The sequence below is a fragment of the Apium graveolens genome, chromosome 4 (genome assembly GCF_009905375.1).
Source record: "Apium graveolens cultivar Ventura chromosome 4, ASM990537v1, whole genome shotgun sequence".
In the NCBI taxonomy this organism is placed as follows: domain Eukaryota; kingdom Viridiplantae; phylum Streptophyta; class Magnoliopsida; order Apiales; family Apiaceae; genus Apium; species Apium graveolens.
Window position 1 is genome coordinate 14,661,438 of NC_133650.1, and position 72,089 is coordinate 14,733,526.

The 72,089-nt window shown below is 35.5% G+C and overlaps 2 protein-coding genes across 2 annotated transcripts; one reads left to right on the forward strand and one right to left on the reverse strand.

The window, feature by feature from the left end:
* The first annotated feature begins 37,393 nt into the window (after positions 1-37,393).
* LOC141717793 (protein FMP32, mitochondrial-like) lies at positions 37,394-43,956 on the forward strand. The gene is made up of 7 exons (XM_074519990.1): positions 37,394-37,911; positions 38,048-38,179; positions 38,297-38,356; positions 42,518-42,594; positions 42,663-42,719; positions 43,263-43,329; positions 43,446-43,956. The coding sequence occupies exons 1-7, from the start codon at positions 37,705-37,707 to the stop codon at positions 43,563-43,565; spliced, it is 720 nt and encodes a 239-aa protein (XP_074376091.1). The 5' UTR covers positions 37,394-37,704; the 3' UTR covers positions 43,566-43,956.
* An 884-nt stretch (positions 43,957-44,840) lies between these two features.
* On the reverse strand, positions 44,841-49,979 carry LOC141717794 (cytochrome P450 84A1-like). The gene is made up of 2 exons (XM_074519991.1): positions 48,998-49,979; positions 44,841-45,720 (listed from the first exon to the last, which is right to left on the reverse strand). Exons 1-2 carry the CDS (start codon positions 49,907-49,909, stop codon positions 45,097-45,099), a joined length of 1,536 nt encoding a protein of 511 aa, XP_074376092.1. The 5' UTR covers positions 49,910-49,979; the 3' UTR covers positions 44,841-45,096.
* Between the last annotated feature and the right edge of the window lie 22,110 nt (positions 49,980-72,089).

Consider the following 72,089-nt stretch of genomic DNA (forward strand, 5'->3'; position numbering starts at 1 on the left):
TTGTTTCCTAGAAATTGGCAGGTTCCTGTTGTACTTTTTCTATGAATTCTACAACCTGCATAATCTGTATCTGAATAATCAGTTAGATCAAAACCAGAATCTCTAGGGTACCAAATGCCAAGTTTTGGTGTTCCCTTGAGATATCTGAAAATTATCTTAATAGCTATTAAGTGAGATTCTCTAGGATCAGCCTGAAATCTAGCACATAAATATGTAGCAAACATTATATCTGGCCTACTAGCTGTTAAGTACAAAAGTGAGCCAACCATACCCCTATAACTTGAAATATCCACAGACTTTTCAGTAGTGTTTAAATCAAGCTTAGTTGCAGTGGCCATGGGAGTTTTTGCAGATGTGCAATCCATTAGATCAAACTTCTTTAATAGATCAAAAATATATTTAGTTTGACTAATAAATATTCCATCACTAACTTGCTTAACTTGTAAACCAAGAAAGTAAGTTAGTTCTCCCATCATACTCATTTCATACTTACTTTGCATCAATTTGACAAACTTTTTGTAAAGTTTCTCATCTGTAGAGCCAAAAAGAATGTCATCTACATAAATTTGAACAAGTATGCTAGAGCCATTAACATTTCTAAAGAATAAGGTTTTATCTACATTATCTCTTGTGAAGTGATTTTCCAAAAGGAACTTTGATAAAGTGTCATACCAGGCTCTAGGTGCTTGCTTCAGTCCATAAAGTGCTTTCAAAAGATAATAGACATGTTCTGGAAAATTTGGATCTTCAAAACCAGGAGGTTGACTGACATAGACTTCCTCCTCCAAATCTCCATTCAGAAAGGCACTTTTGACATCCATTTGATAGACCTTGAAATTGGCATGGGCTGCATAGGCTAAGAAAATTCTGATGGCTTCAAGTCTTGCAACGGGAGCAAAAGTTTCATCAAAATCTATTCCCTCTTGTTGATAATAGCCCTTAGCAACCAGTCTAGCTTTGTTCCTGACTACTATGCCATTTTCATCCATCTTGTTTCTGAATACCCATTTGGTGTCTATTGGATTCTTTCCTTTAGGCTTGGGCACCAGCTTCCATACATTATTCCTTTCAAATTGGTTTAGCTCCTCCTGCATAGCTAAATTCCAATCAGGATCCAACAAAGCTTCTTCTACCTTCTTTGGCTCTTCCTTGGAAAGAAAGCTACTATATAGACATTCTTCGTGAGTTGCTCTCCTTGTTTGAACTCTAGAAGAAACATGACCAATAATAAGCTCAAAGGGGTGATCTTTTGTCCATTTTCTTTGTTGAGGTAGATTAGCACTAGATGAAGAGGCCTCATTGTTGTCTTGATGTGTGATTGAGTTTTGATTGTTAGAAACTCCCCCTGAGTTTGTGGATCTTTGATTTGAGAAAGGGGAACTTTCTATAGGTGATCTATCTTGATTTCCAGCTTCTCTTGATAACCCGATGGATGGTGAATTTTATGTACCTACGGATGAAGCTGGTTGTCTCCCGACGGATAATGCAGATTGCCTCCCGACGGATGAAGCATTATGCAACTCGACAGATGTTGAGTTTTGTGCTTCATTTGAAGTGGACTTTTCTGCATTATTCTTAGATAATGTTTCTTGATCACTTTCATCATCACTGTCATCACTAACCATCTCTACATTATCAAATTTGAGGCTCTCATGGTAATCTCCATCTTCCAGTCCTTCAATCTTTTTATCATCAAACACAACATGTATAGATTCCACAACAATGTTAATTCTTAGATTGTAGACTCTATATGCTTTACCAACAACATATCCAACAAAAATTCCTTCATCCGCTTTAACATCAAACTTCCCATTTTGATCAGTTTGATTTCTCAGAATATAGCATTTGCAGCCAAAGACATGAATTCTTGAACAATTGATATGGAGTCATGCATCTTGCTTGATTAACCAGGGAAATATTCTAAGTGTAGAATGCAGTATTTACAGCTTTAACCCATAAATATGTTGGCAGTTTAGATTCTTCAAGCATTGTCCTTGCAGCTTCAATAAGTGATCTGTTCTTCCTTTCCACTACTCCATTCTGTTGTGGAGTTCGTGCTGCTGAAAACTCAAGCAGAATCCCATTTTCCTCACAAAATGCTCTCATGACAAATTCTTGAACTCAGTTCCATTGTCACTCCTGATTCTTCTAACTTTGAAATCAGGATGATTATTGACTTGCCTTATGTGATTGATAATGATTTCACTAGCCTCATCCTTAGACTTTAGGAAATATGTCCAAGAGAATTTTGAAAAATCATCTACAATTACTAGGAAAAATATTTTCCTAGAAATGGACAATACATTGACTGGTCCAAACAAATCCATGTATAGCAGTTGCAAAGGTTCTTCAATTGTTGAATCAAGTTTCTTCCTGAATGATGCTTTAATCTGCTTCCCTTTTTGGCAGGCATCACACAGTCCATCCTTAGAAAACTCCACTAGAGGAATGCCTCTAACAAGTTCTTTCTTTACTAGCTCATTCATGGTCTTGAAGTTTAGATGGGATATCTTCTTGTGCCATAGCCAACTTTCATCCTGACTTGCTTTACTGAGAAGACAAGTAACAGATTCTGCATTAGATGAGTTGAAATCAGCTAGGTACACATTTCCTTTTCTCACACCAGTGAGAACCACTTTGTTGCTTCTTTAATTAGTCACAACACAGGCTTTTGAGTTGAAGGTTACTGAGTTGCCTTTATCATAAAGCTGGCTGATACTCAACAAATTGTGTTTGAGACCATCCACTAAGGCAACCTCCTCAATGATGATATTGTCCTTTGAAATCAAGCCATATCCCACAGTATAACCCTTGCTGTCATCTCCAAAAGTAATACTTGGGCCAACTCTCTCCTTAAACTCTGTGAGCAGGGTAGAATCACCAGTCATGTGTCTTGAACAACCACTATCCAAGTACCAAAGATTCTTTCTGTTTCCCTGCACACATCAAAATCAAATCAAGTTGATTTTGGTACCCAAGTTTCCTTGGGTCCTTCCTTGTTAGCTTTCTTTTTCTGTTTCTTAGGCTTTATCTCATTTGACTTGGGGATATCAGATTCATCCTTGGTCATTTGAGTTGGGCCTTTAAAACCATTCATTGTAACAGAATTATCATGCATATTATAGTCAACAGGGAATGGCATGCTATTATTAAACATATTATTCCAGTATGGCATGCTAAATGACATTTGTGGCATACTAAATGAAGCATAATAAGGATTAGGTGCAAATGGCATGTTAGCAAACTATGCATTCATATTCTGTGCAGACATAACATTCACAGGCATGGGAGGCATGACATTCATGTTAGGAAATTGAGGTGGCACAGACATGGAAGTAGGCATGACAGATTTGTAATTAACAGACAGATGATTTACACTACCACACTTGACACAGATTTTTCTAGGGGCATATTTATCAGGTTGTAGTTATTGTGTTTGTTAATCCCTACTTTACCTTTTCTATTGTTTTTCTTTTTAGTCTCTGTTTTTACCTCAATCTTTTCAATTCTGTCACTTAACTGTTTGACAGTCATGTGACCAATATTAGCATTTTTCCCTTTTTTAACTTGACTCGATTCTCCTGAAACAAAGTTCTTAGAAACAGATCCATACTTTTCATTCAGTTTAACAAGTTTGGCTTTACTGATAGGCTTGCTTACAGTCAACGGATGAGGATTTGCATCAGTCGATGGATAACCATTTTTGTTATCCGACGGATGACCCTCATCATCCGTCGAGTCTACATCTGTTAGCAGTCCATCCACCAAATTTGGTTCTAGTTTCTCCTTGTTCTTTTTCCAGGCTTCATCACAGAAGGAATCGATTCCTTGAACTCTAGTAATTTGAGCATGGACATCTCTAGCTGTTTTCCATGCCTTAATCACTTCCTGTTCACGCTCGAGCTGCTTCTTCAAAATTTTTTCTGTTAGATATATTTGATAATGTCATGGCTAATATGTTTTATGTTTAGCTTTCAGAATCTTACGTGAACAGGATAAATCAGTACTTAACTGTTGATCAGTACTTATACTGGAAGTCAGGACTTAAGGATATCAGTACTTATATTATCAGGAGATAATCATCAGAAGATAGATATCAGAACTTAAGTGCTGAAGGACATTCAGATAAGGACAGTAGCTGATTAAAGGAAAGAAGATCGAGATAAACATAAGAAGAGATATGCATGAAGAAGGAATTCCGTGAAGAATGGAATACTTGGAAGAAAAGATATCTGATTGATAATTTTAGGAAGCAGAATTATATTCCATATCAATTAGCGATTATCTTGTAACTGTGTAGTATATAAACACAGACATAGGGTTTACACTATAAGTGTTATCATTATTAGAAAAGATTATTCATTGTAACCCTTGCAGCTCTCGTGATATTTGTTCATCACTGAGAGGTAACAGTTCCATACTGTAACAGAGTTTATTGTTTCAATAAAGTTTGTTTTCTGTTACTTAAGTTCTTAAAGTTCGATTTGAGTGTACTATACACTGTATTCACCCCCTCTACAGTGTGTGTGTGACCTAACAATTGGTATCAGAGCCTATCTGTTAACATACATACAGTTAAAGATCCAAACACAATCATGTCGGACACAGAAACTCCAACTAAGCCTACCACAACTGAGGAACCACCAAAGACACAAATTCAGAGTCGGTATGAGACCATCAGAGTCCCCATACTGAGACCATCCGAATATCCCATATGGAAGGTAAGGATGACCATGTTCCTGGAAGCAACAGATCCAGAATACCTTGATAGAATCAAGGAAGGTCCTCACAAACCAACCAAACTCGCTGTTGCAGTTGCAGGTGAAGCAGCAAAGACCGTACCAAAGGAGAAGAGTGATTATACTGCTGAGGACATAGCATCAATTGCTAAGGATGCTAAGGTACGACACTTACTGCATAGTGCCATTGATAATGTAATGTCAAACAGGGTAATCAACTGCAAGACTGCTAAGGAGATATGGGATGCTCTGGAAATAAGGTGTCAGGGAACTGACACAATTAAGAAGAACAGGAAGACAATACTCACTCAAGAGTATGAACACTTTGACTCAAAGACTAATGAGTCATTGAATGATTTATATGATAGATTTGTCAAACTTTTGAATGATTTGTCATTGGTTGATAAAGAGTATGATCTTGAAGATTCAAACCTTAAGTTCCTGTTAGCTCTTCCTGAATGCTGGGATTTGAAGGCAACGATAATAAGAGACAACTACAATCTTGATGAAACAACTCTTGACGAAATCTATGGAATGCTCAAGACTCATGAGCTGGAGATGGAACAAAGAAGCAAGAGGAAAGGAGGAAAGTCAAGGACAGTTACTCTTAAGGCTGAAGAAGAATTCCCCAAAGCAGCTTCCTCAAAGAAAGACAAGGGTAAAGCTCTTTTCATAAAGTCTGATACTGAGTCATCAAGTTCTGAGAGTGATGATGACTCAGATTCTGAAAGCTTGCCTGAGACTGATGCTGATGAGGAGATGATGAAGCTGTGTGCTTTTATGGTAAAAGGAATCACAAAGATTGCATACAGGAAGTTCAGGAAGGGAAAGAAGTTTTCCAGGAAAAGCATAAGTTCTGATAAGAAGAATTTCAGAAGATCTGAAGGCAGAGGAGGAAAGTCTGACAGAGGAGATTACACCAATGTTAAATGCTATAACTGTGGTGAGAAAGGCCACATATCTCCTGACTGCAAGAAGGTAAAGGGTGACAAAGGCAAGGCTCTTGTCACAAAGCAGAAAAGCTGGACAGATACCTCAGACTCTGAAAGTAAGGAGAACTATGCATTGATGGCAAATGCTGATAAAGAAAGTGCTGAGAGCAGTTCTGAAGCTGCTGAAACAAAGGTACCTCAGACTACTTATGCTTTTCATACTGATGATATTAATGAGTTGAGAAGATATCTTAAAACCATGTTTGTTAGCTATAGAGATCAAACTTTAACATGTGAAAGATTAACTTCTGAAAATCTTGCATTTAAGAAAAGGAATGATTTCTTAGAAAAAGAGTTAGTCATGTTCCATCAAACTCAGAAGGATAGAGATGATGCTTTTTATGTTAGGAATGAAGTGCTAAAATTAAATGAATCTCTAAAAACTGAGTTAGAAAAGGAAAGAGAGATTATCAGGACTTGGACTAACTCTGGCAAAACAACTCAAAATTTGCTAAGTAGTGGAAACTGGAAAGAGGGCTTAGGTTATGGAGAAGATAAGAATGATAAAGGAACTGAAGAAATTAAGCCTGTTGTTAAGCAAAAGCCAAAGTTTAAACCTGTTAAGTTTGTAATTGTAAAGTCTAAAAATGAGAAATCAGAAGTTAAAGAGGAATTAACTTCTGACAAACTAAAACAGGAAAAGACAGCTGAAGTGAACATAGGCTTAATGACAAAGAAGCAGCTTAAGCATAAGCTGAAAGATGTCAAGAATGCAAACAAGGTAAAATCACCTAGGAAAAATAGGAATGGAAAGGAAGGTGTGAATAAAAGCAATGATTATAAACTTGATCCTGATGCTCCTAGGAAAACATGTCATAACTGTGGAAGTTCTAACCATCTGGCTTCTATTTGCAGGAAGAATAAGAATATTAACTCCTTACCTTCAAAATCAGGAGTTAAGAGTCAGTCTGTTAGATACAAGCCACAAAATCCTTGTTTTCATTGTGGTAGTTTATGGAATTCCATTTATACTTGTAAGGAATATCATAGTTTGTACTATGAGTATTATCAAATAAAACCTTCTTTGAAGAAAGTTTCCATTGTTCCTTCTAGTGTAAATTCTGATTCAAAGTCTGATAGTGTAAGTTCTGATAAGAAAAATGTTAACATAAACTCTGATGCTAAATCCACTGCAAATGTTAACAAACTTAAAAAGGCCAAAGGATCCAAGCAAGTCTGGGTCCTTAAAACTAATAATTAGTGGTCTTTGTGATTGCAGGGCAACAGAAAAAATATTCTAGTTCTGGACAGTGGATGTTCAGGACATATGACTGGAAATAAGGCCATGCTATCAGACTTTATGGAGAAAGCTGGCCCAAGTGTTTCTTATGGAGATGGCAACATTGGAAAAACATTGGGATATGGCAATATCAATCTTGGAAATGTCATAATTAAACAAGTAGCTCTGGTCTCAGGACTTAAACACAACCTACTGAGTATAAGTCAAATCTGTGACAGAGGTTATCATGTTGATTTCTTTGAAGAACACTGTGAAATTGTGAGTAAATCTAAAGGCAAAGTTGTTCTGAAAGGATACAGACGTGGTAACATTTATGAAGCTAAGCTTTCAATAAGTACTGATGGTTCTGCAATCTGTCTGTTAAGTAGAGCATCAATTGAAGAAAGCTGGAATTGGCATAAGAAACTCTCTCATTTAAATTTCAACAATATAAATGAACTGGTCAAGAAAGATCTTGTGAGAGGATTTCCAAACACAGTATTTGCTCCTGATGGTCTTTGTGATTCATGTCAGAAAGCCAAACAAAGAAAATCTTCATTCAAGAGCAAGACTGAATCATCAATTCTTGAGCCTTATCATCTTATACATATTGATCTATTTGGTCCAGTAAATGTCATGTCTATTGCAAAGAAGAAGTATGCGTTGGTCATAGTGGATGAGTTTACCAGATACACATGGGTGTATTTCTTGCACACAAAAGTGAAACTGCATCTATCTTGATTGATCATGTCAAACAGCTGGATAAAATGGTCAAAGATTCTGTGAAAATTTTAAGGAGTGATAATGGCACTGAGTTCAAGAATTTGATAATGGAAGAGTTCTGCAAAAGCCATGGAATAAAGCAGGAATTTTCTGCTCCTGGAACTCCACAGCAAAATGGAGTTGTTAAAAGGAAGGATAGAACTCTCATTGAAGCTGCACGTACAATGCTTGAAGAAGCAAAGCTTCCAACCTATTTCTGGGCTGAAGCTGTGCAGACTGCTTGTTTTACTCAAAATGCAACACTCATTAACAAGCATGGAAAAATACCATATGAGATGGTAAAGAAAAAGAAGCCAAATCTGAAATATTTTCATGTATTTGGATGCAAGTGTTTTGTTCTCAAGACTCATCCTGAACAGCTATCAAAGTTTGATCTAAAAGCTGACGAAGGAATCTTTGTTGGATATCCACTTTCCACAAAAGCCTTCAGATTCTATAATTTGAGAACAAAAGTGGTCATGGAATCTATCAATGTCTCTTTTGATGACAAGAAGATCATTGGTCTTAAAGATTTCATTGACCATGATCAGCTGAGATTTGAAAATGAAGACTCATATTCTGATACTGAAAATCCTGACAGTCTAAGTCCTGATACTTAAAACTCTGATGGATTAAACTCTGATGTTATTGAAACTGTGGTGACTACGTTAAAGGAAGATGCACCTATGCAGGGGGAGCATACTCAAGATCCTACCACATCTCAAGAAACATCAGAACATGCATTTGGCTCTTCAAGTTCTGATTCGTCAAGTTCTGATAAGCCAAGTTCTGATAGTGCTGAAAATCTAAATACTGAAGAATCCAACTCAGAGAGCATAGTTTCAGGGGGAGCATCAGAAAATGAAAATGAAGATAACATGGATCATGGGGGAGCATCCAGTTCTAGAGAAAACCTTCGATCTGCAAGGAAGTGGACAAAATCACATACACCTGATTTGATAATTGGAAATCCTGATGCAGGTGTCAGAACTAGAACAGGTACTTCAAATGAGTGTCTTTACAATTCTTTTCTCTCTCAGACTGAGCCAAAGAAAGTGGAAGAAGCTCTTCAAGATGCTGATTGGGTGCAAGCAATGCAGGATGAGTTGAATGAATTTGAAAGAAACAAAGTCTGGACCCTAGTGCCAAGACCAAAGAATAGATCTGTTGTTGGTACAAAGTGGGTATTCAGAAACAAAACTGACAGTGATGGCATAATTACAAGGAATAAGGCAAGGCTGGTTGCAAAAGGATATTCTCAACAGGAGGGAATTGATTATGATGAAACATTTGCACCAGTTGCTAGGTTAGAAGCCATAAGGATATTTCTGGCTTATGCTGCTCACAAAAAGTTTACTGTCTTTCAAATGGATATGAAAAGTGCTTTTCTCAATGGAGAATTGGAGGAAGAGGTATATGTTGAACAACCTCCAGGTTTTGTAGATACCAAACATCCAGATTATGTCTACAGGCTTGATAAAGCACTTTATGGACTTAAGCAAGCTCCTAGAGCATGGTATGAGACTTTAGCTCAGTTTCTTCTGAAAAGTGGATTCAACAGAGGGACAATAGACAAAACACTGTTCTACCTCAACCATGGAAAGGACTTACTTCTGGTCCAGATTTATGTTGATGATATCATTTTTGGATCTACAAATGACAAACTTTGCAAGAAGTTTGCCAAACTAATGCAGTCAAGATATCAGATGAGTATGATGGGGGAACTTAGCTATTTTCTGGGCCTTCAAGTCAAGCAGAATGAGGAAGGCACTTTTATTTGTCAAACCAAGTACACCAAAAACTTGCTAAAGAAATTTGGAATGCAAGATTGTTCAAGTGCATCCACTCCAATGGCCACTACGACAAAACTGGATAAGGATACTGGTAAATCAGTAGATATTACTGACTACAGAGGTATGATTGGCTCTCTACTCTATCTAACTGCTAGTAGACCTGATATCATGTATGCTACCTGTCTTTGTGCAAGATTTCAAGCAGATCCAAGAGAACCTCACTTAACAGCTGTAAAAAGAATCTTTAAGTATCTTAAAGGAACAGCTGCTCTGGGATTATGGTATCCTAGAGAATCAGATTTTAAACTAATAGGTTACTCAGATGCAGATTTTGCAGGTTGCAAAATTGACAGGAAAAGCACAAGTGGAAGCTGCCAATTTCTTGGAGGCAGATTGGTTTCTTGGTACAGCAAGAAATAAAAGTCAATTTCCACATCAACTGCAGAAGCAGAGTATATTGCTGCAGGAAGCTGTTGTGCACAGATTCTTTGGATGAAGAATCAGTTACTGGATTATGGGTTAACATATTTCAAAATCCCTATTTACTGTGATAATCAAAGTGCTATTGCTATGACAGGTAATCCAGTTCAACACTCAATGACAAAGCACATCAGCATCAGGTACCACTTCATCAGGGAACATGTGGATGAAGGTACAGTGGAATTGCATTTTGTTCCCACATATCAACAATTGGCAGATATCTTCACAAAACCATTATGTGAAGCTACTTTTACAAGATTGGTAAATGAACTTGGAATGGTTTCAGGTTCTTTCTCTAAATCTGCTTAGACTTGTTCTGTGTTATCAGACTTTATGCTCAGTATTTACAGAATTAATCTCATTGTATATTCTGTGCTTAATTGATAAATGTCTTTAAGTACTGACTGTTGTCTGATATATGTTTCTAAACTCTGATAAGTAATATGTTTGTTCTAGTACCTATTCAATCCTATGAGGATAACTGTGCTAGATAACTGACCTAGTAGTCTTCAATAAACAAATGATTCCATGTAAGAAGTAATTATTTCGGTGGAAATCTTATGACACTAGCAAATTCTGATAATTGAGCTTAGTTAAGTTTACTTTGTATATCTTATTACTAAGTCACAAATTAGAATAATGCTACTCATCTATTAAGTTCTGATACTAGTAAAACTGCTGAATGTACTAAGTGCTGATAAACCTCACTTATCAAAAGAAAAAGCAAAAAGATCAAAGAATAAAATCAGGTACTCCTTTGAGATCTAGAGTAAAAATGTGGAAGGGACGACCCAAGTGCATTGCTGGTATTAAGTAAATATGCATTAGAAAAGCAAAATATTTTCTTGGTGACTTTTCACACTCTATGATTACTGGAGAAATACTCTGAAAATAGCATAAATTCTGATAAACAGTCGTGACTCACTTACATTGAGAAGCCATTATAAAATAGAATTACAAAAGATGCATAAAATTAGCACAAAACAGTTGAGATGGACTCAGCATGAACTCATTCATCAGTAGGTTTCAGGACAATGACAGATCTTTAGCAAAATTTTAGTTATGCCTTATTTCTAAGATGTACTGAAGTGAATCAGACTTTACTCTTTGTCTGTTTTTAGCTTAATGCACACACTAATCACTCCATCTGAATGATGAAAATTTATGTGGTGGTCTATGTTATTTTAGATAAACAGTCATTGTGTCATTATTGCACAAATTCTGAGGACAAGTTCTAAGTTACACGTTCTGATGATTAAGTTCTGACGTCCATAACTCAGAACTTGTATGAGGATTTACTAAGATGGGCATTCCTTTTTCGAGTTAAGAAATTATGTTCCGATGACTGTTAAGTTCTGGTATAGGTCTAAGTTCTGATTTCTCAGTCTAATCCTTTACTTGTGTTGATAAATCCTGATTGATGTTCTGATGACCATATATATTTTGTTTTATATTAAGTTCTGATTCATTTTCAGCACTTACTCATCTAATTTATCTTGGTCATTTTCATGTGATGTATTTTCAGAATATCAATGATACGGTGAAAAATAATTCAATCAGTACTAATGGTTTAAATTTTGAATTAAAACTGTTTCTCTTGATTAATGGAACAGTTTTTCCTTGAAACTAGGCAACTGGGTAAGTAATGATTCCTGTTTTCTCGAGCCCAGTAACTGACCGTTATTACTGCATGTCTGACAGGTGTCCAACGGTAACATTTTTTGTTCAGGGTATAAGTACAACAGAGAGAAGATTTCTTTAATCTTTTATTTTCTTTATACTTTATCTCTCTCCTTACTTTTACTCTTTTTCTCCTTCTTTCTCACGTTGGTTTTTCATACAGACATTATCTCAAACACCTAACAGGCATACTTGAATCTCAATATTTTTTCACATGGCACCAAAGGATTTAATCATTGATGGAGCAAAGTTTGTTCCAAACAACTATGCTACAATTCTTGATCATGCTGAAGCTCCATCTGAATTGCACTTTATGCAAGATCTTCTTGCACATAGTGAGGTTGGGTACGCCCTAACTCAGCCTGAATTATTTTCAAGTCAACAAGTTCTGAGGTTCTGGAGGACTGGAGTTTTTGATGATGGTGGTAAACGAGGAACTCCCAGTATTATCTTCCAAGTGGGTGATTCATCCTATGTAGTCACTCCTGGTACAATACGAAGAGCATTACATCTTCCAGAAGATTGTACTTTCTCTATACCAGAGGAATCAGAACTTCGGGAGTTAATGACTGATTTGGGATATGAAAATAGTCTGACAAAACTAGGACAATTGAAACGGGCTCATATCAGAAGGGAATGGAGTTTCTTCTTCGATTGCATCACCAAGGCTTTTGGCAACAAGTGTTCAAACTTTGATGTTATCCCAATCATGAGTCAGCACATCGGGTATTCACTTATCAATCAAACTCACTTTGATTTTGCACCTGCTTTAATTGGTTTTATTGGGGATAGGATGACAGAGGATAGAACTGTTGTTTACTTTGCTCGATTCTGTCAACTTATTTATACGTATTGTACTGATGAACCCCAGTTAGTCAGCACTCAAACCCCACCTTTTAAGGTTGCAAAAAGGTACTTTAACGACCTGGTAAATGCTGACACAAAGAAATCAATGGTGAGACCATTACAGATTTCTCAGTCTGTGAAACAGATTCTGGTAAATGCTGATCCTGCTACTTACCAATCTGTTTACTCCAATGTTCAACCAACTCACCATAACCAAAATTCATCATTTTCAGTCCCTACCACTCAGGGTATATCTCAGCCTACCCTCAGAACTTCTCTCAAATCCTATCTCTCCACTTCACAGACTGCTCAACCTTCTTCTTCAGCACCTACTGTGAAGCCTACATCCTCTAAGCCAAAGAGAACAAAGACTGTTCCTCAAACACCTCAAAAGAGGAGGAGGATTACTTTGAGAGATGAATCAGATTCTGAGGACCAGATTCCTTCTTCAGAACCTGTGGTAGATGAAGCTGAGAAAGCAACTTCTCAGAAGGATTCTGAAATTAGGGGTTCTAGGCTTCTCAAGAGGCTTAGACGAATGATAGTTCCTGAAACTCCCAAGGAATCCAAATCAACAAGGAAGTACAAGAAACAGAGGGCACAAAGGCCAGTTTCAGATGATGAGGAGGAAGCAGCTAAGGAAGGGGATCAGGAATCTCTGATCTCACAAGACAAGGAATTTGCTCCAGTCACTTCTTCTCCATCAACTCCATCTCAGGAAGCTGTATCTGACAATGCTAACTCACCATCTGTGTCTCTTGTTGATCCAGGCACAAGTGCTGAAATTGATATTCAGAACCTGGTTGTGCCTGAAATACTTTTCTTAGAAGCTCCAACAGCAAATAATCCTTCCACAACACCTGTTACTGATGTTGTTCAAACTCCAGAGTTATCAACAACACCTTCTCTGCATCAAGATGCTGATGATCAAATTTTAGGTGAGCATCAGGATATGGCTGTTGATCAGAACTTAGTATCAGATCAACAATTAGAGGATGCTGAAGCCTCCATTGCTACTCGCACTGTTGTCTTATCAGAAGATACTGATTCTTTAAGTTCTGATGCTGCAAATGTTGGAGATACTGGTGAAGCTGCTCCAACTGTAGATGCTGATGAAGCAGGTCCTTCAGGACATACTCCTCCACTGACTCTTCCTAAGTCTGAACTGGTAAAGGAGTTTGTTATCAGGGATGCACCAGTGCCTTGGAGTGAAACTCCTGCAGGTCAGGAGTGGACTAAGGAATGGAACTCAGTTTCATGTGTTCCAAATGCTTTACATCTTGCTGAGCACTTGACTAAAGCTGATGAAATGTTAACTTCTGATGATTTTAAAACCCAGCTTAGAGTCACTGCATTGAGTACTAAACATCTACAAGGTCTTCATTCAACTACTCATGCAGAGCTACACAAGATTCAGGAGAACTTTATCAAACAGGAACAAGTTTGGAAAATTGATAAGAAAAAGTTCTTTCAACCTACCATTGACAGGATTGCTTATATTGAGAAAACTCAAGAGAAACAACAAGCTCAGATTGATCAAATTCTGACAAATCAAGCTTCTCAGCAATCGCAACTTACTGAAATCCAGACCTCAGTGGAACTACTTATCTCTCTTTTACTACCTGCTGATGCCAAAAAGGGGGAGAAGGTAATTAAGTCCAAATGCAAAACCAACAAGACACTGCAAGGAAAGGATGATGGAAAAGATGACCAAGGAAACTCTGGAATGGGTAGCGGTCATAGTCAAGGTAGAAGGTTTACATCAAGACAAGCTAGTCACAGAACAAGTTCTGATATTGGGAAAAGAATAAGTTCTGCTGCTGGTAAAAGGATAAGTTCTGATGAACTTCTAGATCTTGATGAGGAAATGTCAAGACAGTTATTTCTTCAAGAAAATCCAGGAATGGACTTGGAAAGTTTAAAGGAAGAAGAAGCCAGACTTAAATCAGAGAAAGTCACATCTAAATCTGAAGCTTCTGGTAAAAAGTCACTTCCAAAACTTAAAGGCATTGTGATCAAAGAAAGGACACATACTGAAGCAACATTGGCTAGATCACAACCACAGATAGATCCAAGATCCAAGGGTAAAGAAAAGGTTGGTGAACCTATCAAGGGTTATGTACCTCCTGAAGAAGAAGAAATTGCTGATGAAAAAGATGATCTTGCTCTGACTTCAAGAAAAGTTCTTAAAACAACCTCTGACATGGCTCAAGTTGTCCAGAGTCAAGAAATTGTAAGTTCTGATATTCAGAAGAAGCAAGTAACCTCTGACAGAGCTCAAGTTAACTTGATATCAGAAAATAGATCAAAGACACTCCTACCAGGATTCACTAAAGCAAAATAGACTCAATCTTTGAAGACTACTGCAAGTGGTTTTGAAGCAAGAGTAGTTACTGGAAAGGAAGCTAGAGATAAAACTGGATTGGGAAGTGCTGATGAAAGAAGAGTACACAACACTACCAATGATCCAACTTCCTTGAGTGAACCAGGTATTGGAGCAACTCCCGAGAGATTGAATCAACTGGAATCTGTACAGATGGTTTACCATACCTACTTGAAAGAATACATCATGTTGTATTTCATAACAGATGGTAGGGTTTATCATATAAGACAAAATGCCATTCCATTGAAGTATTTTGAAGAATTGGAGCATGTACTTTTCTTACTTCAAGTGGATGACAGAATAACAGAGACTGCTGCAAACTACTTAAAAGAACAGATTCAGAAACAGAAAAGGCTTTATTCTGTTAAGTCTGACAACATATATGTTCCAAAGTACAGAGATCACAATGGTGATATTGTTGACATGAAGCCTAATACTGCACAGATCAGAACGTATCTTGGTATTAAGGGACTTGAATTCAATCTTGAGTCTGACAAAGCTTATGACATAAGACTAGATCAGGAGTTGAGAAAAGCAAAGATTAATGATCTCAGAGCTGCAATCTTTCAAACTGGTGAAGATACTGCAGAGCTTAAAGATGTTAAAAGGAGAATGATTGATGAACTAAGATATGTTGAGAAATGTTTATTGAAGAACTATCTCAGAACAACTCCTGACATCAGAGAGATCAGAAAATGAAGAAGCCAAGTCGAAGATCTACAACTGCTTAAATTCTGATATTTATACAGATTGAAGTTGTTATCAGAAGTTGAAATTGGTAAAAACTTTAAGGACTGTAAGTTGTAGTTATCTAGTCTATTTCTCATGCATTTGTACTTAATGTTTTTGACATCATCAAATATCTGTTAAACTTGTATATTTTGTTAATTTACAAGTTGGGGGAGATTGTTAGATATATTTGATAATGTCATGGCTAATATGTTTTATGTTTATCTTTCAGAATCTTACGTGAACAGGATAAATCAGTACTTAACTGTTGATCAGTACTTATACTGGAAGTTAGGACTTAAGGATATCAGTACTTATATTATCAGGAGATAATCATCAGAAGATAGATATCAGAACTTAAGTGTTGAAGGACAATCAGATAAGGACAGTAGCTGATTAAAGGAAAGAAGATCGAGATAAACATAAGAAGAGATATGCATGAAGAAGGAATTCCGTGAAGAATGGAATACTTGGAAGAAAAGATATCTGATTGATATATTTTAGGAAGCAGAATTATATTCCATATCAATTAGCGATTATCTTGTAACTGTGTAGTATATAAACACAGACATAGGGTTTACACTATAAGTGTTATCATTATTAGAAAATATTATTCATTGTAACCCTTGCAGCTCTCGTGATATTTGTTCATCACTGAGAGGTAACAGTTCCATACTGTAACAGAGTTTATTGTTTCAATAAAGTTTGTTTTCTGTTACTTAAGTTCTTAAAGTTCGATTTGAGTGTACTATACACTGTATTCACCCCCTCTACAGTGTGTGTGTGACCTAACATCTTCTTTCTTCAAGGACTCAGTTAATTCCTCCTTGGCAATCTTACACTCAATTCTTAATTTCTCAAAATCAATGAACTGAGATTCTAGCACATTATTTCTCTCACTCAAAAACAAATTGTTTTATTTGATTTTAGCATTTTCTTTAGTAAGAGACTTAAGTGTAACACGCAAATGATATAACTCTGTAGACATGTCATTTATGGCATCATTACACTCAACTTTAGATAAATGTGCAAGGTTTGTAGTAATTACCTGATTACTTGAAGAACTTGTTTCTGTCTCATCAGACTTGGCCATTAGGGCTAGATTAACATAGCTGACATCTTCATCTTCATCCAGACCATCTGCTGCCCAGTCATTTTCTTGTGTTATGAAAGCCCTTTCCTTTTGTTTGAGCAGTTCAAAGTATTTTTTCTTATAATCCACAGGCTCAAACTTTTTCTTGATGGAATCTGACTTTCTACACTCACTGGCAAAATGCCCTGCCAAGCCACATTTGAAACATTTGAATTTTGATTTATCCACCATGTTTCTATTTGGCTTGGCTTCTCCAAAGTTCTTCTTGAACTTGAGCTTGGAAAATCTTCTGGAAAGAAATGCTAGGTGTTCATTAATGTCCTCCATGTCATCTTGGATCAAAGAATCTTCATTTTCAGCTGCAAGCCCCTTGCCCTTGCTTTCATAGACCCTTGAAGTTGATTCAACAGCTTCCATCTTCACATCCTTCTCTTTTTCCAAATCAGCAACCAGTGCAATGGATCCTCCTTTCTTCTTTCCTCTCTCCATCCTCTCATCTTGCTCTATTTCAAGCTCATAAGTTTTCAGGATGCCATACAGTCTCTCCAAAGTAAACTCCTTATAATCTTGTGAGTTTCTTAATGAGACTGTCATGGGTTTCCATTCCTTTGGAAGAGATCTAAGGAATTTCAGATTGGAGTCTTTTGTCTGATAGACCCTTCCATGCAACTATAGAGCATTTAGTAGTTTTTGAAACCTACTAAAAATTTCAGTGAGAGACTCACTCTCTTCATTATGAAAATGCTCATATTGCTGAATCAGGAGTTGCATCTTGTTTTCTCTAACTTGCTCAGTGCCAACACAGATGATCTGTATTGTATCCCAAACATCCTTGGCAGTTTGCAGTTGATAATGTTGTCAAACATATCTCCATCAGCTCCATTAAACAGGATATTCATGGCCTTTTTATCCTTCCTGACTTGTTCAATGTCAGGATCAGACCATTCATGCCTTGGCTTGGGGACTGATGGCTCGTTCCCTGTTGCAGCTCTCATTGGAACATGAGGGCCTCTTTCTATGCAGTCAACATAGGCCTCATCTTGAGAAAGCAAATAAAGATGCATCTTTACCTTGCAATGATGGTAATTATCTTTATCCAAAAAAGAGATCTTGACTCCAACATCCTTCTTGTTCATCTTGCTGTATTGTTTTGATCTTTAAACTCTTTGTAAGTTAAGAGCTTGCTCTGATACCAATTGTTAGTCCCTTAACAATATGACAAGAATTACAGAAGGGGGGTTTAATGGAATTCTTGAAACTTTTTCTTGAAATAAAAATGTTCTAACTCGAATATATATAAGTGTGAATTGATTAGCACAATGCAGAATAGTTACTTAAATGAATCAAAATACAAGTAATTAAAAACAAGAGTCTTTAAAAACTTTCTGGTGGATTTAAATGATTCCACCAGATATATATATATATATTATATCGAGGGAACCCTGTGTGCAAAATGCTCACAGCTGCTTACAACAATTGAACAACTAAGAATACAGAGAAATGCTGAGGATTCTGCTAACAAATATTTCTCTGCTTGTTTCTCATATTGGATAGTTCCTTAGTTGCTACTTCTTGGTTTATATATCACCAAGATTACAAAGTAATAAGACAGGTAATAAAACAAAACTATCTAGTCTATTATAATGCTACTTCATTACTCTATTCCAGCATCTTTGAATATCTTCATATTAGCATGGAAATGGCAATGCTTCTTTGTTCTCGAAAACCCAGTTGAATAGGCTACCACATTCCATTTGCATCCACTCGACGCATGTGACTGTGTTGTCACTGTCAACAGATATTTGAATTCTTTATCCGTCGAGTTCATGATCATCCGTCGAGTTATTGATCATCCGTCGGGTTGTTGATCATCCGTCAAATTCATTGTTTGTTCATCCGTCGGGTAGCAATCAAGCACTAGACTCCATTTCACTTATGCAGAATTACAAGACATCATCTATGTACAATTAATCAACCTTTTCTGCATATCTGACTAAAGTCATCATGACTTAAGTACTACTACAGATTCTAAACAATGTGTATGCAGAAATGTGCTACAGACTTATTGTTACATAAGCTACTCACTCGATGGATAATAAGTCATCATCCGTCGGGACTATATTGAGTCATCTGTCGGGACTATAAACCTTATCCGTCGAGTGCTACATTATTTCACTAATTAAAATCTACCAAGATGTTTTGTTCATGAAATCATCAAGTACGCAACATATACACAACATCAACGAAGAGCCTCCCTCTATTATAATAGAAGGGTTAAAGAAAGGTTTTTTTACCATAGAGACTTGATCTTAAGAAAGATTGAGGCTTCAGGAGTTGAAGAGAAAGAAAAGCGAACCCCTAACTGGGAAATGTCGTATAAGGTCATGAAAATATTAAGACAAGGATCCTACAAGTTGGAAACCCTGAGCGGTGACAAAGTGCCTCATATCTGGCACGTTTCGAAGCTGAAGGTTTAATATGTTTAGGACATTAAAGACATGTTCCTAGTACTTAGTAGTAAATGGAGGAATAAGTTCGACCAGTATACGAGCATCTAATGAATAAAAGTCCTGGAGGACCAAAGTACCGAAAATAAAAGACGAATATGAAATCAAACTACAAATGCAGGAGATCCTGAAGGATCATAAATCAAGTCATGATAAAAAATTAGGTTACACAATGAAAATGTTCAAGTCCATGAAGGACCACAAATAGATAAAAGCCACACACGGCAAATAAAGCCATGCAAGGCCTAAACACTGAAGGACAATCTATAGTCCAAAATCAGATGATTGGCCAATAATGGCAACCTCAGAAACAACTTAAAGGCTAGGAAAGCCCCGTAAATTTACCATATCCGGGTAAGAGCTATGAACAGAGCAAATGGACATATTAATAGAGCGCACCTCATCATCATGGGTGTCCATCATCTTGAATAAGTCTTCCGACTGTTGATAAATGCTAAGAGAGCTCTAGAATCCCAATCCTGAAACTTTCTCTCAAGTTTCTTCTTCAATGCCTCCAAGGCCATGTGCTCACTCCTCCATTTTGCACTCTTAGTGAAAGAAGCTGCAAAGTAGACGTTGGCCTAATAAGAAAATGATATTAGAAAGCTAACTTCACGAAATATATTTGGTCGACTAAAGTCTACACTACAGACTCCAGCCTACCAAAGAAGGCTGATCAGCCTCCAGAGAAAGCCCTTGGCCAACTGGATATCCCTTGGAAAGGGCTCCAGCAAATCGGCCTCCAAGGGAGGCCTTAAGCCAACCAGACTCCTCCTTAAATTTGAAGTATTGAAAGTTCTAAAAAGAAGAGATGTACCTGATACAAGGCATGAGCCCCACACATTTCCGTTTCAGAAAGCTGTTCGCCTAATTGAAACAAATTTAACCAATGGTAAATTAGAAGGAAGATAGGTACCCTCGACAGAGAAGCCTCGAAGGCCAACTTTAACAAGCTTCCTTTGAATTATGAGACCCCCACTGATGGATTTTTAATCGCAGCGGGGGCATGGCAAAACACTTTTACACATACAAAATCCAAATAAAAGCATATAAATCGTGGTAAAAACATAGGGATCGAATCTAACCTTTAAAATAATTCGGAGACAACGATCAGAGATCCTTAGCAGTTGCTCCTCAAGTGTTAAGCACTCCACCGGTATCCACCAAGAAAACGATGTTAAGGAGGAGGAAGGAGGTGGAGAGAATTGGGTTTTCCAAACTTTTTGGGTTTTGGGGTTCGAATGTTCGAATAAAAATAGGGTCTATAATAGTATATTTATAGGCAAAATTTTCAGCTGAAATTTTCCTATAAATATTATTCTTATTATCCCATTTATTATTCTTATTAATAATTAAAACACCTTTTAATTATTAATCCTTTTTCTAAACACTTTAGAAATAATTCTCTCTCTTGATTTAATTTTCAAAAATTAAATCCTTTAATTAATAATATTAAGAACTTTTCTTAATTAATTTATAATCAATTAAATCTCATTTAATCAATTATTAAATTTACCAATTAATTATTTATTTCACAAATAAATAATTATTAGCCATTATTAATTAATTCCTCCACCTTTAAATCATTCTCTTTTTATGGTGTGACCCTGTAGGTTCAATATTAAGCCGGTAGTAGAAATAAATAATAATAAAACTATTTTATCATTATTTATATAAATTCTCCAATTCATTAAATATGATTAATTAATTAATCATATTTATTCTACATCGTGAGGGATACTTCTCAGCATATCGCGACTATCCGGATAATATGAATTCACTGCTTAGAATACCAAGAACCTATTCAGTGAATAGTTACCGTACAATAAACTCCTTCTACCCTACAATGTCCCGATTAAATACAAGGCATGGATCTCGTGTCAAGCCTATCTAATTCAATCACTTGCTTACCATTTACTATGCTTAGTTCTATGCAAATTAGAAACTCCTTTCTAATTTCATTCACTCTGGCCAGAGATTCCTGAACTAGCATAAGTGGATCAGCCTTGAACATTCGCTTCCTTCACTGGAAGGGGTAGATCCTTTATTGATCATACACTATCTTCGTGTACAAATTCCTATACCCGGTAGAGCCCTAATAATTGTCCCTGGAGACTAAGAACTAAACCAAAGCATAGTTCAGTGTACACAAGATAACTATGATGACCTCAAGTCTAAGGATACTTGTACAACTATCACTATGTGAACAACTGCTGACACGTGGGTGAACTCCATCAGTTGTTCAGCTGTGCGAGTCATGTTCAGTGAACTTATTCTATAATAAGCACCTATATACTAGCTATAGTGTCACCACACAAATGTCTATGAGAACAGACATCCTTCATAATGAAGCAAGCATAGTATGTACCAATCTTTGCGGATTATTAATTACCAGTTAGTAATCCTACGACCAGGAACTATTTAAGTTTAGAGTTATCATCTTTTAGGTCTCACTATTATGATCTCATCATAATCCATAAAAAGCTTTACTCTAAACTATGGTATATCTTATTTAAACACTTAAATAGATAGAGCCCGTAATAAAAACAAAACAAGTCTTTTATTAATATCAATGAAATCAAAACAGATTACATAAAAAGTTATTCCTAAATCCTAATACCTGATTGGACTTAGGACATATTCCTTTCAATCTCCCACTTATACTAAAGCCAATCACTCTGGTATCTAATACCCATCTTATCTTTATGACGATCAAAGTGACTTTCATAAAGTAGCTTTGTGAGTGGGTCTGCTATGTTGTTATGTGTGTCAACTCTAATTCAATACAATACAAGAAATGTTACCGCGCTCCCACTAACCCTTTTGTAGACGCATGGTTCATCTACGCTTTTGATAAATTCAAACTCTTTGATTGTCTCATCAAAACGAATGTTCCATCTTTCGAGAAGCTTGCTTTAAACCACATATGGTTCGCAGTAGCTTACACACTAGGCTTTCATTTCCCTTGGAAAGAAAACCATCTGGCTATATGCCAGATCTCATAGTCGTAGTAAGCAGCAATCGCAAGCAAAATCCGAACTGATTTTAACAGGGCTATAGGTAAAAAGTTTCATCAAAGTCAATCCATTGCCTTTGTTTGAATCCTTTTTCCAAAAGCCTGGCCTTAAAGGTCTCCACCTGGCCATCTGCTATAATCTATCTTTTGTATACCGTATACATAGATTCCATTCCGGATTTCATGGAACTTTGCCATTTCTCTGAGTCAACACTACTCATAGCCTCATTATAGGTTACAGGGTCGTCATCATCAATGATCGACAACTCATTGTCATTCTCAATGACAAAGCCATATTACCTCTCAGGTTGGCGAGACACTCTCCCTGATCTATGAATGGGTTGTTCCACAAAAGGTTGTTCAGTCAGAACAGGTGTTTCCACTTGATCCGTAGTAGTTTGTGCTTCTTGAACTTCATCAAGTTCAATTTTGCTCCCACTATTTCCTTCAAGGATAAACTCCTTTTCCAAGAATGTAGCATGTCTGGAGATAAACACCCGATGATCGGTGTAAAAGTAATACCCTAAAGTCTCTTTAGGATATCCCACAAAACTACATTTTACGGATCGATATTCCAGCTTATCTGGGTCAACTTACTTGACATAAGCTGGACATCCCCAATTCTTAACGTGTTTAAGACTCGGTTTCCTTTCTTTCCATATCTCATACGAAGTTTGAGGAACAGATTTTGGAAGGCACCATATTCAGTAAATATGCCGAGGTTTCCAATGCATAACCCCATAGGAATACTGGAAGATTTGCATAGCTCATCATGGACCGAACTATGTCTAACAAAGTTCGATTTCTCCTTTCAGATACCAATCTGGAGGAGTCCACTGGGAGACTATACCATTTACTTTGAGATAATCTAGAAACACTCCATTAAAGTATTCACCACCTCGATCTGATCGAAGAGTTATAATACTATGTTTGGTTGTTTCTCCCCTTCATACTTATACTCTTTGAACTTTTCAAAGGCTTCAGACTTGTGTTTCATCAAACACATATCCGAATCTAGATCTATCATCTATGAAAGTAATGAAGTATGAAAATCCACCCATGGCTTTCTTAGACATTGGTCCACATATATCTGTGTGTACCATTCCTAGCAAATTTGCAGTCCTCTCTCCATGTCTACTAAATGGAGACTGCAGTGCCACTATAAAGTGAGATTTTCATCATCCCTTTTCTTTTATTAGTTTGTTCAATCTGAAGTAAATTATGTCACATATATACAGACCATTATTTAAAGCACCACGTTCATAAAGAATATTATCTCTAAGAATAGAACATTCATTATTCTCAATAATAAATGAAAATCCAGCCAAGTCTAACATGGGAATAATATTCCTCAAAATCGAGGGAACAAAATAACAATTATTTAAAACAATAGTCTTGCCCGTAGGCATATGTAAATGAAATGATTCTACATCTTCAGCAGCAACTCTTGCTCCATTTCCCATCAGTAGAATCACCTCCTCTTCCTCAAGAGTCCTACTTCTCCTTGGTCCCTGCAACGAATTGCAGATGTCAGAACCATAGGCGGTATCTAATACCCAAGTAGAAATTTGTCTTAATGACATATTCACTTCTATCATGAACATACCTGAATCAGAAGCGGTAGTCTCACTACCCTCTTCTTCTTCAATTCTGCAAGGTAAACCTTACAGTTCCTCTTCCAGTGCCCCACCTTGTTACAGTGAAAGCAAACAACTTTGCTCTTGGGGTCTTCAGCTTTTGGTGGAACCGGGGTTTTCTCACCTACTTTCTTCTTCTTGGAAGAGTTCCTCTTCCTTTTATTAGGATTGGAACCTTCACCAATTAGAAGAACAGAACTCTTCTTAGGGGGAAAATTCGATTCCGCGGTCTTCAACATGTTGTGGAGTTCAGGCAGGCTGACATCCAACTTATTCATGTGAAAGTTCACAACAAACTGCGAGAACGAACTCGGAAGCGATTGTAAGACCAAGTCTTGGCTCAGCTCCCCATCCATGGCAAAACCAAGTTGTCCAAGACGTTCAATCAAATTGATCATCTTAAGTACATGGTCATTCACAGATGATCCCTCAGACATCCTACAACCGAACAGCTCCTTCGATATCTCATATCGAGCTGTCCTCCCCGCCACATCATACAACTCTTGTAGATGCATGAGGATAGTGTGAGCATCCATATGCTCATGTTGCTTCTATAGCTCAATGTTCATGGAAGCTAGCATGATGCATTGAGCAACATTTGCATCATCTATCCACTTACGATACACAACATGTTCATCATTATGTGCATCACTAGCAGGTTCAGTAGGCTTAGGTGAGTCAATCACGTATTCCAGCTTCTCAATCCTGAGAACAATTCTCAAGTTTCGAAGCCAGTCAGCATAATTAGGACCAGTCAATTTGTGAGCATCTAGTATGCTCCTGAGTGATAGTGCAGAAGACATAACGTACAAAGTAAATCTGTAAATGATAAACACATAACAACACTTAGCAAATATTCGATTTCATTTCAAAACACTATATGAATCGGGTCTTTATTCATAAGTGGCTCCCACTAGTTTATCTAATTTATTCAACCCCCTACGTGAAAAATTAAGCATTCATAATGCTAGTGGGAATAGGGATCCTACATTCCATTACACAACCCCGGCTGTGGCACGAAACGCCATGTAATGTTCAATAGGCAGACAACTCTTGTCAATTACATCTAATGTTATTCCCTAATCAAACTTTAGCCTCTTGAATAATTGAGTCACGGCTGTGGCACGACAAACTCAATATTCTAAGTCAAGTCTAACCCAACATTCCGTACAATTGAATCAGTCCCCAAAGGCCCACGGCTGTGGCACGTAACGACCTTTAGATTCTTATTCAATGTACACATCTCAATGTAATAGACAAGTATTTCTTATTTCGAAATCAAAGCCCTCGGCTGTGGCACGAAATGACAATGATTCAAAAATAAGAACTACTTTTCTATCATGTTGGAAGGCTATGACCGACACAAGCCCGTTGTGTCATTGGCCAATTACTACTTGATATTATTTAATTTTAGAGGGATTACATTACGTTACAATCATAATCATATTATAAAGAGATTCTTCCTTTTAAATTAAATATTTCAAATCAATAATCAATAATTAGATGATTCCCAGATCGGGTGGAGCATTGTCAAGAGGCGTCACTTAATAACCCTTTCTTACAGATAGAAATCTGTTGTTGACAGAATCATCCTTTCTCTCATATCGAAAATTCATATTCAATTACGTGTTTCATAAACACAAGAATCTCATGATTGTATTCATAATATTATTATTAAGGTTATGAAACAATTTCACTATACTAGGTTGTCAAACAAACGCCTTATGTTCATTTAAGTTCACCTAAATCATCGCATGATAAACTAAGCATATATCACATATATAAACATGAATAAACATCAAGGTAGGCATGTTATATCATCTAGCACATTAGAATAAGCATTATACATCTCTATGTATCACATGAAGCATTTAAAAACAGTTAAAACAATTAAAAACAATTTTAAAACACTTCCAGAAATATAAACAGTTCAAAACTTTTATATAAACTAAAATTGATCACTCCATTAGATCCGTCTCGGAAAAACGAATCCAACGGTATATTGCACGCCCAAAACGGAGTTACGAAACTCCCAGAAAATCAAATTTAATGTGGACATTCGGGCTGTAACGCATTACAGGAACGCGTTACAAGTCCTGTAACGCATTCCGGTGATGCGTTACAACCCTTTTAACCAATTAAAAGGTGTAACGCATTCCGTGAATGCGCCACAGGGTGTAACACATTCCCGAAATGCGCGACACCCCTTTATTTTTTTTATTTTTTTATTTTTTTTTGCAGCAGCCGCCGCTTTCCTCGAACGCCGCACCTGTCAGTTCTGTACCTTGCTTTGCTTTTTCTCCGTACAGCAACATTCAACAGACAAATATACAGCAGTATAGCAGATGCAATATATATATACTTACAAATAATATATATATATATATGATTATTTAATTACGAATTTAATTGTAAGAACTTCAAAAATTCATAATAAAAAATCTATACATCACAAAATTATGAAAAAAATACCCAGACGATCAACAACACTTGTAGAACCCAGATCAACATTCAAAATTATTCTGAGAAACGATTTCTCATCAGACAAAATTAAACCATGATATAACTTGTAAAAATCATAATTAATTCATACAATCACATAAAATTCTGAAATTTTTACCACTGATCTATATGCATACAACCTATGCTCTGATACCATTGATGGATTTTTAATCGCAGCGGGGGCATGGCAAAACACTTTTACACATACAAAATCCAAATAAAAGCATATAAATCGTGGTAAAAACATAGGGATCCAATCTAACCTTTAAAATAATTCGGAGACAACGATCAAAGATCCTTAGCAGTTGTTCCTCAAGTGTTAAGCACTCCACCCGTATCCACCAAGAAAACGATGTTAAGGAGGAGGAAGGAGGTGGAGAGAATTGGGTTTTCCAAACTTTTTGGGTTTTGGGGTTCGAATGTTCGAATAAAAATAGGGTCTATAATAGTATATTTATAGGCAAAATTTTCAGCTGAAATTTTCCCATAAATATTATTCTTATTATCCCATTTATTATTCTTATTAATAATTAAAACACCTTTTAATTATTAATCCTTTTTCTAAACACTTTAGAAATAATTCTCTCTCTTGATTTAATTTCTAAAAATTAAATCCTTTAATTAATAATATTAAGAACTTTTCTTAATTAATTTATAATCAATTAAATCTCATTTAATCAATTATTAAATTTACCAATTAATTATTTATTTCACAAATAAATAATTATTAGCCATTATTAATTAATTCCTCCACCTTTAAATCATTCTCTTTTTATGGTGTGACCCTGTAGGTTCAATATTAAGCCGGTAGTAGAAATAAATAATAATAAAACTATTTTATCATTATTTATATAAATTCTCCAATTCATTAAATATGATTAATTAATTAATCATATTTATTCTACATCGTGAGGGATACTTCTCAGCATATCGCGACTATCCGGATAATATGAATTCACTCTTAGAATACCAAGAACCTATTCAGTGAATAGTTACCGTACAATAAACTCCTTCTACCCTACAATGTCCCGATTAAATACAAGGCATGGATCTCGTGTCAAGCCTATCTAATTCAATCACTTTCTTACCATTTACCATGCTTAGTTCTATGCAAATTAGAAACTCCTTTCTAATTTCATTCACTCTGGCCAGAGATTCCTGAACTAGCATAAGTGGATCAGCCTTGAACATTCGCTTCCTTCACTGGAAGGGGTAGATCCTTTATTGATCATACACTATCATCGTGTACAAATTCCTATACCCGGTAGAGCCCTAATAATTGTCCCTGGAGACTAAGAACTAAACCAAAGCATAGTTCAGTGTACACAAGATGACTATGATGACCTCAAGTCTAAGGATACTTGTACAACTATCACTATGTGAACAACTGCTGACACGTGAGTGAACTCCATCAGTTGTTCAACTGTGTGAGTCATGTTCAGTGAACTTATTCTATAATAAGCACCTACATACTAGCTATAGTGTCACCACATAAATGTCTATGAGAATAGACATCCTTCATAATGAAGCAAGCATAGTATGTACCAATCTTTGCGGATTATTAATTACCAGTTAGTAATCCTACGACCAGGAACTATTTAAGTTTAGAGTTATCATCTTTTAGGTCTCACTATTATGATCTCATCATAATCCATAAAAAGCTTTACTCTAAACTATGGTATATCTTATTTAAACACTTAAATAGATAGAGCCCGTAATAAAAACAAAACAAGTCTTTTATTAATATCAATAAAATCAAAACAAATTACATAAAAAGTTATTCCTAAATCCTAATACCTGATTGGACTTATGACATATTCCTTTCACCCACACGGCAAGGCACTCCTCGAACAAAAAGAGAGAGAGGAAAGATCAAGCCACGAATTGATATTAAGAAGATTGAAGTTCAATAACTTTCACGAAATAAGGTCCCGAAGGGCCAAGAAACTCTAGACATTGAGGTTACGGTCGAACAGGGCCTCAAGTGCTTGGTCTCTATGGCCGATCAAGAGTCCTTGAAGCCGACTCCTTCACATGGAGAGGTTAGGCCGACTAGGACATCCTCGAAAAAATGTCTCCAGACGTCCGGAACTAATAGGGATGTCCCCCAAATGAAGGTTCCAAGAAAACCATGAACTAGAGCCAAGAGATGCTCCTGGTGAAGACAAGAACTTTCACGGAAACAAGTTTCGTAAAGAACAGAACGTTCACGAGAACAAGTTTCATCAAGGTGAGGTTCAGGACTATCAAGGGTTAATGATGCTTAGTCCTCCACAAGGAAGGATTAGGCCGACTAGAACCCTCACGAAGGGAAATAAGTTTCATGAAGAGTAAGACGCTCACGGAGGTGAGATTCTGGCCTACCAAGAGTTAGTGACGCCTAGTCTTCCACAAGGAAGGATTAGGCCGACTAGAACCCTCACGGAGGGAAATAAGTTTCGTGAAGAGTAGAACGTCCATGAGAACAAGTTTCGCGAAGGCTAAAGAGTCCATGAGAACAAATTTCGTGAAGACTAGGACATCCACGAAAACAAGTTTTATGAAGAACATAACGTTCACTAGAAAATGATCAGAAAATCCTGGCTGAGGCTAAACACAAATCGTTAGTCTTAACTAAAGGACGATTATGTTAATCACCATGATTAACAAAACTTGTAAATATTAAGACAAGATTAGCTTTTCAGTTGAACTTATGAGTACGAGAACAAAACGTTATCCTCGTGACGGATCAGACTACCCTGCAGGAGACTCTCAAGGTCCATTAAGACCACTCCCGGTCGACCATACCACACATGGGGGGGCATAAGGCCGACCAAGAGCATCCATATCAGAGCCATGATGTCCACAATTTGCATGCGGAGAAGCTCCGACCAACCAGCCAACCAATGGGGGCCTTTTGGCCTACAAGGAGCCTCCGTATCAGAGCCTTGACGGCCACAATTTGCATGTGGGGAAGCTCCGCAGAACCAATTTTCGTGAAGACTAGACTGTCTACAAGAGCGAGTTGGTTGAGGTTTATAGCATCCTATAAGAGAAGCTTAGACAAATTTAATGGAGTACAAGACTTCTTAAAAAGGGAAAGTTCAGTAGAACACAGAGCGCTCAACAAAAATGAGTATAGAACGTCCATCAGGATGAGTACAGAACGTTCACTGAAACAGCCATAGCAGAACCCTGAGTAACACAAAAGGCAACTTTGAAATTAATTCCATGAAAAATCAAGGACCACAAGAGCATGATAAGGTATGTAGAAACCTAGAACTCTTACTTAGAAGTTCAAAAAAAAAGTGGGGGGCAGGAACCCCTGGGCAACCACCTCAAGGCCAACCAAGAATTGGCCGACCAGGAGGTGGTCGACCAGAAGCCTCTACCCCCAAAGTGGCCGAGTAGCCCACAATTGGGGGCTTGAGGCCGACCAGAGCCTCCTGCCCCTGGAGGTTCTGCTCGACCTCGAGCCCCCCTTTCGAAAATTTTTGAAATTTTTTGAAAAAATAGAAAAAAATCTGATTTTTTTTGAATTTTTTTAAATTTTCAGGATTTTGAGATTAAGCCCAGATTAGGGCCGATTAGTGAAATTAAGCCCAGATTAGGGCCTATTAGTGAAATTAAGCCCAGATTAGGGCCGATTAGTGTATATTAAGCATAATTAACCCAAATTAGGGATAATTAGTGATTTATGTGATGAGATTAGCCTAGATTAAGGTTGTTTAACCCATTCACTCTTGTAATTAGTATGAATTAAGGATAATTAGTGTCTTATGTATGCTGATTAGTCTTAATTAGCCCCGTTTAGGGCAGATTAGCCTCGATTAAGGCCAAATAGTGCATTATAGCTTAAAATTAGGCTCTTTTAAGCCTAGTTAGCAACTTGTACATGGAAAATAGCCCCGATTAGGGTCGATTAGCCCTGATTAGGGCCATTTAACAGCTTTTACCCTGTATTTTAACCTTTACGAAGGTTAAGGGGTGATAAACGCTCGCTTTTAGCCCCAGAAAGGGCCGTTTAGTGTTAAACACTATCCAAATAGCCTATGCAAAGGCCTTAAGTGTGTATACTCGCACTAATAAGTCGTTGTAAATGTGTAGGTTGCTCCACACTTTATGATAAAACGACGATACCCATGAAGGGCCGATACCCATGAAGGGCCGATACCCGTGAAGGACCGAGACCCGAGAAGGGCCAAAAGTACCCCAGAGTCGCGATTAGACCATTGTAACTTCCACGAAAACTCGAGCAGTATTCACGGAAGTTGGGGGCAAATGATATGGATAGAAAATACATCCTAAAGACACATTAAATATTGCATTAATTACACTTGGGCTTCTTGTCAGAAAAGTCCAGTACAGACCTGTCTGGTCCAAGTTTCATAGCAGACCTGTCTGGTCTAAAGTTTCGTAACAGGCCCATGACGACCCAAACAATCAAGGCCCACCAGCAGAGGTCGTCCAAGTCCACGAACCTGAGTTGTTCACGGACTAGGCCCAATACGACTGGAAGAGCAGAGAAATGTGTGTTCTAAATGGACTCAAAGTCCTACATAGAAGGTTCTGGATCTCCTTCCTCAAGGGGACTCCTAATCACCATCTAAGTCGGAGACTTGTCCACCAAGTCTCCCAACAGAAGTTTAACCCTAGACTCAACTCTATATAAAGGGCTCTACCCCTCAACCTAGAACTACGTTTTTTGGCTTGATTCTCTACAACACAGAGATACATAGGCATCTTGCAAGGATCGATAGTCTCGAACGTAAGAGCAGCCATTAAAGCTCGAAGCTCACCAACCCTAGCATTAAATACTAAAGTACTCAGGTTTTTATTCCACAACAGTCATATTCTACATTTAGTAAATTTAAATTACAAGCTCGGCGAGAATATCTTACCAATAATGTGAAATTTTTTAATATCTTATGTTAATATAAATTAATGTGTTTGAGGAGTTTATAAGATCAAGTCAATTGATTATTTATATTAAAATTACTAACTTCACTGATAACCCATTATTATTTTTGGGACTTGTCCCGATTTTAAAAATATTCGAAATCTTTCTTTATAAAAGTTGAGTCTACCACACCATATAGTTAGCCAATCATAGATATTTTCAGAATTTTCAGCCAATCAGAAGTCACCATTTTAATTTTGACCAATAAAAATTCACGAAATTCTTTCCTTTTTCAGAGACTTAACCATGATGTTAACCAACTTGGGTTAGCCTTAAATCACTCTAATTAATATTTATACTTTTATCATTAATTCAAATTCAAATTCAAAAATATTTCTTTTTTGACCTTTAAACATTACTTACAAATTTAACAAAATCATTTCCTTTTTGAACTTTTTACCATTACCAACAAATCTCTAATTTACAAATCTACAATTTCGGATTTTCTCATTACTAACAAATGTATAATTTATAAATCAACTATTTCGGATTTCACCAATTTTTTTTAAATCTCTATTATGAGATAGATTAAAATCATATTTCCAGAATAAACAAGTATTTATAATTTATTAATTATAATAATATAAAAATTTGACATTCTAAGTTCATTTAATATAATAATGTGATATTCCGTTGATTTTCAACCAAATACAAACAAAGAATTCAAAATTGATATATCATAAATCACGCTCATGATTTACTTAATAATTATATTTAATTGTATCATTTCATATAGTTAACGAGTTAGCTATGATAATGGCATAATATGCATTAGCTTAAATCATGCATGTATAAATAATCACGCGCATTATTTATTCAATCTCCAGATTTGACTGTATCCTTTCCTTTATTTAAAGTGTTAGGTATAATTAAATATAATTATATGATTAATGTCAATCTTGTGTGTAATTAAAGTCGATATAGTTGTCAAATTTGATTGTATCTTTGCATGTAATTAATGTTGACAACTAATATTTATTTATAAACATATAATGCCTCGCCATAATCAACTCAAATCAATTTGATTAATTGAGAGATTTCTGATTTCTGACCACTTATAGTCGGTTTATGTAATCCTATGACATTTGACATAAAACAAATTTAACCAATCAGAAATAAATACTATCTTCAAAAATGTAATTATTGCATAATCTACTCAATGTAATTTATGATGTAATTAATGCCGATCACTATATTTTTCCTATATAAAGAGCTCTACGCATATTTTCAATTCACATTCAAAAAATTCTCCCAATAACAAACACTTTCGCTTATATATGTACAATGCAAGGTTTTAGCTTCAGTCGTATTGCTTTTTTGACAACTGATAAGAAAAGTTGGATAATCAAAGTACGCTTGACAAGGATGTGGCCTGGATTCAACAACACAACAGGTGACTTCAAAGGTTTGAATCTCATCTTCCTCGATGATGACGTAAGTACTGATTCCCACATATCGTGCACATAACTCATCACAATATACTATATCCATATGCCGTATAATAGTTTAATTAATAGTGTCTTTCACATGCAGAAAACTCATATTCATGCTTATGTTGGTTCCAAATTTTGTAACGGTCAAGATGCGGAACCTACAGAAGGACATTTTTACTCGGTTTCCAATTTTACTATTGCAGAATCTAGGCTCAACCATTCCCCAGTTAGTAATAAATAATGTATATTTTTCCAAAAATATACAAAGATGGAGCAGATAACAAAAGAGGATGAGATGATTCCCCGTCACAAGTTTGAATTGGTCTCTCTTGGATGTTTACACACACGAGTCGGTGAATCGAGGATTCCTACAGGTATTTTTTTAGTAAATAAATTATCTAAGTTCTATTTTATATTATTATAATTGGACATCTCATCTTTCTGCAAACCAGATGTTATTGGCATTTTTTGAGGGTCCAACTACAATATCTTCGCGCTACACCCACAATGGAATAAAGAATATCTTCATGTTTGACATCATTGACGGCATGTAAATGTAAGATTAAATATAATTTTTCAACATCGACACATTTTTTCACTTATGATTTTTGATTAATTTTTGAATTTTTAGCTTGCGAGCTAGGGTCACGACGTGGGACAAACTTGCAGATAAATTATGTGCTGATGTAGAATGTCTACAAGGTCATGCTCATATAATAATTATTACCGGCTGCAAAATCACAACTTACAACAGTAAGAAACATGCATCTACATTCATATTTATCATTAGATATACTATTAACAACTTATCAACAACGATTCTAATTTTTTATTTTTGGTATATTTTTAAAAAGGTATGATACAAATCATTTCATATCGATCCTCGAAATACTATATAGATATAGACTATGAAGCTATCCATGATCTACGTCGAAAGTTTTTACTTACACACAACGCAATTGATGAATCTGAATTTATTGGAGCTAAATTCAAAGAAACCATAAATCGTGCAAAGCATTGAATTTATTGAATGTGAGATAATTAATTATCAATTAAATTGATGTATGGAACAATGACTAGATCCTTCTATATTACAACAGTTTAATCATATCACTTATAAAAGTTAGCATATTCAGCATTTAAAATATCTAAACAACGCATATTATTCTGAGGTTTACCATAACATCAAATGAAAGCAACTCTAAGTGGCCTTTCATATTTAAGAGGAGACAGATGTCGTTGCAAGTATGTTTTACGATGACGACTAATAAAAGTCAAGGCCAGTCTTTGGAAAAGGTTGGTGTGTATCTTCTCAGTTCTACATTCTGTCATGACCAGGTTTATGTTACTCTATCATGTATCACTTGACCACCTGTTCTTCATATCCTCTTAGGCGACAAAACTACATAAAAAAAAATAGTACAAAAAATATTGTGTAAAAAGAAGTTTTCTATAACTCACATAAGTTGTAGCATTTTAATCTTATTGTCTGAAATATTAAACCCATTCCTTTTCCGAGAACATAAAACCCAAATTTATATCTGAGCATAAGTTTTTCAATTTTTTAATGAGATCTATTGTTTAAAATTTGTTTCATTTACTTTTATTTAATATTTAATGAGTTCAATAATTTATCTTCTAAAAGTAGCTGGACTAAAAAGTGATGTCACCTTTGCAATTTTAATGTCATCTAATTTCTAATTTTTGTTTACTTCACTATCATTTGAAGAGTTTATTAATTCATTTCACAACAATTGTTAGAACTAAAAATAATTGTTTTACATAAATAAATTAAAAAATATTAAAATAAAACCTCGGTGCCTCGGTGCGAAGCACGGGCTACATACTAGTCTGATATAAGATCTCACGAGATTTTTTAAAACTACGATGATATATTAAATTGATTTATGTTTCATTTTTCAATTTAAAAAAAACTAGTTTCTTAAAAAGAATTCTTCTAGATAAATAATATTCATTGATCAAGATAATATTGTACAAATATTTTGAATTATTTTTATATTTTGAATTATTCAAATAAAAGTTATATCTATACTATATTGTAACATTTGATTCAATACATTTTATATTATTTAAAGAAAAAATATATATTGTTCAATAATTTGAATGAATTAACAAGTTCAACTGATATTTATAAAACTTTATCAAATTGAAACATATTTAATTTTAGGAGAATAGTATACAATGTTATCAAATTATTATATGAAGAAATATTAGAGTAGTAATGAAAGGAACTTAAAACGGTTTAAATAACGATATAATTATAATTTTTCCTTCGAATCCTTGAAAAAAATCATGAATATCAATAATAAGTCTTTATAATATATAATTTATTTTTATGTTACAACCTTGATTGATACTCAGTTGCGTAAACACTAAATATGGATTGTTTGTCACTGATAATATAAATACCATATATAAATTATTGTAATTTATTTATTACATAATTTTAATTTTTGAATAATTATAAATACATGTTATTTAAGTAATGATTTGTCTCACTAGATGTTAAGATGTTAATAGTGATTATACATGTACATAAATCAGATATTTAGCATATAAATAATTGAAACCATCGTAATTTACTAAGAACTGTATCATACGACAATTTACATGCTGACACACACATATAACTTAATGTCACTTTGGTAACCGCAGTGTAAAAAAAAACTAATATTTTTCCATGCATACATACGTTGAATTTCAAAAACTAACTTTTTTCATTAAAATCAATTTTTATATTAACAATAATATAAATATTACATTATTGTATATTATGATTGTAAGTCATTCTAACTTCAATTATACATTTTTTATCTTTTTAAATTGAGTAAGTTAATTGTAAGTTAGTAGTGAATTCAATAATAATATAGACCAGTACATATAGTTTATTTAAATAAAATTTAAATTTTTTGGTTAACTCTGTATTCAACATAAATGTTATTTTTTAACTTTTTATTTGTAAACATACTAACGACATTTTACAGATTAAGTATAATCATTTTTTTCTAAACGTACATTGACTACCCTATTTATATTCATTCATGAAATACAAATTATACAACAGAAACAAGAATATATATCTATATATTGCTTAATGAATTATATTTGAAACGCTGTGTAATTTGGTATTGTCTTTTATGAAAATATAAACAATCAACTTGTATTTGATATACGTTAGACATTGTACAACATTTATAAATAAGAAAACAACTATAAACATTATAATTGGATGATGCATAAAAAAATTCTAGAAAATGACCTGTGCCTCACACGGGTTATTATGCTAGTTTAATTATAAACCCTCATTGTTACATAAGATACCGAATCAACTTTCTATTTCTTTTTTTTTATTAATTCTATTTTTGCTTTTTCATTTTCCAAATTGGCAAAATCTAACGTCTGTCAGTCAAATTGGGGCGGGGGACGCTAATTAGAAGGTTTAAAAATATATGAGAATCATAATATTTATTTTAATGGAACATGGACCTATATAAACCTATAGTTTAAGGACTAATAAATTGATTTTCCCAATTTTAAAAGGACGAATGAATTGATTTTCCCAATTTTAAATGTCAGCTTCATACACGTGCTATGCATGTATGCTTTATAATACTAGCTTATGAGCAGAGGTGGCCAAACGAGCAAGTTAGCTCGGCACAAAGCAAAATCTGCTTGCCAAAAAATTATTTGACTAGGCTCGTTTTAAGCCGATTCAGAAATCGGTACGAATCATGTCATAATATTAGACCCGTCTAATTGTATTTTTAATTTAAAAAGTTATTTCGACAAGTGAGAAAAAAAGTGTTCTAAAGCTCGAAATTACTCGAACGAGTACTAAGGTTGTATTCGGACGCAGACCTATTTTCGATATGATTTTGATATACTCGGTCATAACTCTAATATTAAGTTGACTTGGTCAAACTCTAGAAAAACTCGGATTACTCCAAAAAAAAGAAAAAAATTGAAAAAATGAGTAATAATCCCCAAACAAAAAATTCTCAAGTGAGTTGTACTTGTCTCTAACAAAGAAATACAACTTTTTTAATATTTCTAGTGTTAAAATGACTACAAAGGTTAGTCAAGATAAAAAAATAATTAATTAATTATGTTGCATGTTATTTATAAAACAATATGCAAATTAAATTAAAAATTACTGGTCGTTTAAAATTTTCAAGTTTTACATTGAGTACTCCGTGATACTCGTAAATATAATTATTTAACTTGTATATTATATATTTTAAGTTAAACAAATTTTAAAATTAAAATTAGATTTTTTTTATCCAAGTTGTTAACCAAGGCTTTTTCCGAATAATCCCCGCTTACTCCGAATACTCATTGTTTCATAATTTTACCGAGTCGAATCGAGTACTGATTTTTTGATACTAGAGAAATTATTTTGATATAAGTAAAATGGGATTTTTAACTCTAATTCATTATTTACTTCCTTACTAAAAGAAAACAAAATTCCATTTCCCTAATTCGGATTAAAAACAAATTTGTTTTGGCTAAATAATGAAAAACAATTTCTTTGGTGGAGAGGGAAGGCAGTTGATAACCGGCGGTTGAAAATGAAAATGTAAAATTATAAAACCCCCCAAACTTTCACAATTTCAATTTTTAATTTTAACATAAAATAAGCATAAGCAGAGGTGAAGGGAGATTCATTTCCAATTTCCATACCATTAAAAACCTTCACCATTCCCGAGGTGAACAAAACTTACCACACACCTCAATCCTCCTACCATATTTTTATTGTTTTTGTTATAATGTTATAATAATCTATAAATACAAGCATAGATACGTGTTGTAACGAACTTGTTTCCAGATCGTTGTGATATTCATTTCCTGCTAGTAAAATCGGGGAATTTAGGTGTGCGAAAGATTAATTTGATTGATTTGGAGGTACATTTAGAGAGTAAATTAGTGAATTGAAATGGCCGCGTTTGCGGCGTGTAAGCGGATTGCACAATTGAGCCCTAAATCAGGAGGAATCAATTTAACCGTTTTGAGAGGCCTTCAACTTTGTAATAATCCTACAATTTCATCTTCGTTTTATAATTCAATTCAGTCTCCACGGCATATTTCTCAGCTTGTTCAATCCAATGGCAAACGCGTCTTCCTCGTTGACACTTTAGCCTTGGTAATCTCTCTCTCTCTCTCTCTCTCTCTCTCTCTCTCCGTCTCTCTCTCTCTCTCTCTCCATATTAGTTTTATAAGTTTGATTAGGTTTTATGTGTTGATTTAATGATTTGGCGATATATTGATTATGTTGTTAGGTTCGGAGATTAGAAGCACAAGGTGTGCCGTCGAAGCAAGCTGAGGCGATCACAGCTTCTATTACGGAAGTTTTGAATGATACCTTGGAAAATGTGGCTCAAACATTTGTTTCCAAGGCTGAAATGCAGAAGGTATGTTTCCTAATCTCTGTTATCTGTAGACCGATTTGTGCGCATGTATGTGTAATGACATTGCAATTATTAGGATTTTGTCATTCAAATTTGTTTATGTTTGCGGGATATATGTAGGTTCAAATGACTCATGACGCTAATCTTGCCAAATTCAAATCTGAAGTAACTAGTTCGCAGGTGTGTAAACTCTTATCTTCTTACAAGAATTACTTTAGCAGAGTTTTATACGATAATCAGAATCATTTGTAATACCTTATTCTATGCAGTTAGAGTGTCAAGTTAATATTGCCCTGTATTGGTTTTAGCATCTATGTATCTACATTTGTAATAAATTGGGTTCACTATGCTTGTGCAGCAGGATATCAAGTTGCTAGTCATGTCATTAGGTTAACTGCTTATAATAAAAATTTATAAACCAAAGTCAATGCCATTATTGCCATTCATTTAAACATTTCAGTTAGTATAATTGGTGTACAGAGGACATGAGACTGCCTTTCAAATCCTTATAGGTTTGCAAAACATCTTTATTGAGGTTAAAATGGTGAAAAATAAGGTTATTATTGACTTTTCGAGAATGGAAAAAAGTAAGATGTGTAACCTGGTAATATGAAGTAAGATGTGTAGCCTTGTAATATGAAATACATTTAAGGGAAAAATTGGAATGATACCTGAAAGTGCTACGGAAACCAATAAAATGAATAAACTAGCAATCTTTGGCATATATGTTGAATTTAAAATAGCAGTTTGTTTCTTATAGTGGTTAGTGACCATGCTTTTGACATCTATGCAAACCTTTGTGGAAATTTATAGTGCCATTTTAAAGCAACTTTTTATCTTTTACTAGAATTTTAAATATAATTCAATTTAAAGTCATTAATATAGGGATGTACCATATAATATATAAAAGTAAAATCGCGTGCAATCTTGAATTTTTTTCCCTAGAGAAATAGAGGTCAGGACAAAACATGAATCGAGATTAGATCATGTTGTTAAATAAACATGTTAAAAATTACCTATGTTTTGGCGGAATGATGTTTTTCGTACAATGTGATGAAATGAAAGATGGGTTATATTCAGCCTAAACATGAAAGATGTATTTATGTAGGTAACGTTTCGGGAATTTTTATTATGTGGCCTTTGTATCATGGTTAGAAAATGTTGTACTTTAGTCGACTTTATAAATTCGCAGAAAAGCTTCGCAAATATAATCAAATACTGCGGGTACTAAAGGTTTAGTCTAGGGGACTTCCCTCTCCTTAGTTATCAAACAATAGTTACCAAACAATACACTGGGTAGGCTTATATTTATCTAATTTACATATACATTTGCACTTTTTTAGGGTCATGTGCATTTACATTTACCAACTTCTAAGTGAAATATGGGAGCATGGAATTTATAGATTAATTGGTAAGGAATAAATTACAATCATAATTGACTAATTATGACTTATTATGTAGTTTTAGTTATATAAGGAAAGTGTTAGACTTGTAAGAATGTTCTATGTTATTGGGGTATAGTAACAAAAAGAAGGATGATGTGAAGCAAGGAATTAAAAGATTAATTTGTAATATTAGAAAAAAAATATTAATATGTATTAGCTTGATACATTAAATTTAGGAATAAATTTATTTGTAGTTTATTATGAAGTCAAAATTTGTTAAAAAATACTCCATCCATCCCACCCAATTCTTTACATCGGGGTTGAGCATGGAGGTTAAGAAAAAATGTAAATTAGTGGTGAATAGTCAGAATAGTGAAATTAGTGGTGAAGAGTAAGAAAATGATTAAAATGGTGGAGCCACTTAATATTTAATGTATAAAGTGAGTATAGTGGATAAAAGTAGTGGACATAGGTAATTTTTATATGATAAAATTTTATTACTTTTGAAAACTTTTGAAATGTAAAAGAATTGAGAGGGACATCCATAAAAGGAAAGTGTAAAGAAATGGATGAGACGGAGGGGGTACTCTCTATGTCTCAACCATTTCTTTACAATTTCTTTTTTTAAATGTCCCTCTCAATTCTCTACATTTCAAAAGTTCCCAAAAATATTAAAGTTTTGTAATATAAAAAATTAACTAAATCCACTAATTTTCTCCACTAAATTCACTTAAAACATAAAATATTGATCGATCCACTACTTTACTCACTTTTCTTAATTTCCTCCATTACTTTATAGTTTTTCTTAACCTCCGTGCCCAATCCAAATGTAAAAAATGGGAAGGTAGATAAATATGTTTTAAAAAAATTCTTTGTTATAGACTTACAGAAGACTAGTAGACCCTTCTTTAACTATGTTTGTAGATTGTATAAATAAAAGATATTGATTAGAAAAGTCTGAACTTTTTGGCTTTAGGGTTTTACTTTAATACAAAGAGATGGGGTCTTAATTTCTTGGGACTTGGAATGTTGAGATTGGTCAACTTTCGCAGTTAAAAAATCTTAGGAGGTGCTTTACTCACCCTTGTGGAGTTTTCACCCTCTATATTTTTAGTTAATTCTATTCCATTAGTCTTCTGCCATTCTTGACCTAGAACTACAATGACAAATACGAACTACAACTTTTAGATACTGAAAACACTTCTGTTGTCCTTGCATATGTATGTTTTGAAAGTTCTATTTTGTTGTACTTCAATATATACTATTAGCTGTAATAGAAATGTATGCAGTCAGTCTCAGTATTACTTTTCAAAGTCTATAAATGAATAATTCTGTAGCTCTATTAAAAAATACATTAATCTAGAGCTAGTCTATGAGGCTGTTTGTTTCATTGTATTTCAGTTTAATCGGATGGGATTGGGAATCAAAATGTTACTCCTAATGTGGGTGTTTCGTTGAGAGGAGGGATTGACTGGTAGTAAGGACTAATGGCAAACATTTTAATGAGAAGCAGACTAATGTATCATAATTTTTTTCATTTGGCTTGTTAGCAACATGATTTAAGCTCAATTAATGTTTTGTGTTCTGCTCTCCCCCCCCCCCCCCCTCACTTTCCTTTCTCTCTACATTTCGAATGGGTTTGCTTTGATTCTAAGGAAAAATTTTATGATATGAAAGTTAAATGACACCTTAAACATTATTTCCTGATACTTAAGTTACCAAATGCATGCTGGAGTGTTTAATGTACATAGAGTTTGACGGCTGTGCTGATTTGCTCAGCTATCAAGAGCATTTATAAACATCTCTTCATAACCTCAAACCTCTCATGTGTGATTTTTAAATTTACTTTGTTTTGTCCCCGTGTTTTTTCATTTTGTTTACGGGTGTTTATATTTATCAGCTAATTTATTTTCATAAACATTCACCAGCATGTAATTTGTTATTTTTGTTCGTCTTTTAGTATCTATCTTAGTTCACTAATAACTGCTCGTTTGGTTGACATATCAATATCTAGCCATTTTAATTTCCAGGGAAGTAACTGTTGTAAGGTTGTTTGGTTGAACAAATTGAGGGAACTGCAACTTTATTGGAAGGGTGAATACTTATAAAATATAGGGAGTTGCTTACCCACCCCCTTCTTGGTTATTTGAACATCCTAGGAATTTAAGTACCTACATGGGCAACCAAACTATTTTTTGCTTTTCTTAGAATTTTTGAATACCAAAGAAGTAGTACTCCCCATGTGAAGTTATTTCAATGCAATTAACCTTAAAAAAGAATTAAGATTTTATTAAAAAGGAAAAATTCAATACATGGTACTGAATTTGTGGGCTTGCAATTCTGACATAGATAAAAGTTTTGGCTCGCCTCATATCTGTGAAAATTTCTGGCATGTCCCTGCACTTTTTAAGCTGTTAAAAAGCGATAGTCGGAACCAGCAAGTACACGTGAAGCGAAACCCAGGATTGTGTCACTTCACTTGGTGTCTTGAGGTGCCTCATTATACTGAGAAACGTGTTAGGTGGTTTATGCTTAGATATGATGTAGGTATTTGTTGAAGGTTCAAAATCAGAATCACCATCTAGAAGTTTCTTCTTGTCATGTGTGTTGATCATTGCTATTGATACTTCTAATGGCAAGGGGCCTTCTGTATTCCTGATTATATATGTTCCTGTTTTCAGTGGTTTTATTTAGGCGTTGTGCATGTTAGGATCTCTTCTAGGGTTGATGAAATTGTGATCTTTGCACTAAGATGTGATTCACTTGTCCCTCGCATGAACCCTTCGACGAAACATATTTGACTCGTATCTTGTAGAAATATGAAGTTCCCTATGCCAATCTATAAAGTGGAGTTTCTCTTGAAACTTGGTTTATCTAGTATCTGAGTTTTTAATGCTTCTGAGATATTGACTTTTGACACTGATCAACGAATTTTATGATCTCTGGGATGATGCAGGGACACCACTTTTCAATGTTGCAACATGAGGCTGAAAAACTCAAGGTTGATATAGAAAAGATGCGCAGTGAATTGAGGTTTGTTATGCTGACTACTGCTTCTTCTGTATGTGTATCCATTTATATTGAACTTTACTATAATGTAGGTATGAAATTGACAAAGTCACTGCTGGGCAACGGTTGGATCTGAATCTTGAAAGAGGGTAAGGATGCTTCTTTCCTCTTATCAGTTTTTCTGTTTCCTGTTGTCTGCTCTGCAAAAATCAGTTCTGCGCTTGTGCTTTAATTTAGCTGGTTATACTATTAGAGCAAGTCCAATGCTAAATGCAAAATGGCTATAGCCGTTGCTATAATTTGGTACCAAAAAGTATTTTTAAAGCTAAAATAGAATTTGCACTCCAATGTTAGTTGCAAATTGCAACCAACTAATTCCAAATTAAACTAACATTTTATCCTACTCTTTGATGTTTATCTGAACTCCACCAACTTACACTCTGTTTCTAGTTAATTAATGATGTGTCGTTCTCTTTAAAATTCAAAAGTGGGTGGCATGCACGACTATAACATCTTTGATTCTGAATTTACAACCAATTTATCCAATTATGCTTTTGTTCAATTTAACTATATTATGCAAAGGAGTAGTGTTTTTGTAGTTATAGTTTTATATTTATTGAACTAAATATAGCTATGCATTGCACTTGCTCTTGGGCTAAATATGATAACTCTTAACTGTCTAATTCCTGCAGGAGAATTCGAGATGAACTAGCAAATCAGGGACAAGAAACTTCTAACCTCACTAACAAACTTGATCGTGTGAGTACCATTCCTTACTAGTTAAACTCTTGTGCACGATCACTCTTATCTACCTATTGGTTTAGTTTGAAATATGTTTGATGTTTATTAGTTTATATTACAATTTGTGATATCAGGAGATTCATGCACTTAGGGCTCAGGTAGAAGCAGCAAAGTACGATATAGTAAAGTATTGCATAGGTACCCTTGTATCTATTTCTGCTGTTGGTCTGGCTGTAATTCGCATATTGATGTAAACCTGTTGGATTTGGAAATTACTGTTGGCGTAATCTATAGAAACAAAAGAAAATGAAAAAGAGAAGGGTGAAATATTTAGTTTTTACAATAGGTCTTCGGTTGCTGACTGGAGAGAGATAAAATTGTATCACACTGGAACTGCAGCATAAGAGTTGATTCAACTATTAAGAATCTCATTATGCTTGGAGATACATTTATAATGTCCGTTTCTTTCATTTCTTCTTCTTTCTTGTATTATATACATTTTCTAATTAGATCAAGCTGTTTTGAAGTAGCAGTGTGGAAACACTAAATCAGAAAGTGTAAACGTTCTTTCTCCTGTAATTCTAATTTGAAGCAATACAGATGCATCACTTGATTTATTTTTCATTTTCTGGTGGTCCAGTCCAATCCTATATTTGCACATCAAGGATATTTATGGTTCTGCTTTTTATTTTTCCATGTGTTTGTTCTTGGCAAAAATTTTGTTGCATAAAAGGAAAAAAGTTAAGAGTACAGGGTATATTTAGCCATCTAGGCGTGTAATGTAACGGGCGGTGATGAGCATAGAAGAGGTGTAACTGAGCTGAGCTTGTCATGCTTGAGTTTATCAAAAACTTGGGGCTAGAGTCGTAAGTGTTGGCTCGAATGAGCCATGAGTATTGATCCTGCTTGTAGCTTGAATCACTTGACAAAAAACTCAAGCTCTAAATATAACTCATGATCCATAAATTGTAAGCTTGAATTGGGCTTGAAAGCTCGAATCTTTTGTACATTGATTCTTGATTATGTGCTCGAATTCGGCCGGAAAGCTCAAATCTTTTTTATATTTATGACAGAAACTTGATTATGACAAGTTCAAATTGAGTTTTGTTCAGTTGTTATCAATTTTGAACCATATAAGGGCTGAGCTCAAACTACTAAAGAATTTTCTCGACTTGCCCCTTGGCCCTTGCATAAAACCAACATCAGGGGACATGTATGTTCAATGCCAAGCCAATTTTTATTCACAGGTAGTTTAGGCCTTGTGAAGACAATTACTCTACCACCTAGCTACATATTCTAGACCATACATGCATAGAGGGGACCTTGACAAGTGAGTATGATAGAAGAATGCAGGAGTGAATTGGCTACATCTAATTTAGGGACCAACAGTATGAGTACTCGGGGTCCAGTTATCTCGTTAAATCGACATTAGCTTGTTTCTTTCCAGAGTGTGCGAAATCTTATAACCCGAAAATCAATCTGACAGCAGCTCCATTTCAGTTCTTTGGCCAAGATTGTAAGACGAACAATGATCAGAAATAAAACACGTATCCTTTATTTGAGAAATGTTATTATTACATAGGAAATATTGACAAAACTTGATTAACAAAATCACAAATGCAGGGAGATCCATTCAAACTAAGCAGAAGATCCAACACGTAGCTAGCTACTAATGCAATCACTAGTATATATTATTGCATACATATATGTATAGTTACATACAATTCTTTCGAGTGATACATGCACATACATTATGTGTCACATGAACCAATTCCGTTTGATTTTTCAGGAGATAGGACACAACAAGCGTGGAGTTGGCACAGCCACAAGTCGAGTCGCCCTCGGAGCAGTGAGACCAAACACATCATCAGTATCAACTTCACTTGGCTTCATACCATCAGGTAACTCCCAGTTAAAACAATGCAGAAGGTGAGCCACAGCTATCTCAAGTGCATAAAGTCCAAGTTGCATGCCTGGACAAGACCTCCGACCCGACCCAAATGGTATGAACTCAAAGTTGCTTCCTTTAAAGTCAGGCATACCCTCTTGTAGAAACCTAGAAGGCTTGAATGTGTCCGGGTCAGTCCACGAGTTTGGGTCTCTGTTGATGGCCCATGAGTTTATGATGACTCGAGACCTTGCCGGAATGTGATATCCAGCAACCTCCGCATCTTGGGCCGTCTCGTGTAAAAGTAGTGGGATGGGAGGGTGGAGTCTAAGAGTCTCTTTTATGCAGCATTTGAGGTAAGTGAGCTTGTCGAAATCACTTTCTTCAACACGACGGTGAAGCCCAACAACATTGACGAGTTCTTGTTGGACTTTTTTGAGGTCTTTTGGGCTCCTCATTAGCTCTGACATGGCCCACTCTATTGCAGATGCTACCGTCTCCGTCCCACCAAACATTACATCCTGAAACATGAACCCACACGAAAGAGACACAAATTTATTTTCGAACGGTGTGATTTTAGGACATACAGTATATGTATAAAAAATAAATATGGCCTTTAAAAGAAAAAAAAATCAGTGCATGTGGAGACTGGAGTAAAATTCAGACTTCCATATACCCACCACAAAGCTAAGTGACAAACTGTGAAGTTAGACAGCTTAATCAATATAGCTGACAAGCTCTTATCACATATGTAAAGGTATATGTCTAATGTATATGAATATGATATATATATATATATATGAAGTGAGTTGTGAGTTGGTTCAATGATTTAAATCTCCAATTTAATCCCATGTCCCAAAACCAGTCATATGAGTATTTAAATAAAAAATACTGGTAACTTATCGGTGTAAAAGTATATCATTTGCTGTTTTTAGGAGACGTTGATAATTCGAAATTTGTAAAAGATTAGACGATTGTGTGAGTGAAAAAAATAAAAGAAAATCGAACTACATACTTAAATTTCGAACGAAGTAATATATCTCTCAATATTTCAAAACTGTCTTATCTTAATTTTTTTACGCATTAGTCGAAGAAGACGGTAGTACCCATCTTGTCATATTCTTGATGCCAAACGATCCGGGGGAGTGAGCTACACATGGTCTGGCATATGGGAAGCGAAAGAGGAAATGAAGAAGGGTCTAAGATGGGTTTTGGGGGATGGCGAATCGATCAATATTGGGTCTGATAGATGGTTGAGGTCTCTGGATACGTTTTGTGCTAATGCATCTACTACTAGTGATTGGGCAAAACGATCGAAGGTGTCAACATTTTTTAAGGCGAACAGGAAAGAATGGGATGCAGAGAAAATTTATCTTCACTTTAATACAACTGATGCAGGGGCTATTCTTAATACGAGGATTCCACAAAATGGTACAAGAGACAGGATTGCCTGGGTCCATACCAAAAATGGACAGTACTCTGTGAAGTCATCGTATTATCAATGGTCACAAGCACACAGTGTTGGTGAGGAGATTTCGAGATCAGTGGGGTGGAAACGACTGTGGCAGCTACCGGTTCCGCATAAAATAAGAGTTTTTATTTGGAGGCTATGTCGCAACACTATTCCAGTTAGATACAGGCTTAGTGGAAAAGGAGTTCCAGTCACTATAAGTTGTCCGATGTGCATAGTGGATGTAGAACATTTACGTCATCTATTTTTTGAATGTAGCTTTGCAAGATAATGTTGGCAACTGCTGGACTTAGACTTTGATATGTATGATATGGAATACGTTTCAAACTGGCTAGTTAGTTTTTTTGCTACTGGGCAGTTGAAGGTTTTGGATAAAATGGCTGCTATGTTGTGGGGGATTTGGTATGCTCGGAATAAACGTATTTTCGAAGGTAAAGTTATGACTCCTGCAGTTGTTAAGGCCTGGTGCTTGAAGCAAGTTGATGAATGGCAGGCTGTGAATATAAAATCTGCTCATGCTCAGAATACTGGAGATGTCGCGGGGAATGGTAACCAGAGGTGGAAAAGGCCTAGGGAGGGTCATCTTAAAGTTAATGTTGATGCAGCTGTTACAGAGGGTCAAGGTTTTTTCTCGATGGGTATGGTGCTAAGGGACCATCAAGGTCAGTTTATGGCAGGAAAAACGATGAGGTTCGAAGGGGAAGTCACAGTTTTTGAAGCTGAAGCAACTGGTATCTTGGAGGCAGTGTTATGGGCTCGAGAGTGGACTGCAGATTTGGTCACGATCGAAAGTGACTCACTCCTCAGCGTCAATGCAGTTAATCAAAATCAGAGTTGCCTTCTGGAACTTGGTGATTTGCTGCAATATTGCCGAGAGTTACTTCGTAGTAATGGTAGATTAGTTCTTTGTCATGTTAAAAAGCACGCGAACAAGGTAGCTCATCAGTTAGCTAAATTTCCTTGTGAGCCTAATAGCTTTATTGTTTACTCGTCTCCTCCATCCTTAATGTTGGAGACACTTGTGTCGGATGATTTGCTATTCTAATGAAATCATTTTGATCAAAAAAAAAAAGTACGATGGAACAACTATTTATTTTACTAAATTACGATCACATATTATTCTATTATTTTTATTATAAATTTATAATTATTATATATTTATATAAATATTTTAAAAATATAATATAATTGGATAAATAAAAAATTAAAATATTAATAGGAACCGTGCATCGCACGGAATTTATACTAGTATACATAATATTATTATCAATTCTATACGCAATTTTCAGGTCTTATTCTTACACGTCACTTGATAAACCACTAGCTTCATCTTCAAAACTACTAGTGGAGAATCAAATAATAGGACCATTAATATCCCTTATATGTGCACCTATGACTGTCTCCTTTGTTGGTTTAGAGTATTCTCATGTATAATAATTGCTTCTCAGTTTTCAACATCAAACATATGAAGTTGATAAAATTAAACGTTTTACTTCGCATGCACGGCTCTGATTAAGTTGGATACCTTCAGAAAGTGGTATACTATAATTAGGCGAAGTAATTAAAGACTGTTGTACCCTTATTGTTTCAGCAAAAACATCTCACACCTATACGATACATGTCTTAAATTTAAAGATTTAAAACTTGATCCAATCATACAAGATAGAGATATTCATTTCTTGCGAGACTTCATTAAATTTGTAAAGCAGTTACCCACACACATATATAAATGAGAGTGCAATTATAGATTCGAGTTATGTCAAAAAAAAAAAAGGAATAAATAATCACAAATCAGCTTCTGCATGTCGGCATACTATAATTTGGTTTCCAATTCGATAAACATCAACTACCTTCAAATATTTCCATACAAGCACCAAATTACCCAAACTTTGGAATAAAGAAGTATTTTGTCAGGTGTTTACTAAATAAGCTAGACAAAACCCTACTATCTGGTATGTCTAACACTCGGTCAGATGGTAAAACTGACCCCGCTGAGTACTTTTGTAATGATAAAATTCAATTTGACCCAGTAATTAATTTTTATTTTTTGTAAATCAATTTTAAATTAATATGTTTATTTTTAGAAAAAATCTCGCTCTCATAATCAGCCTTATGTAAAACTTGACCCCGCCGTACTAAAAATTCTAGCTACGCGACTGATTCATTGCTAGGTGTTTGCAACTGTGGCTAATTTGTGCATGTTGGATGGGTGTCAGTGCTGGGTGTGTGTATAATGTGTTTTGTGAATGTTGGATGTGTGAGCTAAACATATATAGGAGTGTGTGCATGTTTATTATTAGCTAGTAGATGAAATATACTGCACTTACCATGATAATGGCTTTGATGTTATCTCTTGTGAGCTTCAAGGAGCTGTTCTGATCTTCAAACTCGCTGACTTTAGCCTTTTCTTCACCGTAAAAATCCAGCAATTCATACACCATATCACTGTTTCCCTCGTCGATAATACCATTTTTACTGCTCTTCTTTTTTTCAATGTGTGCATCTATTATTGAGTCTATGAATCCATCAAGCGATGCTCTAGCTTTAACCACCCGACCCATGAACCCTTGCGGATCTGCCCAAGTTAATCCCGGAACAAAATCACAGATATTGAATGCACCAAACAGTTTCGAAAACTCCTGCAATATCTTGATAAACTCGTCTTGGCCTTCGTGCGACAACGTCCCGAAAGCTGCCCGATAAATAATGTTCCTAGTTAACCCGAACACAAGCTCTCCAATATTAACCGAACACCCCGTCTTCGACAACACGATTTTCACCATGTCATCAACCTCTTCACGGACAGAGTCCCACGACTCTGCCCTTTTACGGCTAAATAACTTCATGACCGATATTTTCCGCATTTGGCGCCAAAACGGCCCGTAATTTGCGAAAGCCATATCCGCTCGGTCATAAGTTAAGTAGCTAATATTCATGGTAGCAGGACGGTTGGCAAAAATGTTGTCTTGAATTTGAAGAACTTCTCGGGCCATATCGGGAGTCGAAACGGTGAACATGTGAAGAAAACCCATACGGAGGTGGACAAGGCCGCCATATTGAGCAGCAAGTTTAGCCAGTCCACGATGAGATAGCTTGTCCATCATCAACAAGTTGCCGATGATGGGCCAACCTTTCGGGCCTGGAGGGTAACGTTTACGTCGAAAGCTGGACAAGAGAAAGAAACTAAGCAGCGGAAGAATGAAGAAGAGAATTGTCATGGCGGTAGTGTTGGTTTCCATGTTCAATTTTGAAGCTACCGCTGTGTTATCTTGTGTTAGGGTGACTCTTTATACACTACTTTTGTGGCTAGTTTCAATCATAAGGTGGTAGGTGAACAAAACATATCCTTGTATATATATTGAGAAGCAATCTGCCGATTTTTCAAAAATCGCCGATAAATTGTTTAAAAATATTTGTCCGATTTGACCGATTTTCGATAAATCGCCAATTAATCATCCGATATTTTAAAAATCGTCCCATAAATCGTAAATCGGTACCTCAACCGAATATTTTCGATTTCCGAAATCTGTAACACTGATTGCAACACATAAATATGTGAATAATTGTGGGTACAGACTACAGTCTATCATATTGTTTATATAGATATAATAAATTTATTAATTGTCAAGTACATAGATATAAATTATTTTATTATTAGTGTGCTTAATTGAAATATAACACTTGTGATACCCTAAAGTTTAATTCCGAAATTATATAAGTATTATATCCATAATTTTACGTTTTTTAACCATTAGGTTTTATAATATTATTAGAGTATTTTCAAAAAACTCGTAAATGAGCTCCAAGAGTTATTATTTGAGAAGAATGCAAGAAAAATTAAATTTAACAAACTCCTAATCCTTTTTCAAAATTTTAAGAGGCATGTCCTCTCTATATTTAAGAATCTCTCTCCTATCTCTACTTCATTTTTCATTAATATAAATCACTTTATTTCAACTATCAATTAATTACCCATTTCTTTCTAACAATATTGTAAGTATATTTTACAATAAAATTTAACTTAAGAGAGATATGGATCGAGATGTTGTTAGAGATGATGAGTAAATTTTAATTTTTAAAGCATCCGAAACAATTGAATATATTAACTTTAATAAAAAATTAGGAGTTTGTTGGAGTTGCTGTTAGGACTCACCTTTGACGCTGAAATGTGTTCAATTAGTGTTATATATATGTTTGTTCATGCATTTTTCTTATTTGTAATACAGATTACTATAATTATAACTATAGATAAAAAAAATCCGTTGAGGTTGTAGGTGGGAGTCATAATACATGTTTGATTTTCCACAAAAAAACCTCCGAAAGCATTTGATGTTAATATTTTGTAAAAGTCTAAACTTATCAACTAAATGTCTAGGAACTTTTGTCATAAATTACTTTTAAAAATGAGTCTAATATACATAGATTAGCACCACATTAATACACTACAATAAAAATAGGCGAACTCTAGTCTATATATATGAAAGAAATTTTATTTTATTTCTTAACGATTTTGGTTGTTCGAGAATATCGTGAAAAAATGAAGAAAAATATGTTTTAAAAGGAAATTTGGCCAGAAACTAATAATTTATTTAATCAGCAACTAAAGTAAATTTTGTGATTTATTGGGGACGGAATGAAGTAATTTCATGAAAGTGTGAAACTGATGGCGTCAAGTTGAAATTTGCATGATGTTATAATTATTGTTTGAAGCTTCGAATGGCCACATAATTCAATCCCCGCGGGGACTTTTTTTTTGCTTTGAAACGTAAACTAAAATTTAATTAGCATACGCAAATAGAACTACAAACCATATCTCTTTACGAACGTATTTCGTAACCTAGTTTAATGCATGTTTCAACGAGTGCATATTTAATAAATTTTTATAGCACACGTTTCACTCATTTTTAACCAAATTCATAATTTATTATCAGCTCCGTTAATATTAGTAATGATGAATAAAATTAAAATTGTGTTTAAAATATATGCACACACTCTTAATATAGTTTTTGATTTTACTAAGTTAAATATATTGTCTAGAACAATCCAAGTATTAAATATAATAGATGTCGGTTTGTATCTGCTATCTATAAATATGGTCTCCCAGACAGTGTGTATAATTGACAAACGTAAGATTTGTGTCCACACTTCGTAATCTTTCGGATGGATGAGCACTGCAATTAATTGGTGGTTAGTAGCTAGCTGTGTGGTCAAGTTTGTAGTTCCCTAATCCAATCCACCCGTCTCTTTCAAGTTTTCAATTCATCCTGTTTAATTTGCCTTGTGTATTGTTTATGTGGCAGTAAATACCCGAAGTGGTCGTGAGTTTTACTCGTCATGACGACGGAAGATTATAGAATGGAATAATGTGAAATTAAGTAGAGTATGAATGCATATACAAACGAATTGGGGGTATGTTAGCCGCAACTTATAAATAATATATGAGTCCAGTTTATAACTAATTATAAGTTGATAGGTTACTTACATTTAATATAATAGTATCAAATCTGACTGCAGGCCTTGAAAAAATTGAATAAATAATAAGTTACAACTAATTATCTACTTTATTCATTTTAAACTATAATTATTTAAAAATTTCACTAGCTAGAGTCAACATTCATTATATAAAAAACTAAACATATAGGAAAATAAAGACACATTTTTGTAGAATATAAGACGGTATTAGTTGCATTTTTTCATTTTTTAATAAGTGATCTGTTTCAAAAGTTTGTTTATATCTTCCTTTAATTATTCTGGTGGCATAGAATTCGATTCTTGTGAGAAATTCTAAAATTGTTATAAAATTGGCCGATAAGTAATAAGAATTCATTTGTATATTAATCTTTTAGCTTGTAAATTTATTTATGGATTACGTGTAAGATAGTCTAAATTAAACGAGCTCTAAAGCTACTGTGATATCTGTGACGACCTCATTGTATGCGTGTATTTTCTTTCTCTTTTTTAACTGCATGAGATAAGCACCAAGATAATTTTAAGGATAAGTATCAAGTTATAATTATAAGGTGGAAGAATCTTAATTTAGCTTAGTCTTTCAGCTTATTATGATAATGGAATAAGAAAGAAAATATAAATGTTAAGTTTAATGAACATATCATTTGATGTGATGAATGAATCAAGAGCCCAGGTAGGAGTTGCATGATGAATTAAAAGGTGGGAAATGTTGATGCCCGACCTTACTGATTGTTTTGTGTCATTGTCCTTTTTCAGACTTCAGAACCAATTTTGGATGTTTAATCTTTACTTTTTCATGTTTATTTTTTCTTTGGCTGATCTAGATCTATTTGTGCTTTTATTACCTTTTATTGTTAATATTCTCCTTTTTTATATAATTAATTACACAGCACGAGTTCCAATACTTGACATGCATACAGCAATAGAGACAAGAATTTAATCTACCATTATTATTTTCTTTACATTTCTTCAATTTGTTTTTAAGAATTGGAAGCATATAATAGTTGTATGTTACTTCTGTTTTTTGAAACAAATATCAATTGTATTTTAGTTACCATAAATCTTTATTACTTATTGACTAGAAACCAAGGTATGCAAATTTAAATAAACAGTAAAAATGAAGACCTAGTTATGTAAACACAACTTACATAGTACTTAATAAATTAATAGGATCAGTATTTTTAATTTACTAAAACTTAAGTCGAATAAAAGAACTCAAATTAAGTTCAAGTCCACAGCAACTTATTTCTCTAACTTCTTCCATATTCAGTTGTTAAATACTATAATTCATTAAAATTTATAATATAATTCAAACTTATTTAATTAATGATAAAACCAAGTTCAAATTGTTCACTTCTTAAGGATTCTTAGTAAATATTTATTTATTAGTTCATGAAAAGTTCGAAGTTATGTGATTTTTTTTTAAAAAAAATTAGCCAATTTTTTACTAATTAATTAGCACACAACTCCTGTCCCGTTCTCAACCACCAAACTTGTTATTGTTAAAATTGTATTATTAGAATTGTTCGAAAGTATAAAATCTAGTTCGGGTCTTCCTCTAATATCTTAAAATTTGAGATAAACTGATTATTTAACATGCCATGGCAGAGCTGATCGATTTCTAACAATTACAGCTCCATAAGGGTTTTGGGCTTTTTTTTGGCATTAATTAGAATGCTTTTGGCATAGTTTTGGTCCAATGAAAATGAATATATGGAGTCATCTTACAGGTTCGTGGAAAATATGGTTTCATAAGGAGGGTTTCATATGTTCTGTGAACCCCGAGGTATTTATGTGAAACTAGAGCCTCTCGGTAGGGGTTCTAGTTAATATGGCTGGTGCAGATGTGTGCCGGGTGAAGCCCAGGAGGGCAGGAGAGGTGCTGGAAGTACCTCTGTAATTATTCAGGCAAGAAGGGTGCAGGTGCAGGAGCACCTGCGTACCCCTATCACGATATCAGTGTTATACAGGGACTGTACATCCTAAAATAAAGAAGAACCTATCTTATCCTCAAAGGATAACTTTTAAATGGAAACTAATCACTCTAAACGTGATAATTACTCATATTTATTGAATAAATACATGGATTCATGGATAAATATTATAATTTATAGATTAATTGGATTGGAGGAGTCCTGCTACACAGGGACACTGGAAGCCCACTTAGGAAGTAGTTTGGATCGGTTATGGAACTCAGTTTTGGCTTATCAGCAACGCAATTTGTTTCTCAAGGACAGGAGTCCAACCCGAAAAGAACTACATCGAGTTTGATCTCTATATATAGGGTATTTAGGCAGGTGGAAAAGGGGTTTAGATTTCACTATCTACGTGAATTGTCACGTGTAACCACAATGATATTTTTGTACCTGGTATCTTTGTCGATTCAGCTCCAAATAGAATACACTTTTAGCCACGCTACCGCAGCTGCACCACCACAGTCACGGTTGCAGCAGCAGTTCGCCTCTCGCAATATTTTGTCGCTAGAAGGAGGGGATCATCATCGTATTTAGAGAGGAAGGATGTGAAAGAGATGTGTCCTAAGTCCAATCATGTATGATGATTTATGAATAACTTTTATGTAATTTGTTTTGATTTCATTGTTATTAATAAAAGACTTGTTTTGGTTTTATTGTGGGCTTTATCTATTTAAGTGTTTAAATAAGATATACCATAGTTTAGAGTAAAGCTTTTTATGGATTATGATGAGATCATAATAATGAGACCTAAAAGATGATAACTCTGAACTTAAATATTTCCTGGTCGTAGGATTACTAACTGGTAATTAGTAATCCGCAAAGATCGGTACATACTATGCTTGCTTCATTATGAAGGATGTCTGTTCTCATAGACATTTGTGTGGTGACACTATAGCTAGTATGTCGGTGCTTATTATAGAATAAGTTCACTGAACATGACTCACACAGCTGAACAACTGATGGAGTTCACTCACGTGTCAGCAGATGTTCACATAGTGATAGTTGTACAAGTATCCTTAGACTTGAGGTCATCATAGTCATCTTGTGTACACTGAACTATACTTTGGTTTAGTTCTTAGTCTCTAGGGACAATAATAAGGGCTCTACTGGGTGTAGGAATTTGTACACGAAGATAGTGTATGATCAATAAAGGATCTACCCCTTCCAGTGAAGGAAGAGAATGTTCAATGCTGATCCACTTATGCTAGTTCAGGAATCTCTGGCCAGAGTGAATGAAATTAGAAAGGAGTTTCTAATTTATATTAAATAGAACTAAACATAGTGAATGGGAAAGCAAATGATTAAATAAGTTAGGCTTGATACAAGTTCCATGCCTTGTATTTAATCGTGTTAGGAATATATGTGCATTAGTTTGATGATATGTTTAACAAAACACTTAAGTAAAAGTTTAGTGTTTGTAGCCTCAACGGATAAGACCACTTTGACTATCCGTTGATGGTGCAGCTTTACTTAGAAATAAGTCTAGTGTTGTAGCACATTTCAATCTCTGTATTTAAGATATAATTCTTAGAAGTTGAGAGAAAATAGAAGTCATGTTGACTACTAGAAAATATGCAAATAGGAAGGCCAATTGTAAATATTTCATGCCTTGTAATTTTGTATAAATGAAGTGGTATCAACGGATATCTTAAAGACCTTCAACGGATGAGAAACAAAGCTTCAACGGATGTCTCTAAAGCTTCAACGGATAGAGCTTCAACTGCTAACACATCAACGGATAAAGCCATCAACGGATGAAGGCTTCAACGGATGTTCTGTTAAATAGCAGTTGATAAGTGGTAGTTGTAACAGCAGACAGAGGCACATGGGTTGACAGAGATAACTGAAATATGGAAGCCTAATTTCAGGAACATCAGAAAAAGCAGCCGTTCTACTCTAGTACAAAGAGGCAATAGTCAACAAAGTACTTGAGTAATATGGAGAAGAAATAAGTGGAGAACTTATTTGAATATTATATTTTTATCTTTGTCTTCACTTGTACACTTGGTGATATATAAACCAAGTAGCAGCTAGTAATTAGAAGAGAATTTTTCCAGTGCTGTTTAGAAAAATCTTGAGAGAAAAATTATCTAGTTTGTACTAGGATGCAGCTGTGATCAATATCTTGAATCACAGATTTTCTGAAATACCATCTCTGGTGGAACAACAATCCACCAGAAAAGTTTTTAAGGTCTATTGTGTTCTTTACATTAGTGCTTGAATATATATCTGTCTGTATTAGCTTAAAGCAATTCACACACTTGTTTATCTTGAACACAAAGCCTTTAAAACTGCTCAAAACTTGAAAAAGTTTTGAGATTTACATTCAACCCCCCTTCTGTAAATCTCATTGTTAGTCCACTAGGAATAACAATTGGTATCAGAGCAAGCTCTTGACATACAAAGAGTTTAAAGATCTTGGAAACTAACAAAGATGAGTAAGAAGGATATTGGAGTAAAAATCCCAGTTCTTGACAAAGACAGTTATCACCATTGGAAGGTGAAAATGCACCTTCATCTACTCTCCCAAGATGAAGGTTATGTAAACTGCATTGAGAATGGTCCTCACATTCCCCACAAAGTAGCCACAGTTGCTACGGCCACAATTGCTGTTGGTCAATCCATTCCAAAACCTAGAGCAGAATGGACAATGGAAGACACAGAAGAAGTCCACAAGGATAAGAAGGCTATGAACATTTTGTTTAATGGTCTTGACAAGGATATGTTTGATAATGTGATAAATTGCACAACTGCCAAAGAGGTTTGGGACACAGTTCAACTACTGTGTGAAGGTACAGAACAAGTAAAAGAAAACAAAATGCAGCTTCTCATTCAACAGTATGAGTATTTTCATTTTGAAGAAAATGAATCTTTAAATGACACATTCAATAGATTCCAAAAGCTGTTGAATGGACTGAAGCTGTATGGTAGAGTGTACCAGGTGAAGGATTCAAATCTTAAATTTTTAAGATCCTTGCCAAAGGAATGGAAACCCATGACTGTCTCCTTGAGAAACTCTCAAGATTATAAGGACTTCACTCTTGAAAGATTATATGGAATCTTGAAGACTTATGAACTAGAGCTGGAACAGGATGAGGTATTGGAGAAGGAAAGAAAGAAAGGAGGTTCAGTTGCCTTGGTAGCTGAAAATGAGAAAGAATGCAGACAAGAATCTGTGAGATCTACATCAAACTCCAAAGATGGCACAAGTAAATCAGAATCAAGCAAGGGTAAGGAGCAAGTTGCTGAGAATGAAGACAACTCCAGCCAAGACGACTCTGATGGTATTGATGAGCATCTTGCATTTCTGTCCAGGAGATTTGCAAAGATGAAATTTAGGAAAAACACTAGAGCCACTAAACCTCATAAGAACATGGTGGACAAATCCAAGTTCAAGTGTTTCAATTGTGGTATAAGTGGACACTTTACAAATGAGTGCAGAAAGCCAACTTCTGAAAAGAAGAAATTTGACCAAGTAGATTACAAAAAGAAATATTTTGATCTGCTCAAGCAAAAGGAGAGGGCTTTCATTACTCAAGAAAAAGACTGGGCAGCTGATGGAGAAGAAGAGGATGAAGATGTGGAATATGTCAACTTGGCTCTCATGGCCGATTCTGAGGAAAATGAAGTTAGTTCATCAAGCAACAGGTAATCACTACTGATTTAACACAGCTTACTAAAGAAGAGTGCAATGATGCTTTTAATGACATGTCTACTGAATTGTATCATTTGCGTGTGTCTCTTAAATCTCTTGCTAAAGAAAATAGTAGGATTAAAGAGAACAATCTGTTTTTAAGTAATAGAAATGCTGTGTTAGAAGATAAGTTGATTGACCTAGAGAAAACTAAGCTACATTGTATATCTGTTGAAAATGAACTAGCTGAATCTGTTAAGAAAGTAGAAATACTTTCCAATCAATTAGAGAGAGAGCAAGAGGTGATTAAAGCCTGGAAGACATCTAGGGATGTTAGTGCTCAAATTTCCAAGGTCCAAGGAATTGAATCATTCTGTGAGACTGCCTGGGATAAAAACAAAAAGAAACTGGAATTAATTGATGGGCTGTCAACGGATGTGGAATCAACGGATGATGAAAGTTATCCGTTGAAGGAAGAAAAGGAGCATCCGTTGAAGGTTCCTCAATTAAAACAGGCAGATGTTTCTAAAAGTGAAAATCTAAAGAAACTCAACAAAAAGTTTGGTTCAACTTCCAAGAACTTTGTCAAAGAAGAAGCAAGCACATCCAAAGATTTCAGTAAGGTGAATATAGGACACATGACCTTAGAACAGTTAAAGAATAGGCTCAAAGTGGTTGAGGATAAAAAGGAAACTAAAAGGAAATCTAATAGAAATGGGAAGGTAGGGGTTAACAAACATAACAATTACACACCTGATAAGTATGCTCCTAGAAAAAGCTGTGTGCATTGTAGTAGTGTTAATCATCTATCTGCTAATTGCAAATATATTAAGAAAACTCCCATACCTGTGCCCTCTTCCATGCCTAATATGTCTGCATCACCTCTGCATACTATGCCTGTTATGTCTCAACAGAATCCTTATGCACATTTTGCAAACATGCCATATTTTAACAATCCTTATCTTGCTGCATTTAGTATGCCTCAAATGCCATACAATATGCCAATATGGAATAACATGCTTGCACAATCCATGCCTTATCAAATTCCAAATATGCTAAATGATTCTGTGACTAACCCTACACCTCAACCAACTACATCTAAGATCAAGGTTGACTCAAAGTTACCTAAGTCTAAAGATGCAGGAGGAATGAAGTCTAGGAGAAAGGCTAACAAGAATGGACCCAAGGAAACTTGGGTACCAAAATCAACTTGATTGATCTTATGGTGTGCAGGGAAAAAGAAGAAATCTATGGTACTTGGACAGTGGCTGTTCAAGACACATGACAGGAGATTTCTCCCTGCTCACTGAGTTTAAGGAGAGAGCTGGCCCTAGCATAACCTTTGGAGATGACAGCAAAGGGTTTACTATGGGATATGACTTGATTTCAACAAGGAATGTCATCATTGATGAAGTTGCATTAGTTGATGGTCTCAAGCACAACTTACTGAGTATCAGTCAACTATGTGATAGAGGGAATACAATTTCCTTCAATTCAGAAGCCTGTGTTGTCACCAGCAAGAAAGACAACAAAGTGGTTCTAACTGGAGTTAGAAAAGGGAATGTGTACATAGCTGATTTCAACTCTACAGATGCAGAATCTATTACTTGTCTCTTCAGCAAAGCAAGTTCAGTTGAGAGTTGGCTATGGCACAAGAAGCTATCCCATTTGAATTTCAAGACAATGAATGATCTAGTCAAAAAGGACTTAGTCAGAGGAATTCCTCTTGTTGAATTCTCAAGAGATGGTTTGTGTGATGCTTGTCAGAAAGGCAAACAAAGGAAAGCATCATTCAAAAAGAAGCTTGAAACAACAATTGATGAACCATTACAGCTGCTGCATATGGATTTATTTGGACCAGTCAATGTATTGTCAATTGCAAGAAAAAGATATTGCTTAGTGATTGTAGATGATTTCTCAAAGTTTTCGTGGGTCTATTTTCTTGGATCAAAGGATGAAGCAAGTGAAATCATTATCAATCACATCAGGCAAGTCAATAATCATCCTGACTTGAAGGTTAGGAATATCAATAGTGATAATGGAACTGAGTTCAAGAATTTGTCAATAAGGCTGTTCTGTGAAGAAAATGGAATCATGCATGAGTTCTCAGCTCCAAGAACACCTCAGCAAAATGGGGTAGTTGAAAGAAAGAACAGATCTTTGATTGAGGCTGCCAGAACAATGCTTGAAGAATCAAAGTTACCAACATATTTCTGGGCTGAAGCTGTTAATTGTGCCTGCTACACTCAGAATATTTCTTTGATCAATCAAACTAAAGGCATGACTCCTTATCAGTTGTTCAAGAGAAGAAAACCAACTCTAAACTTTTTCATGTCTTTGGATGTAAATGCTTTATACTGAGAAATCAATCTGACCATAAAGGGAAGTTTGATGCAAAGGCTGATGAATGGATATTTGTTGGTTACTCAGCTGGAAAATCTTATAGGGTCTACAATCTAAGAACCAATATTGTTATGGAATCTGTGCATGTTGTGTTTGATGATAAAAAGATTGATGGACTAACAGATGAGGGACACAATGAGAGACTCAAATTTGACAACATTGAGATATATTGTGATGATAGTGAAGAGGAGATTGATGGAGATGACACTTCAAAAGGGATTCAAAATATGCCCTTGGATAATGCACAAAATTCTGCATCCGTTGATAGAGGCAATGCAGTATCCGTTAAAAGACATAGTGCATCATCCGTTGAAGTACAAAATGAAGCATCCGTTGATCATAGTTCATCAACGGATAATCGATTTACATCATCAGTTAATAGAACTCCAAATTCCCTGCAAAGAACCAACAACTCAGGGGGAGTTTCAACTAATCAACACTCTGTCTCACATCATGACAATACTGAGGCCACCTCATCTAGAGCACATCTTCCACCTCAAAGGAAATGGACCAAGAATCATCCCTTTGAACTGATCATTGGTGATGCATCATCTAAAGTGCAAACAAGAAAAGCTACTCAAGATGAATGTCTGTATAGTAGTTTTCTATCTCAGGAGGAACCTAAGAAAGTGGAAGAAGCTTTATTGGATCCAGATTGGATATTAGCTATGCAGGAAGAGCTGAACCAATTTGAGAGAAACAAAGTTTGGAAGCTGGTACCCAAACCAAAGAACAAGAGTCCTATTAACACAAAATGGGTATTCAGAAACAAGATGGATGAAAATGGCATTGTCATAAGGAACAAAGCCAGATTGGTTGCTAAAGGCTATTCTCAACAAGAGGGAATAGATTTTGATGAAACATATGCTCCTGTTGCAAGACTTGAAGCCATCAGAATTTTTCTAGCCTATGCAGCCCATGCCAATTTCAAAGTCTATCAAATGGATGTCAAGAGTGCATTTTTAAATGGGAAATTGGAGGAAGAAGTCTATGTAAGTCAACCTCCAGGGTTTGAAGATCCAAATTTTCCAGACTATGTGTATTATCTGTTGAAAGCACTCTATGGACTGAAGCAAGCACCTAGAGCCTGGTATGAAACCCTATCAAAATTCCTTTTGGAGAATCACTTCACTAGAGGTACTGTTGATAAAACTCTTTTCTTTAGGAATGTTAATGGCTCTAGTATACTTGTTCAAATTTATGTAGATGACATAATATTTGGTTCTAAAGATAATAAACTTTGCAAAAAGTTTGCTAAGCTAATGCAAAGTAAGTATGAAATGAGCCTGATGGGAGAACTAACCTATTTTCTTGGTTTACAAGTTAAACAAGTTAGTGATGGATCTTCATTAGTCAAACTAAATATATTCATGATCTTCTAAAAAGGTTTGACTTAATGGAATGTTCATCTGCAAAAACTCCCATGGCCACTGCCACCAAACTTGAATTTAATAAGACTGAAAGGTCTGTGGACATTACAAGTTATAGAGGCATGGTTGGTTCACTTTTATATTTAACTGCTAGCAGACCAGATATAATGTTTGCTACATGTCTGTGTGCTAGATTTCAAGCTGATCCTAGGGAGTCTCACTTAATTGCTATCAAGAGGATTTTCAGATATCTCAAGGGTACACCAAATTTAGGTATTTGGTATCCTAGAGAATCTGGCTTTGATCTAATTGGTTATTCAGATGCAGACTATGCAGGTTGCAAAATAGACAGGAAAAGTACAACAGGCTCCTGCCAATTCCTGGGAAACAAGCTTGTATCATGGTTTAGCAAAAAGCAAAATTCAGTCTCTACTTCTACAGCTGAGGCTGAATACATTGCTGCTGGAAGTTGCTGCTCTCAAGTGTTATGGATGAGGAATCAACTCCTTGATTATGGACTTCATGTTGATAGAATTCCTATCTTTTGTGACAACACAAGTGCCATAGCCATAACAGAGAATCCTGTGCAGCACTCAAGGACCAAGCACATTGATATCAAGTACCACTTCATCAGAGAGCATGTCATGAATGGTACAGTGGAACTACATTTTGTTCCAAGTGAACAACAAATTGCAGACATATTTACCAAGCCACTTGATGAATCAACATTCACAAGATTGGTAAGTGAGCTAGGTATGCTTAATTACTCATAAAATTTATGTCCTAATTGCAATTTGAATTGAAGCCTGAAATGTATTAGTTGCTAGAACAAATTTGACTTCTTAACAAAGATTATTCCATCAACGGATATTTCCTATCCGTTGAAAGTCAAAATTGTTCTGTCAATGGATGTTCATTATCCGTTGAAAGACATATACATTTCTGGAATTTTTATCCGTCAACGGATAAAACTGAAGTACCTTTCAACGGATGACAGTTTACTTTATCCGTTGAAATGTCACATCAGTCGATTCAGGTGTTACACAGTCGTTGATTCTATTTTCTTAACCGTTGATACTCATACATACAGCTGTATGTATTTGTTTTAAAGGTAGTTTTTAGAATACTTACAGTTTATTCTTAAACGGCTGAAACTCACTTACATATATTTATTGTTTAATCTTTTATTTATGCTTTTTAATTTAAGAAAGTATATAAGCCCTTCTGATTTTTCATTTTTACTTTACGCTTTCTTGAAACTTCAAAGCTTTTACCATTTACTCTCTGCAAAACCTTCAAGTTATTCTCTACAATTTCTACTCACAACAATGGCACCAGTAGTAAAAATTATGTCTCAATCTGGGTTCATCTATGAGAAGAACAATTTCATAGCTTTGGTAGCAAAGAATGAAGCCCACTCAGATTATCACAAAATGATGGACTTCATCAAAAACTGTAAACTTAGCTATGCAATGCTGGAAGCCCCAACGATTTACTGTGAAGTAGTTGAGGAGATTTGGACAACTGTTGAGTTCAACTCCATAGATATGACCATCTCTTTCACTCTCAAAGGTAAAAATCACTATGTTAACTGTGATGATTTACTAGCATGTTTTAAATTGCCTGAGAACAATGCCATGACACCACACACTGATAATGATATATCCAACATGTTAGATTCCATAGGTTATTCTCTTAACTCTGCTAGTTTAGGGAGTATTAAAAGAAAAGGCCTTAGGAAAGAATGAAGTTTTCTTGGGGATGCCTTTATCAAGGTTTTCTCTGGGAAAATTAGTAATTTTGATGCCATAACTTCATCTCTTGTTAATATGCTCTATATGCTTGTTTCTGATAGGTATTTTAACTTTAGCAATTATATTATGCTAGAATTGGGTACTAGATTAGGTAACAAAGCTAATAGACCTAATAACATCTATTATGCTAGATTCTTTATGTTATTGGCTAACCATGTTGCTGAAGGTTTGGTCATAACCAATGAGAATAACAAACTCAAGTGCTGGGCACAAGAGAAAAGAGTTCTTGCAGATTTATTGAGAATGGATCTCAACAGCAGTGTACCATTGGTATATTTACCAATCATGGATGCACCTCAGGTAAGTGAGGTAATTGTCTCTACAACTCCTACTTCTTCCAACCCCTCTATTTCTTTATCTTCTAGTGTGCCCATGGAATCTGTGACAATGCCCCAACAGATTCCTACCAAGGTCACCAAAACTAAACTTTCAAAATCAAAGACAAAGAAAACCACCTCCGTTGTTTCTCAAAAGACAATAGTTGTAACACCTACCATTAACCCTGAGGGGAGTGAACAGGGTGTGAGTGGTGAGGGGAGGGGTGAACATCAAAGAAACCCCCAGGATAAGGAAGGAGAGATAAGTGTTTCCCAAGCTAGCCAAGCCACAATTTCTCAAAAAGCTGTGGTGGTTGAAAAGGTTACTAACACATCCCTAGCTGCATTCTCCCAAAAGGATGTAACTATTGAAAATAGTTCCCAACCAGGAACACAGATCAAACGAGGGAGGGACACAGAAGCCAAACACTCACCAACAAAAGCTTTTATTAGAAGAAAGAGGGCTAGAACCCAATCTTCTACACAGGGTGCACACACTGCACAGATACATCCATCTGTATCTATGCCTTCTCAAACTCAGTTTGATGTGGCTCCAACAAATGTGGAGTCACAGCCCCATTCTCTCACAATTAACACACATCAATCACCACACACTTCATCACCATCTCTGGATGTGGATATGTTATTCCCATCAATTCCTGATTCCCCCTCTTTACAACTCAGGGAGGAGCCCCACTCAAATACAGGTGATCATCATCTTTTAGATGATTTGTTGGATCACCCACAAATTCTTTCAGATGTAATTGAAGGATCTGTGTCACCAAAACTCAAATCAATCCACACAGATTCAACAGTTATATCACTTTCAATTTCTACTTCTTTTCCTTCTTCTACGGATATCACTCATCCGTTGACAAGTGGTTGTTCTTCAACGGATAAGCTTAACAGCAGTTATCCGTTGATACCATCAGTGTCACCTTCAACGGCTATTTCATATCCGTTGATAGTCTCTACACACACAACTGAAACAATTCCAAGTGTAGAAGACATGATTACTGTACAATCACTTTTAGGACTGAGGGAAGGGAGTGATAATTTGAGTGAGAGGCTGGGTTGCACCCAGGAAAAAGGAGAGATTGAGAGCTCAAATATGCATGCTATTTCTTCCAGCATGGCAAAAGTAAGTGAGAGGAGTACCACCTTAGTAGGTGAAGGTGAGAAAGTGAGGAGTGTGAGCCAGGGGGAGCCCCTGATGCAAGAATATAGAGAAAAAGAGAGAAAGGCAGGTACAGCAGATATAAGGGTGGATCCAGCCATTGCTAGTGAGTCAATGATTGTGGATGATGCTGAAAAGGAAAGACAATTTCAGCAACATTACAAAGCTGTAATTGATAACATTTCCTTGGATGCTGACACTTTTACTCATCCTGTGTCAGCCTATCAGTTGTTAGCTGCTCAGAGCAATGAGGGGGCAGAAAAGACACTACATCTAGTACATACAACAGAATCTCTTCAAAGGGATAAAGCTGCTATTAACAAGATGCCTTCTACAGCTGGTGAGTCATCTGAGGAATTTGGAGTAAATTCTGATGATGATGACTCTGTTTCTTTTGATGGAAGCATGAACTTAGGGGGAGATGAAGGCCCTAGTTCTATTCCAAATTTACCTGAATGGGCCTTGACAAAGGAGTCTACATCACGGAAATTCAATGTCTCTTTAGTCAAACAAATCAGTACTATCCAACAGGCCATTCAGAAAACTTCACATGCTGGTACCAAGGCAATCCTTACAGCTCACCTGGACTCACTGCATCTCATGAAGTTGCAGCAAGTAAGACATAATCTGAGTGTGGATGAACTCAAGAAGGATATTGCTGACTTGAAATCCTACAATTCTGAAAAATTGGATTCAGTCATGCCCTATGGTACAATGAAGGACTTATTGTTGAGATTGAAAAAGGATTCAAATACTGAAAAGAGGCTGGCTAAGTTAGAAGACAGAGTCCAAGTTATTGAAAATTCTGTGGCCATCATTCTTCACAACCAACAATCTCAAACAAGTCTACTTATGCAGCTGGCAAAGGCACAAGGCTTGACCCCTCTCTTTGATGATAACAAAAAGGGGGAGAGAAAAAGGGAAGGGGAAGGAGAGCCAACTACAAAAATCCAGATATTTAAAGTGCTAGTTCATGCCATCACTACTTCTCCAATTATGCAAATCAAAGGAAAGCCTGATGGAATTGACCTAATTCAGCTAGCAGCAGCTGAAATTCAAGTGAAAGAGCAAAGGAGGAGAATTGATGAAAGGGTGCAACAAGTGTTTGGCTCAACACAAGATAAATCAATATCTGTGAAACATAGCACAAAGGTTGAACCAATCATTATGGAGCACAAGCCAGAAAGGAGGAATAAGGTTGGAGAGACTTCTTTCAAGAATCTAAAACCTATAGTTGTCAAGCCCAACACTAGATCCAGCAAGGACTCCATAAAGAACCCCCTAGACTTTGCTCAAATGAAAGAAGTGGACTTTCCTCTTCCAAAGCCTGATGAAGACAAAGTTATGGGTGCTAACATCAAAAAGCACAAGGAGACCAAGGACATAGTTGAAAGAATGAACATGGCCATTATCTTTAGAGAGGGAAAGAGTATCTGTGTGATGCAAGGACATCCCAAATTTCCAAAGGCCAAGAGGGAAGAAACCAAAAGGTTGAAGAAAGAAGCTGAAAAACTCAAGGCTGACAAAAGAGCACAAGCAAAGCTTGAACAACAGCTAAAGTCAAGTCAAGTTGAAGGAGAGAAAGGAATTGAAGTCAGGGGTGAAGACAAGATTGCAAACCTAGATGAGGTTTTTGGGAGTATATTTGGTGAGAGTATGGAGGAAAGAGAGGAATGGCAGAAGGGAAACAGAAGAAAGGCCAAGACACATAGAAGGAGTGAAGATAACACTGAAGAAACTAAATCAATATCTAAACCACTACCTTCCATACCTGAACCTTGTGTTGCTGATCCCACTATAAACATCCATGGTGAACTAATCATCCCAAAAGAGGAACCTATTGATTGGGACACCATCAAATTGCCTACCTTTTTAACCACTCTTCCACTACCAAAGAAACAGAAAAGAAAATCCAAATCTACACCTCCCCTAACCTCTAAGAAATTCACTCAAAAACAAAAACCTAAGCCTAAGCCACCCATTTCTAAAGATGATTATGTTCACATCTGTGACATAAAAGAAATTTCAGACATTGAACTCTATCTGGATGAGCTGGAGGATGTAAAGGGAATAGCTGCCTACAGACAGCTACCAGAGAGATTGGTGTTCAGATACAAAGGAGCTGGGGAAAGAACATGGCCTCTCTACAGGATTCTGAATGAAGGCTACTCTACCTTGATCAGAGTCTTTTCAGCCATACAAAAGGATTCTGGCTTTACCAGGACTGCCAAGACTGAAATTCTCAACAAGATTGCCAACATAAGGAAAACTTGGAGGGAGCCCAATGCTTTGCCCAGAACCTTACTCATTCAAGAAAGGGGAATTACAATCCACAAATCACCTCATTGGTTGATGGAATTTAGAGATGATAAAGGAGTCAGAAGATTTTTCAGACTTGAAGACCAACTCAAGATTGCCAGCAATGAAACTCTCAAGGAAATGCAATCTAAGTTGGATATCAGTGATGAAGATGAAGCTGAATTCTACAGACAACTCCAACTCCAAATTGAGGAAAATGACAAAGGGCTAGGAAAGAAAACAAGGGAACAAAGAAGAAAAAGATGATTTGCTCAGACTAGAGGAGCACCCTTGGAAATTCTGTAAATCTTCAATTAACTCCTAGTACATACACTTTTGCAGCACTTTTAAATTTCTACATAGTTTCAATTCATATATTTGTTAAGTGTTTTGTTATCATCAAGTTAACCCTAAATTTATGTCTACAATTCTTATAGACATAAATAGGGGGAGATTGTTAGGAATATATGTGCATTAGTTTGATGATATGTTTAACAAAACACTTAAGTAGAAGTTTAGTGTTTGTAGCCTCAACGGATAAGACCACTTTGGCTATCCGTTGATGGTGCAGCTTTACTTAGAAATAAGTCTAGTGTTGTAGCACATTTCAATCTCTGTATTTAAGATATAATTCTTAGAAGTTGAGAGAAAATAGAAGTCATGTTGACTACTAGAAGATATGCAAATAGGAAGGCCAATTGTAAATATTTCATGCCTTGTAATTTTGTATAAATGAAGTGGTATCAACGGATATCTTAAAGACCTTCAACGGATGAGAAACAAAGCTTCAACGGATGTCTCTAAAGCTTCAACGGATAGAGCTTCAACTGCTAACACATCAACGGATAAAGTCATCAACGGATGAAGGCTTCAACGGATGTTCTGTTAAATAGCAGTTGATAAGTGGTAGTTATAACAGCAGACAGAGGCACATGGGTTGACAGAGATAACTGAAATGTGGAAGCCTAATTTCAGGAACATCAGAAAAAGCAGCCGTTCTACTCTAGTACAAAGAGGCAATAGTCAACAAAGTACTTGAGTAATATGGAGAAGAAACAAGTGGAGAACTTATTTGAATATTGTATTTTTATCTTTGTCTTCACTTGTACACTTGGTGATATATAAACCAAGTAGCAGCTAGTAATTAGAAGAGAATTTTTCCAGTGCTGTTTAGAAAAATCTTGAGAGAAAAATTATCTAGTTTGTACTAGGATGCAGCTGTGATCAACATCTTGAATCACAGATTTTCTGAAATACCATCTCTGGTGGAACAACAATCCACCAGAAAAGTTTTTAAGGTCTGTTGTGTTCTTTACATTAGTGCTTAAATATATATCTGTCTGTATTAGCTTAAAGCAATTCACACACTTGTTTATCTTGAACACAAAGCCTTTAAAACTGCTCAAAACTTGAAAAAGTTTTGAGATTTACATTCAACCCCCCTTCTGTAAATCTCATTGTTAGTCCACTAGGAATAACAAATCGTGACATTGCAGGGTAGAAGGAATTGATTATACGGTAACTATTCACTGAATGGGTTCTTGGTATTCTAAGTAGTGAATTCGTATTATTCGAATAGTCGCGATATGCTGAGAAGTATCCCTCACGATGTAGAATAAATATGATTAATTAATCATATTTAATGAATTAGAGAATTTATATAAATAATGATAAAATAGTTTTATTATTATTTATTTCTACTACCGGCTTAATATTGAACCTACAGGATCACACCATAAAAGAGAATGATTTAATGGTGGAGGAATTAATTAATAATGGCTGATAATTATTTATTTGTGAAATAAATAATTAATTAGCAAATTTAATAATTGATTAAATGAGATTTAATTAATTATAAATTTAGTAAGAAAAGTTCTTAATATTATTAATTAAGAATTTAATTTTGAAAATTAAATCAAGTGAGAGAATTATTTTTCTAAAGTGTTTAGAAAAGGGATTAATGATTAAAAGGTGTTTTAATTATTAGTTAATTGGTTAATAAGAATAATCAATTAAAGGGTTAATAATAATAATATTTTATGGAAAATTTTCAGCTGAAAATTTTGCCTATAAATATACTATTATAAACCCTATTTGCCTTAACCCAAATAAAAACCCTAATTCTAAAGTAGAAATAGAGGGAGACAACTAATTCTCTCAACCTCTTCCTCCTCCATTACATTGATCACTTGGTGGATACCGGTGGAGTGCTTCACACTTGAGGAGCAGCTGCAAGGGATCTCCGCTCATCGTTCTTGGATCGATATTAAAGACCTCCATCTTTCCATTAACGTAAAGCTTCTTAAGGTAAACATACTGAACTACGAATTAAATATTATTTTTCGCATGGATCCTGCGGAGGGTTTCAGTTTTTTTTTAAGATTTAAATTTATGTTTTCGTTGCGTTTATGTGCTAAAAACCCTTCAGGATGCCCGACGATGTTCATACCACAAAGAACAATTGTGGTAATCTTGAAAATGAGCCGAAGAACGATGTCTCAAGCAAGGATTTTGTGAATCGAGCCTTCATAAGAGAGGTAGAATCAAGCTCTCAAGAAAGTATGCCCAAAAAGGTGATGAATCAAAGGAGATATCATGGCTCATCGGAAAAAATAGGTAAGAACGTGTAAAATTAAAGACATGGCTTCGGTGTGCATGAGTTACGGTCTTAGTGAACAAAGACTAACAAAAATGGCCGAAAATGAAGTTTGTTTATGTTAATTTCGACCTGGAACAACCAAAAAATTGGTCCATATGGGCTTCAGGTGCGAACCCGTACACTCACCTGCCGATTGAAGAAAATTCCATCTAAATAGGTCAATATGGGCTTCAGGTGCGAAGCCGTACCCTCACTTGCTGAGGGAAGAAAATGCCATCTGGATAGGTCAGTATGTGCTTCAGGTGCGACGCCGTACACTCATATACTGATGGATGTAAAGACCATTTGGATAGGTCAATATTGGCTTCAAACGTGAAGCTGAACCCCAAGCAACTGATGGAGGTAAGGTCATCCGGATAGGATCATATGAGCTTCAGTTGCGAGGCTGAACCTTAAGCTACTGATAAAGTAAAGGCCATTTGGATAGTTTCCAGGAGAAAGGTGCAGGAGTCTGTGACAAAAGGAACATCAATCCGAAGGGTACCCCATAGTCGAAGGTTCTCGAAACCCAAGGGAGAATCTCATCTTGGAGGTTCAACTGATAAAAGGTTAAGGACTACAAAAGTTCTTGTAGTGGAAATTGTGGAACAATTATCTGGTTCGCACAATGCTTTAGTTCATATAGGGAGTAAGAGGCTGAAACCGAGAGTGCGAACCCCCTGGTTGGTAAAATGAAGTTGAAGCCGAATGTATGAACCCCCTGATTGGTAAATGCAGCTAAAGCCAAGGATCTGAACCTCCTAGGTGATAAAAAACATGAGGACCTGGAAAAATATGGGGATGTGAACTTTATAACTAGTAAATGCAGCTGAAGTCGAGGATGTGAACCTCCTGTTAATGAGTAGCATGTAAACTTGGATTCTAGTAAAAGGTTCATATGAAGAGGCGAACCTCCTGAAAAAGGAGGCATCGAAGGACCTAGAAACACATAAGAGTGTGGACCTCTCGGAGTTTAAGGTTCATGGAGAAGAACCCCTAGGTCAAGAAGCTTCATCTACTAGAAGCATTAAATGAGGATAAGGTTCTGGTATGTTTGGTCTTATAAGAATATGTAATTGGAACATGTTCAGGTTCTGGTGAGAACCTGGGGTCCATAAAGTGGGGTTCCACTGGTTGTGTGAATCTCGGGACTTGGGGTACTTATACGAAGATGGAGCTTCTTGGTAGGGATCTAGTTGGTAGTGAATATGGTTATGGAAGCCCTAAAGGGGCATGAGAAGTGCTAAAAGTACCTTGGTAGTTAAATAGGCTAGTAAGGTACAGGTACTCCCGCATACCCCAGAGGAGTATTCAAGGGGTAGCTTTCCCTGAGGAGCTGTTGTTAACAACTTCACCTATATAGGTTTTTCAAGCACCTCATCCCCAAACAAATAAGCATATGAATGAGATTCTGGTTTGCTGATATTCGTGAACCTTCGAAAGTCATAAAGTTCAGATTCATTTACCATATTAGGGAGAAAGCCTACTACCGGAAGGTTCACTGGTGGAATCTCATCATAGGTTCAGGTACATGCGAGTACCCCGGAAATTGGTTGATAGGAGGTCTATGCAATTACGAGGAGGAACAGTTGACTCGAAGGTACTTCGATAACAAGGTTCAAGCTCCCCATTTGAAGGTTCATTGACATTAAGAATGACAGGTCCCGTGCTACGTGAAAGGTCAAGATAAAGAAGCACTTCTGCCAGATTCATGGCATAATAGGCAAGTTTCGAGGTATGGATTTTTATTCTTGAACTCACCCATCACCTTAATATGGTACATGTATGGAATATTTTATTCTCTAAACTATTACATGAATTGCATTTATATAAAAAATATGTTGGATGATTTAATGGTGCGCTCAACTACTTGTAATACTTGCATACGTAGGAATATTTAATATGCTCATAACATTTGATTAGGCTTCACAAAGATAAGATGCGTAAAACTAATCTGAATAATCTGTTACTTAGTATACTCTATATGGTTAAGGTTAAATATGTGGTCGGTATATGTTTTACATGACGGGTTATGGTTGCGCGCTTGAACCCAGTTCTTTACTATAAGTTTAAACTATATTAAATAACTCGAGGATAGTATGTGTACATATCACAGAGACTTACAACTTGAAAATATCTAAATTTTGAAGGAACTTTGAAATTTAGTTGAAATAAAAATGAATGGGTATGCTTAGATTTTTTTATAATTGGGTTATACATGAACCTAATATTCTGATTATAATGGATTTCGCTTATGCTATGAGGTGTTCTATAGGAAAAGGTCATAATTGCTTGCATGATCTACTCAATATGTGGCATGTTA

Coding starts and splice junctions, on each gene's coding strand:
- LOC141717793 (XM_074519990.1), top strand. CDS start 37,705: ATGGCCGCGTTTGCGGCGTGTAAGCGGATTGCACAATTGAGCCCTAAA. Junction 37,912..38,047: donor TCGTTGACACTTTAGCCTTG/GTAATCTCTCTC, acceptor TTATGTTGTTAG/GTTCGGAGATTAGAAGCACA. Junction 42,595..42,662: donor AAGATGCGCAGTGAATTGAG/GTTTGTTATGCT, acceptor ACTATAATGTAG/GTATGAAATTGACAAAGTCA.
- LOC141717794 (XM_074519991.1), bottom strand. CDS start 49,909: ATGGAAACCAACACTACCGCCATGACAATTCTCTTCTTCATTCTTCCG. Junction 45,721..48,997: donor ACATCAAAGCCATTATCATG/GTAAGTGCAGTA, acceptor TTCATGTTTCAG/GATGTAATGTTTGGTGGGAC.